The following is a 72,089-nucleotide window of genomic DNA, read 5'->3' as shown; positions in this document are numbered from 1 at the left end:
AGTACACCACATTTGGCATACATATCAACCAAGGCATTGCCAAGCACAACATTTTTCTGCAACAGTTCCTGACTAACAATATCATTGTGAATTTGTGTGCCCATATCAGCATCTTGCATAGAGCCACATGCCTTCAAGATGCAGACGTAGGTGATTGCATCTGGAGAAAGGCCCTCGCTTTGCATCTGCTGAAAACAGCCCAGAGCTTCCCGGCCCTGGCCCTGCTGCGCATATCCAGCAATCAATGCATTCCAAGAGACGACATCCCAGACAGAAAGCTCGTCAAGCACTTTTTGTGCTTTCTGAAGAGCACCACATTTGGCGTACATGTTGACCAAGGCATTGCCAAGCACGACACTCTTTTGCAATAGCCCCTGCCTAGCAATATCGTCGTGAATTTTTATGCCCATATCAGCATCTTGCGTGGAGCCACATGCCTTCAAGATGCACGCATAGGTGCTTGCATCTGGAGAGACGCCCTCGCTTCGCATCTGCTGAAAACAGTCGAGAGCTTCCTTGTCCTGCCCCTGTTGGGCATATCGTGCAATCAGTGCATTCCACGACACGACGTCCTGGACACGAAGCTCCTGAAGCACTCTTTGTGCTTTCTGAAGTAAACCACATTCGGCGTACATGTCAACCAAGGCATTGACAAGCTCAACATCTTTTTTCCACCTCCCTTGACTAACAAGATCAGCGTGAATTTTGATGCCCATATCAGCATTTTGAGTAGAGCCACATGCCTTCAAGATGCACGTGTAGGTGATTGCATCTGGCGAGAGGCCCTCACTTTGCATCCGCTGAAAACAGCCTAGAACTCTCTGGCCCTGCTCCTGTTGCACGTATCCCGCAATCAGTGCATTCCAAGAGATGATGTTCCGGACAGGAAGCTCCTCAAGCACTTTTTGTGCTTTCTGAATTGCACCACATTTGGCATACATATCGACCAAGGCAGTGCCTAGCACGACATTTTTTTGCAACAGCCCCTGACTAACAATATCATCGTGTATTTTTGTGCCCATATCAGCATCTTGCGTACAGCCGCATGCCTTCAAGATGCACGCGTAGGTGATTGCATCTGGAGAGAGGCCCTCGCTTCGCATCTGCTGAAAACAGCCCAGAGCTTCCTGGCCCTGCCCCTGTTGGGCATATCCTGCAATCAGTGCATTCCAAGAGACGACGTCCCGCACAGGAAGCTCGTCAAAGACTTGTTGCGCCCTGACAGGTGCACCGCACTTGAAATACATACTGACCAACATGTTCCCTAAGTATGCGTTTTTTTCAAGTAACCCACTATCGCAAATATCAGCATGTATCCTACTGCCTTGGTGCAAATCCTTTTTCTTAGCACAGTCGTTAAGCGAGCTCACAAAAGAAAGAGTCAATCTCTTCCTCTCCATGTTTGTTTGTATAGCCTTCATCGCTCCTGTCTTGGCGGTGTGTGTGTGTTTGTGTGTGGATACATTACTAAAAAAAAAAAGTGTGTGTGTGGCGAGCGCGCGCGTGTGAGCAAAAAAACACGCCTCATATGTATTTTGTAGGCAACGGTGCGAAGCGTGGGCTGTTTGCCCCTTTCCACTGCAGAGCTCGACGGTGTCCTCTTTTCATGGCAGACGTTATAAGCTCTTGCTTCGTCTGTAGTGTTGTTTATCCGTGGTGTATTTACCTTGATTGTGTAATGTCGTTTTTGAGAAGACCTATGGCACTTGGCAGCACCTCATTGGAGGGAAATAACTATTATCAAAACTAGTCTTGCTTGGTGGGCCTTGCTATATAACATCTATAAAATAATCATTCAACGCACGCCCACCAACAACTGCAAAAGATCTATTGATGCGTTTGACAACGATCTCACTTTCAAGAGCAACAGATTTGTTTTTTGCATTGAGCGTCCGCTTCTGAACGTCCGTGAGTCCCGTGCTTTGAGCAATAATGAGCAAAAAACAACTCTAAAGATCCATCGATTTTTTGCCTCCAATAACCACGTGCAGGGGACACAATAGCCATCCATTAGAAGCTAATATCTCTAGTCAAAGGATGCAACTTGAAGGCTACAAGGTGCGATCCCTCCAAAAGATACAGAAGCCACTGCTTATGACATAGGTACTTGTAGTTCTGTTAATGATGCAATTGAGATGGCGACATGAAGCTTGCGAAAAATCAAGCCCTTTTTTGCATACAACCAGATTCCATATATTTAGTTCAATCGATGTCACCGCCACCACCCAATGCGGTCAACTCTCCTTCTCAAGCCTTGGCGGCCCTACAATCCACAGCACCCCAACCAATCCCTCTGTCCAAACAACCCTCCTCAAATTTTTGTCGATGTAATGGATCTTATATGCTAAGCCAGCGAGAGATGCAAAGAAAGTTGATTCGTCTCTACAAGAAAACCGAGATAAGATGCAGCATCATGAGGAATGTATTTGCACAAGAGGGTGCTTGGCACCCAACATATATGATATATTGAGTGTATAACTAAATAAAATAAATTTTGAATCTTGAGGTTGCAAAATGCATTCAAATGTAAACAAACTCTATCGTCTTGACGTTGAATTGGTTCCATACTCAGACAATATATTAACAGCAGCATGCCCTACGCTATGGAATGTTAAGTCGCTACTGGAAATAATTGCACTCGTCCGTTCGGCATACTATAGCTGCCATGTGGAGTTTCTATCTGATTCAATAAGCTCGTGCAGGGCCAGCGTGCCAAAGGACTCACCGTCGTCATAGAAAAGGTTGCCGAGGAGGTGCTTCAGGATGGGCTTGGACTCGACAGTGGAGGGCATCTCAAAAGCTATGAGGGGCCCGAAGCAAGGGTTGTTGGAGGTGGCGTTCAGGATGGTCGTGTTGGTCACGCCTCAGAAGTGCCTCCAAGGTCATTTTTTCTTCTTTTCGTTCCTTGAGGACTTGGGCTGTCCTCTTCGTTGGAACACATTGCCATATCACCATCTCTGAATCTTTGAATTGTGTAATTGTTGGAGTAGTAACTCTAATGATAGGACGTGAGGATTGGGAAAGACGGTGTTCTGCAATCGCCCTTTTCATGATTGGCCTTGCTGTATGTCTTTTCATGATTGCTTGGGTTATTGATCAAGGCACCTTCGATGCAACATGTGAAATTTATGTGTGTGTGTGTGTGTGTGTGTGTGTGTGTGTGTGTGTGTGTGTGTGTGTGTGTGTGTGTGTGTGTGTGTGTGTGTGTGTGTGTGTGTGTGAGAGAGAGAGAGAGAGAGAGAGAGAGAGAGACCTGTGCGGAGAGAGAGCCTTGCTATCTGGTTGTAGACAGAGCGCTGTCAAGGAGTGCTATCTGGTGGCTATATTGCACTGGTGCTTTTCAAGGCTAGAATGCCAAGCTACAACAAATCGTAAGCAAAGAAGATATATTATATATATAATAATTCGTTCATACTTATGTTCAAAGCTTCTGAATAAAAAAAGAAACGCAATCTTAACCCTTGGATTTATTTCTTAATGGAGGATGGGGATTGAGCCAAGTGGCTCAACCGCCTCATTCGGGAAAAGCTCCTTAGGCTCACCAAGTAAATAGAGATTGCGAAAGATGGTGAAAGGTAGTGAGCTAATTCTGGATAAGGAGTGGAGCACAGCTAGTCGGAGAGAGGGAGAGAGAGAGAGAGAGAGAGAGAGAGAGAGAGAGAGAGAGAGAGAGAGAGAGAGAGAGAGAGAGAGAGAGAGAGAGAATGAATCAAAGAAGGAGGTTGATGAGCAAAGGGAGGCCCGCGACAGAAAATAAAAACATGCTGCCACCAAGGAGGTCGTCTAAGGATCACTAGGGAACTCAACCAGCTCTCAGTTTATGGCTAATATATATTGCGGCTTTTGCATGAAAAGCTGTCGAGAAGAGATCCAGAGTGAGGGGGACAAGGCTCACGCCCGCCATTAATGTGAGAAAGCATTACTCTTAATAGCAGCGATTTGCGGCAGGTCTTTGAATCGATCTAGTTTTTCCAATTGTCCATACGAGTACTCGTGTCCATCAAAATCACCAACAAAAGTGACGAGAGAAGCAACGGCTAGTAGGGAGACAGGGGTTGATGAGCAGAGGGAGTTCCACGATAGAAAAGAAAAACATGCTGCCACCAAGGAGGTCGTCTAAGGATCATTAGGGAACGCAACCAACGCTCAGTTTATGGCTAATATATATTGCACTTCTGCACATGAAAAGTTTTCGAGAAGAGACCCAAAGTGAGGGGAATGGGGCTCATGCCTGCCATTAACGTGAAAAGGCATCACTCTCAATAGCAGTGATTTGGGGAAATTCTCTGAATCGATCTAGTTTTTTGCAATTTTCCATACGAGCACTCGGGTCCAACAAAATTCCACCTAAAACAACAAAAGTGAAGAGAGAAGCATCGGCTAGTAGAGAGAGAGGACGCTGCATCTTCTGCGATGCCAAATGATAATGGACAATCAACGCTAAAAAGCATTGCACTCAATCTCTTCCATCAGCTTTTCCCTTGGATTGAATGGAGGGTTATAGAGAGAGTGAACCAACAAAGCTTCCTGTCCGGAATCTTGTCTCTTGAAGTGAATTTGATTGAGGGATATGCCCAACAGGGGCAGGGCGAGGAAGCTCTGGACTGTTTTCTACTTGCAGCATGGGGGGGTGGGGGGGGGGGAGAGAGAGAGAGAGAGAGGGGGGGGGGGGGGGGGGGGGGGGGGGGGGAATGAAATGAAATGTTATATTAACGTCTTCAAAAGGCCAGAGAGAGAGAGAGAGAGAGAGAGAGAGAGAGAGAGAGAGCGAGAGAATCAACAATGGCTCCTACCCAAAATCTTGTCTCTTGGAGTGCATTGACTGCGAGATATAACCAATAGGGGTAGGGCCATGAAGCTTTGGGCTGTTTTCATTAAATGTGAAGAGGGGGCCTCGAGATCGAGAGGCAATCACCTACACATACAGTGTAAGAACTAGGGATGCTAGACCATAGGATCCTCCTCCCAACCCCCCATTATATAGGTGGGCTCCTAGCTCCTTGCCCTAGACGAATCCCATGTCCACACTGTCTAGCCTGGCCCCTACCCGTAGTCCATGACCGCCCTAGTCCTTAGGTTTGGGCCTTGCCCCTACGGGACCCTTGTTCTGAAAGTACTCCCCCCTTAAGGAAGAGTTTTCGTCCTTGAAAACACAAGTAGTAATATCTTCGTAAGAACACTGATGTTTTCTTTATTGACGTCCCATACGTGGGCCAGTTGTCTGTATGACTGATAATTGGTGCAGTGAGGAGGTTCAATGAAACCAAGAGCAACATCTTGATTTTCAACATTGTTGTCCTTTTGCAACCACTGGTATCGAATTGGTAACTCAATTTGTAATTTGCTTGAGTACTTTAACAGAGTAACCACAACTAAAAGATGTCGAAAGACATAACCAATTTTCAAACCTTTGGAAGAGACTGGAAAGATGCAAGAAAACCTTGGCGCAACTATCCATGAAGTTGTGAGCCAGATTTACAACTCACGTGAGTATCTTGAAAAGTTCATAGCTATTGAGGGACATAATAGGGAGTGTCCTCATGTCAGACTTCTGAACATTTTGGAACACACAGAACTACATGTTCACTCCTAATGAAGGTTACCTGCCAAGGTACTTTGTCAGCACACCTATGAAGTCCTTGACTTATGAAACTATTGAAACAGTATCCAACCCCACCACAACTGGTGTTCAAAGTTGAAAACCTTACCTAAGTAAATTCTAGAATAGGGAGAGAATCGCCCATTTAGAATGCGTTATGCTAACGTATGCTGTTAACAGATCCTTTAGCAAAAAATACTTGGAAGCTGCCCATCCAACACGGGATGAATAGCAGCATTAAGAGTGAGGTGCTTTCCCCCAACCACTTACAGACAGTCTTCCACGACTGATGATAAACTATGACTCAACTATTAAGTATCCAACCATATATTTGATATGGAGTGAAGAAAACCAACTAGGTGGACTGGAGTAAGCTCCTAGAGTTTAGATTATCCAACCACTCATTATAAATCTGCAATAGAGATTGCACGTGCAGTGCAAAAAGGTGCAAAAAGAATAAAGTCCATGAATTGGCATGCCGCTCCAAATAAATTAGTGTTAAACACTAGGGCCCATAACACCTAGTGTGCAACACAAACTTATCCAAACCGCAATTCCATGAGGAGATTTTCCACGGTACGTACGTGAAAGCCTTTCAACAAGAGTTGGACCCTAACAGAATGTGAAAGCTCAGTCACACCTAGGTACCAACCATGAGACATTCTCAGTAACTTAGCATACTTGGCTATATGTAGAAATGACCCTCCGTTAAGGTGGTTTTCATAGCACTTGTAATTGAAACAAGTCTATACTTAGTACGTGACAATTTTTGGCCACTCAAATTGTTCTTGATATGGTGTGCTCCAAATGGTGTAATAAACGGATGCGACCAGCACATAGGGACGTCGTCGCGACACATCATTAGGAATTAGGTGCCAGTGTCAGTTCTAGAGACTCATATTCTCCACATGTGGAATATGTCTCAAATAACGATGGCCCAAAAAGCGACATCCATCAAGTACAAGATGTACTTGTGTGTGGAGGTAACTGCAAAACACTCTGAAACAAGAGTGAGAGGGATCCTCATTATCATTGCTCCACATTGGCTAAACTGAACTCCTTGAATTCCTAGACCATGTTGTATCCCATGTGACAACATGTGCCAAATCGAACCCGACAAGTGGGTTCATAACAGCATAATGTGTGTTGGACACTACGGCCCAAAATACTTTGTTCCGACATGCCCTTGGCATGTCTCAGAAATATTCAAGCAGATTTATACGACTTGAAAACACCAAGCAAAGCATGGTGAAAGCATACTAAGAAATGGAATACACCAAATCAATAGATGCATACCTGGAGATTTGAACTTAATGGTCACTTACCTGCATTCAAATGCAGAGGAGCATGTCGCCCACCTGAGAAAAAACCAAGCAACATTGCACTGGAAACCCTGGGTGTTGCCTTCACAATTCAAACTCGTTGGTTAGAATCTACGTAGTCAAACCCCTTGGTAAGACCCTTTGTAGAAACTACTCAACTAGTAGGTAACGGTAACCAACATAGTCAACCGCATACAGAATGATTGGAATCAACTTAAAAAGTTGAATTTATCCACTACCGCGTTGTAAATTGCGGAATCCTTTTGAAAGCATAACAGAAATGGATCAAATTGTGATCCTCAATGTCGATGGGATGATTTAGTAAACATCGGCTGGGTCTTACCCCAAAACTGTACTTCCATAAACACTCATAGTGCTATAAAGAGAATAGGATATCAACACAAGTGAAATGCCCTACTCTTATGGATAGCCATGCTGTTCGCAACGGTTTGCTGCGGCTAGAGTCCGTGATAGAGATCAGCTGATGTGAGTTTAAGGCTATCAAAAACTCAACTCAAGCATCGCACTAAAAACACGTAGTGCAAAAATGACACTCTAAATATCTGTAATGACAAGACTCTTGCTTGTTTACTAATGTCGATGTGTATTCCAATGGGTAGATTTGTTCCATCGTGAAAACAATCATCCAAGGAATGCCAACAGTTGGGTCTTACCCGAGATCTTACAATGACTCTTAGCCAATGTGTGTGGCTCATAGCCTTCATGGCAAGTAGTGTTCAATTGTCGAACGGATGAAGACTATTCGGATTTCATCTTGCCCAATTTCTAGCGGAGAGTTAGAGCACCTTGTTGGCTCAGGCTGACTCGCCAACAGAACATGTATCAAAAGGTTCTTAGAAAGTTGTCCTTATTCTTTGAGAGAAATAATAGAGAGTAGAAGAGCATGCTGGGCTAAGGAACTTTCCTTAACTTTCTATAGTGTGTACCCAATCTGTCATCTTATGCTTGACTTGCAGCTTATCCTATAAGCAAGCAATAATCTGCCTGTATAATGCTCTCATCAAGAGAGGTAACAAAAAACACAAGCCACAGCTTGACCCACCTACCATGTATGGGGTCGTGACTTTACAAACATGACGTAAATATGGCACTTTGCTTGTGAAATAAGTCCTAGCTTTAGTTTCCTTTTAGTGTTGTGTGTGGACAACAACCTAAAAAAGATCATACAAAACAATCCATCACTTATCTTGTGTCCTTGATAGAGTTGCTAGTGTGATAGCGGAAGCGTAATCCATGAAGCGTTGGAGTTCATGCCACCTGGTGAGGCGGTCTGGGGCGGGCAACAAGAGAGGCGACCTCTAAACACCCCTCAAGGCTCCCGTGCTGCTCAATTGGGGCTGGGGCAACCACAAGCACAACACAACAACAAACCCACAGCCAAACCCAAACACGATAGGGGCACCACCTAGTTATGGTATGCGAACTAGGACGCAAGAGAGATTTTGGCACAACCAAGAAGATGCGCCACACAACACACACAAGCAACCTCACACCAAGACACACACAAAATGGACCAGAGAGAGCTAGAGCAAAGGGAAGAGAGAGAGAAAAGGATCTTGCGTAATACCTTATTTGTGACTTGCAAATGGAGATGGTTCGTTATGATGCTATCGTAGAACTTGTACAAAACTCACTCAATGCTTAGTGATTGCTAAACATTGTCAAAACACACACACACACTGTCTTAGGGTGTGGGAGACCTCTCACCACAATACCCTCTTACAATGGACAAAAAAATGGCAATGAAAAACACACTAAAACACTTTCTAAAATCAAGATCAACCGATCAAAACTCAAAATACACAAGTCACCTTGAATTCACCAAACCGTATTGCACAAATGGAAGGACGAAGATTTGAACGTCGAATCACGCCTTTGATGCACCAAACCTCAATTTATTGATGATGAAGGAGCATATACAATAGTGGTTTTCAGATTTGTGGAACTCACGCTCTCTCACTTGCAATGTGTAGCTTGAAGGCTTCTCTCACACCAAGAGTGAAGCTCACAAGTGGTTGCTACACCTAAGTCTCTTCTCATGCATAGAGTGTTGGGGTGCTATGTGAGATGTTGGAGGTTATTTTACAAGAAGGAGAGGGACCTATTTATAGGTTGGAGACCCCTCATAAAGATTATTGGAAATCCTAATTTACAAGCTAACAAATCAGGATTATGATTTTTTTGAATATCAAAACATTGCGGGCCTTCTTTGTCTGCTTGAGTCATGGGTGTGGGCTCAAAAGAGAGCATTATTGATGGTGAATAAGGTGAAAGTAGAGTTTTAAGAAAAAGGAGAGAGAGAGAGAGAGGGAGAGAGAGAGAGTTACTTTGTACATGTCTTGAGGTGAGGTGTCTTTTATGGTTAGGTCAATGCTATTTTGTGTTAGTATGTTAGTGGTTAGTGTTAGTAATCATTAGAAAGTTAATGTTACATTTACAATGGGTAGAATGAGATGGATGGTTGAAGTAAGATAGTTGAATGAAGTGAGAAAATCCTTGTGATGGTGAAGCTTGAAGAAGTTTTGGACTTACTTGTGTAGGTTCTCAAAATGACTATCGATCTTCTTCTTCGTCTTCCCTTCTTTACGCCACCGCCGCCAAGGTTGATTATCGTGATGAAAATGGTAATTTCGTTGATGAGATCTCTTGATTTGCAGAGGTTAAGCATGGTACACATGCTGAATTTATGTATATATATAAGGGTTAAGATGGAATTGTACTTTGGAGATAATAGAGAGAGGCATAGAGATGGTGTATGTACATGGAGAGCTCATATGAGAGCTATGGGAGTAAGTGGGGAGGTTAATGGTGAAGAAGGTGAGAGAAACCATTGAAGGTGCAGGTTTGAGTGAGGGATTGAGAGGAATGTGTGTGTGTGTGTGTGTGTGTGTGTGTGTAGAAGTCTGGAAAGAGGTGAGAGAAAACTATGGGCTACTTGTGAGAAAAGTGGGCAGACTGGGGTCCACTCAAAAAATCATATCTCACCGCTGGTAGCTCCAAAAATCATAAAACAATTTGAGGTGATTATTCAGAGCGTGGGCTACATTTTCTCTTTTGACCACCGCTCCAAATTTGTAGTGGAGATGGATATTAAAAATCCCACCAAAAGACCTATTTTTTCTTCACAAAAAGTCTTCAGTGGCCCCCTCCTTTGTTGAATTTGTACAATGCATCCAAGAGTGATCCCCTCCTTTGTCATATCATAATACAAAGCATCCAAGTTGCCCTTGACACATGCATGGAGGAGTATTATTGGTGAATAAAAAAATATATACATGATGGGACTAGTGTATGGACTATTCATGGACTTTAGCTCAATGAGCGCATGGTGTTAGAATAATGAGTAAAAACAATAATAAAAATATGGAGGAGTTATGGATATGGAAAGATATTGGAATCATATGATATGGTCCCTCTTTGAATTATTTTGGGTGAAAGAGGAAAAGGTATGCAAGTAAATAATATAATAAACGTGACCAATGAGTAGAAATCAATTTTTTGTTTTCACGAGAGTGAGGGTGAAAATGTGGGAGTGATTTGTATAAAGGAAAAATATAAGGTTAGAGTATGTACATATTGGCAAAAAATATACTTATGGTGTAAGAGGATGAAAGAAGGTGTACATAGGTTTAATAAAACACACACCTAAGTAGAAATATTTAAATAAATATACCAAAATAATTATAAAAAATCCCTATATTTAGGCCATATATACAATGCAATATTTACACACAAATGGGCCATAATCTATTTTATTTTTTTGATTTTATGTATTTTTTTGACTGAACTAGCCCAGTGACTAGCTAGATGAGGATTTTAAGAAGATATGGGAAAAGTCCCCTAACTCACACACGCCTATTTACACTGAAATGGTAGGGATAGCCATAGTGTTTGGGTGATTTTGGTAGGGTGAGGTAGCTTACTATGGCAATTATGGAAAGCCGAAAAACGGCTATCATTAGCCCCCCCCTTAGATAATGGTACATTCATGTACCATTTATTCGATCATACAACATGTAGATTGTGTAACGTCTGTCTTTGTCTGCTCTCATCTTTGAAGAACCTTTGTTGTATGATTAAAAAACCTTGTGTGATATGAAAGGTTCTCGGAGCCAATAGCAGGATGAAATGAAGTGACGGAGTAAACCTCCTCCATCGAGAAAGTTTCCATAAGCGCCTCCCAGGATCAAAGATCTTGAAATATCTTTCCCAAAGCGAGATGTATGGTATGGAATCACTTACTGATTTTGATTGGAGAAACTTGTAGATTTTACTATTGTCCATCATTGCATCTATCACTATGAATGTGATATAAAAGATTGGTTGCTCTTCCTCCTGTATAAAGTTAATGTATCTGCTACGATCTTCAAGAGCTTGTATGAGCGAATTCCTGAACTGTAGCTCATAAAATTCACTCAACCTGGGTAGGCTCATCAACAAGTAAAAAATTCTATGACCTTCATGATTTAGGAAAGCTTGATCCATGCTTCCAGCTGCTATTGGAAGATATTTCAAATAGTTTACCACATAGGTAGATAATAGACGAAGGTTTCTATTGCTTCCAACACATTGGAAGAGAATAGATTTTGGTACTGATTGATGAAATATCCACATGTAGCAATCAACAAGTTTTTCATCTATGATGAAGACCATAAGCATCACAATGTGCGACCTCCATACACCAAAGACCCAAATGAAGAAGGTTTGGAAACATTCGTTCATCACCAAGTATTCATGTCCTCTTCCACTTAAGAAGGTATGGTGTCCCCGATGAAAGATATATGTGAAGAGAGGAGAAGTTGACCTTGAAGAGGTGAAACCCAATATGAAGATGATTGGGGCTTCAAAAGCTTGGATCTCCTTGCTAAGAGATTGTCCCATGAATGAAGATCCACCCACTAAAACACCATTGGAGAGAATGATACCCTTCTGATAGTTTTCTTTTATGATTTTATCTTTTACTACTCTCCCATGTTCTTCATCTCCTTCTAAGCCTCCCCTTTGGCAAGGTTGTAACTCCTCACATCGTACCACTTCAAAGGTTGATGGATTACTGTTTGATTTTGTGAAAACTTTGGCTTCTTGCATGATAGGTTCTTCCATGCTTAACATACATGGGTCATACCAATGCTTTTCAACATCCTCAAACACTTCTTCAAGATTATCCTCACATGGATTCAACTCACACTCTTCTACTTTGTTTTGGAGTTGGCATTCCATGTACACAATCATCTCTTTATGATCAATGTGGTCTATGATCTCTCCACCTATGATTTCATCTTCTTCTTCACTCTCTTCTTTTAGACAAGATACACTCTCAGAACATTCCATAAGATCAAAGTTACCTTCAAGGTCTTCATTCTCCATAGAGTCATGTTGCACAAAAGCTTCGTCTGCTCGGACTAGAAATTGATCCTCTGCCAAAAGGTTGGATGTATCCATTATTGAATCATCAATGCCATTTGAGATATCTTGTGTCGATTTTTGCATGCTTGTGATAAAGGTAGAAGAAAGAGATTCCACATTTGAATCTTGGCCACACACTTTAGCACTTGAATAATTAGTTGGCATGTAAGTAACTTCTTCAACATTTGTCGGAGTAGAAGGAGACAAGTATGGCAAAGGAGATGAATCCTTGATAGAAACACTTTCATGATGGTTGGTTCTTCCAGCATGATGGAAACCATTTTTGATGTAGAAGTACTTGTGAAACTTCCTTCGGGCAATAGTGACCGCTTCTTCAAAGGTAGAGGGTCCACTACAAGTAACCTTAGTCTTTAGGAAAGGAGACAAACCCGAAATAAATTGATCCATTTTTACATAATCTGGGAATGTAGAACTAAACCCACATCCTCCCCATTGACGAGAAAAAAAATCCTCATAAGCATAGTAGTCTTCACCATGTTGTTGAAGTCTCCCTAATGAAGCCCATGCTGTCTCTGTTGTTGGAATTTTAGAGAATCTGGTCTTCAAAGCTTTGGAAATTTGGGTATACCCATTTTCAATCTGAGAAGACATACTCCAAAACCATTGCTCAGTGTTGCCTCTAAGGCATAGCAATAGAAAATCCCCTTTTTCAATGTCATCCCTTTTACCAAGGATACGACAAACCATTCTAAAATCAGCAAGAAAATCATCAACATCTTCTTCTAGATTCCCGAAGAAGATTGGGATATCGTCAAAGGTATAGCGTGTCATAGTCTCTCAATGCTAGAACCACGCAAAGATTAGTTCCAAACAATCATCAACTAACTACACAAAGTTTTGAAAGGTCTTTCAGCATGAATTCTAGATTCTTATGTGAAAATGTTTTTTTCCTTTCTTATGTTATGCATAATCCGAACCATATTCTAGATCAATTTATGTTTCCTTGAAATTAGACTCGGTCATACATGTTTTCATGATTCATATAATCTACTTGATTATGCTGAAATTCAAGCATTCATGCAATACAACAACAATAAGCACACAATCGCTCCTCAGTGGGGGCACCAAAATTGAGGCGGTCCGGGGCGGGTAACAAGAGAGGCGACCTCTAAACACCCCTCAAGGCTCCCGTGCTGCTCAATTGGGGCTGGGGCAACCACAAGCACAACACAACAACAAACCCACAACCAAACCCAAACAAAATAGGGGCACCACCTAGTTATGGTATGCGAACTAGGACGCAAGAGAGATTTTGGCACAACCAAGAAGATGCACCACACAACACACACAAGCAACCTCACATCAAGACACACACAAAATGGACCAGAGAGAGCTAGAGAAAAGGGAAGAGAGAGAGAGAAAAGGCTCTTGCGTAATACCTTATTTGTGACTTGCAAATGGAGATGGTTTGTTATGATGCTATCGTAGAACTTGTACAAAACTCACTCAATGCTTAGTGATTGCTAAACATTGTCAAAACACACACACACACACACACACACTGTCTTAGGGTGTGGGAGACCTCTCACCACAATACCCTCTTACAATGGACAAAAAACTGGCAATGAAAAACACACTAAAACACTTTCTAAAATCAAGATCAACCGATCAAAACTCAAAATACACAAGTCACCTTGAATTCACCAAACCGTATTGCACAAATGGAAGGACGAAGATTTGAACGTCGAATCACGCCTTTGATGCACCAAACCTCAATTTATTGATGATGAAGGAGCATATACAATAGTGGTTTTCAGATTTGTGGAACTCACGCTCTCTCACTTGCAATGTGTAGCTTGAAGGCTTCTCTCACACCAAGAGTGAAGCTCACAAGTGGTTGCTACACCTAAGTCTCTCCTCACGCATAGAGTGTTGGGGTGCTATGTGAGATGTTGGAGGTTATTGTACAAGAAGGAGAGGGGCCTATTTATAGGTTGGAGACCCCTCATAAAGATTATTGGAAATCCTAATTTATAAGCTAACAAATCAGGATTATGATTTTTTTGAATATCAAAACATTGTGGGCCTTCTTTGTCTGCTTGAGTCATGGGTGTGGGCTCAAAAGAGAGCATTATTGATGGTGAATAAGGTGAAAGTAGAGTTTTAAGAAAAAGGAGAGAGAGAGAGAGAGGGAGAGAGAGAGAGAGAGAGTTACTTTGTACATGTCTTGAGGTGAGGTGTTTTTTATGGTTAGGTCAATGCTATTTTGTGTTAGTATGTTAGTGGTTAGTGTTAGTAATCACTAGAAAGTTAATGTTACATTTACAATGGGTAGAATGAGGTGGATGGTTGAAGTAAGATGGTTGAATGAAGTAAGAAAATCCTTGTGATGGTGAAGCTTGAAGAAGTTTTGGACTTACTTGTGTAGGTTCTCAAAATGACTATCGATCTTCTTCTTCGTCTTCCCTTCTTTATGCCACCGCCGCCAAGGTTGATTATCGTGATGAAAATGGTAATTCCGTTGATGAGATCTCTTGATTTGCAGAGGTTAAGCATGGTACACATGCTGAATTTATGTATATATATAAGGGTTAATATGGAATTGTACTTTGGAGATAATAGAGAGAGGCATAGAGATGGTGTATGTACATGGAGAGCTCATATGAGAGCTATGGGAGTAAGTGGGGAGGTTAATGGTGAAGAAGGTGAGAGAAACCATTGAAGGTGCAGGTTTGAGTGAGGGATTGAGAGAAATGTGTGTGTGTGTGTGTGTGTAGAAGTTTGGAAAGAGGTGAGAGAAAACTATGGGCTACTTGTGAGAAAAGTGGGCAGACCGGGGTTTACTCAAAAAATCATATCTCACTGCTGGTAGCTCCAAAAATCATAAAACAATTTGAGGTGATTATTCAGAGCGTGGGCTACATTTTCTCTTTTGACCACCGCTCCAAATTTGGAGTGGAGATGGATATTAAAAATCCCACCAAAAGACCTATTGTTTCTTCACAAAAAGTCTTAAGTGGCCCCCTCCTTTGTTGAATTTGTACAATGCATCTAAGAGTGAGCCCCTCCTTTGTCATATCATAATACAAAGCATCCAAGTTTCCCTTGACACATGCATGGAGGAGGATTATTGGTGAATAAAGAAATATATACATGGTGGGACTAGTGTATGGACTATTCATGGACTTTAGCTCAATGAGCGCATGGTGTTAGAATAATGAGTAAAAATAATAATAAAAATATGGAGGAGTTATGGATATGGAAAGATATTGGAATCATATGATATGGTCCCTCTTTGAATTATTTTGGGTGAAAGAGGAAAAGGTATGCAAGTAAATAATATAATAAACGTGACCAATGAGTAGAAATCAATTTTTTGTTTTCACGAGGGTGAGGGTGAAAATGTGGGAGTGATTTGTATAAAGAAAAAATATAAGGTTAGAGTATGTACATATTGACTGCCTCTCTATAACCTAGTGATTTCACAGCACCCCTATCCACTATTTGACATACACACAGAGTCTTAATCTGTTAACAATTGTTACCGAGACCCATACCCAACCAACTCCGACTACACGCACTCGACCACAAAGCAAGCAAGCTTGGCTTAAGCTTCCACCCCTTTCAAAGAACCTTATACCAAGCAAAACAACCAGACAATTCGAGATTGATGAAAACACAAGTTTGCTCATAAGCTTACAACCTTCTTTCACCCAGACTCTCGACTCCTCGATTTCACACACCTCAAAGCATATTAAACTTATAACATTCACAAATTCATATGCAACAAGGCACCCTCTTGGCCTATAATGTTTCCCCACATATAAACTCATGCACTCGACACACACCGAAACCCCAACCTTGGTTGATGCCTCACGAGACATGAGGATGAGAGAGACAATAATCATTGGTTGGTGACTAGAATGGATCGATATCATGGCGGTAACTTGTTAAATAGTTGGGCAATGATGGAGCTCGTAACACAAGTGTTGTGGACCATAATAGTTTCCCTCCTTTTCAACGATCTTTTACAAAGATGACCAACCTATAATCTTTTATCCTACTAAACTTCCCCTTAACGTCTGCAGATGGTTTCTCTGATTCAAATGAAATCCTTGGTGGCTCTTTCCCCTCTTGACGGTGCAATACAGTCCTCTACTACACCCTTGGCATCCACCTCCTCTTTCTTACCCAGTGCTTCTCTTTGCAGCCCTTAACGCTCTCCAACCACATGCTTATTACTTTGCCTTATATAGCCTGCAGCTACTGCCCATCATGGACGTCCCGACTCCTTTGCAGCACCAAGTCCTCCTTTCTCTACAAGTCACGGCCCTTATGCTACCAAGGTCGACCAACTCTAGTTTTTTTTGGTTGCTCTTTCTTGCGTTGCAACCCCCTTGTTTAAAACTTTACATGCCTCCTATGGTGACCCACCGTAGTGGCTCCTCTCTGGCCTCAGCAAGCAGATACCCTCCTCTGTAGCCCCCTGGTCAACTGACGCTCCCCCTCTTGCATAGCGCTGCTCTTCTGTAACCCATTTCCCCCCGCCTACCTTAACTGGTGCACCCAGCGGCCCTCAGCCCGTCTATTGCAGCTCATCTCCCCGGTGGTGGCAACCCCCCATGCAGCTCCTACTCGTCACCCTTGGCGCTCCTTTGCGATGTGCACCAGCCCGCCACCTCTTGAGTCTCCGTGCCACTGGTTGATTGTACTGCCATGCAACCAGACAAGTGGTCCTTCTTTTCCATCCAGATGGTGCCCTCCTCTTTCATGCCGGGCCTCCCAAAAGCAGCGCCACCTCCTCGCCAACTGAAGCTCGTTTTTAGCATGGTATATTTTAGAAGTTTAATTTTTTTTATAACTTACAATCTACCCAACATTCCCACCGGACATGATCCGCTACCGACACCCTATACTTTACCACGGCTTAAAGCCAATGCTCTTGAACCAACGCCTTCATGACCGCCTTCATGACCGTATGTAGGCACAATTGACCCTTCAAGAATCTAATCTCGGGCACCTTGATATTTACCAATAGTGGTGGCCACACCAAACATTGGCCACCTCGAACCCGATGCAATTGCGACAGATGACCACATTCAAGCTTTAATTTGAAATGAACCTCCAAAAAAGCCCCGAGTGACAAGCCCAATAACCGAGTCATAGAATAAACGGAGACCATACTTCATGTAGCTATAAACATCTCAACCATTAGAGACCAAGAATCACCGCTTGACCTGTTAATTGCCACCTCTGGCATACACATCACTGTTAGACCTACCCCAAAATGCATCTGAGTCCTGCCAAAGTCCGATACCATCATCCTGCTTAATACCGGGCACCTGCTACTGGCTTCTCCCTATGTCAACACAAACTGGGTGCACCACCGTCCCCCCAACCCCGCTCTCTCTCTTTGTTCCCCCCTTGTGGACTTCCCCCATCCCCCTTGCTCTCTCTCTCTCTCTCTCTCTCTCTCTCTCTCTCTCTCTCTCTCTTTGTCCTAGCTTTAGCCCGCTTTGCTTTGCCATGTGGTAACCATGTCCCCCCTAGGGGAGGGCGTTAAGACCTTTAGCCATGCCCCCCTTGCCTTAGTTCAATAGCCTGCCACACGCACACTTTGCCTCATTTCAACAGCCTGTAACACACGCACCTCACCTCAGTTCAACACACACATGCCGAGCAGATCTACAGAGCACTTCCATTGTGTAGCTTGTACAGAGGACGTCGAACACTTTGATTGTGGAGCTTTACAGAGCAGTTCGTCTGCCTCAGTAGAGAGCGTATTTCCTAATTAATAAGCATTAGTAGGGCTTAACACAAGCCCTCGATCTCACCACTCTGTTGGATAGAGTTTGGAGCAGCAAAATTCAACTCAAGCACCACTTTGGTCCAATAGGAGTAGCCTTTGCAAGCTAGATTTGCAGCATCAATGGATTCCTTTAGCACCCCCATCTCGCGCAAGATTTTTCTTGCGGTGTCAGTGGCGTCAAGGAAGGACCCCATTGCCCGCCAAGAAGCAAGGATCATGGCTCTTGAAGCTCAGATCCAAGAACTCATCGGGGAAAATGAGCGGCTCAAACAACGCTTACTCAAGCTTGAAGACGCGCAAGAAGAGAGCCAAGTTTTGCTTGCAAAGGCTCACAAAGTCGAAGCCTCCATCACCAAAAATGTCATGGTGGCTCAGAAGGAATCCCGTGACACAACACACAAGAAGATTGATACCAAGATATATGCGGTTTTACAAGAATGTTGGCTACAAGAATCTCTTGGCCTCAAGGTCATAGTTGGGGGCTTCACCTACCATGGTGCACCGACGAGGACACCCTCGAGGAAACTATAACCAAGCTCAATGACATTCTTCAACCTATCCATATCAAGCCCGAAGCAGTCTCTTGGATCAATGACACACATAGGCGTGTGCCACCTGAGCATTGCATCCTCACTTTCAAGGACAAAGACGAGCGGATGAAGCTACTTCAACAATCTCGAGTTCTCAAGGGAAAAAGCTCAATATCGTTGAGGAACTAACCACAAATCAACTCAAGAATAAAGCAAGCGAGCTCAAGAAGATGCATGAAGCACGTAAACAAGGTAAATGGGCAGTCTATCGAGCTGGTAAAGCGTTCATCTAAGAGTTTGGGACTCCCAGATTGGCTTTCCCATCACCTGACCCCCCTTAGGTTTTTCTATTTTTCTTTTGGTTTTTCCCTATCGATGGTCCCTCAGACCTTACCTGATATGTATTCCATGCTCTCACTTAGAAGAAACTATTGTACTATTTTGTTTTGGTCCCATAGGTCATATTTGACCTCCACGGACGATAAATCAATCTCTCTCTCTCTCTCTCTCTCTCTCTCTCTCTCTCTCTCTCTCTCTCTCTCTCTCATAGGTCATATGTCAATATGTTATATATGACATAGGTTTTGTTTCTCGGCCCATAGGTCATATATGACCTCCGTGGATGAAAATTCAATCTATCAATCTCTCTCTCTCTCTCCCCTCCCTCTCTCTCTCCTATGTGAACCGCCCCTATCTCCCCCTCTCTTTCTTTCTCTCTCTCCCCCCGTGTGGACTGCCTCCATCACCCTCTCTCTCTTTCTCACCCCATCTCTCTCTCTCTCTCTCTCTCTCTCTCTCTCTCTCTCTCCCCCCCTGTGTGTGTGTGTATGTGTGTGTTTGGGGGGGGGGGGGGGGGGGGGACACAAGCCTCGAAGGGGGGCGGGGACGGGGGCGGCAACGAGCGACGAGGTGGCAGGGAGACGTGCAGGAGACAGAACGCGCAGGGGACGGGGCAGCAGGGAGAGGCAAAGGGGCGGCATGAACGAAAAAACGTATGGGGAGGGGGAAGGGGCGGTAGGGCTGACGACAATGGTGCGACAGGGGACGCGGCACACAAGGGAAAAAACGCAAGGGGAGAGGGTAGGCGATGGGGCGATGGCGACGATGCACAAGGACGTGGTGGCAAACAGGCAATAGGGATGGCAAGGGGGGGATTGGCAAGGCAACAAGGGGTCAGGGGGGTCGCTATTGTTGTCCACATGGTAGCCCCTCTCCATTGCGGGCCACTCGCAATCCACGAGGATTGTCACATGGACAGTAGCGGCCCTTGTGCCACTGCGTCCCCCCTCGCGTCCTCACCCGTTCCCTACTCTCCTCGCACCCAACTGTCCCCGCCCCCTCTCGCCCTGCGTCCCCACCTCTGCCCCTTCCATGTCACCCCCTCCCCGAGTCCCCCTCGCGCCCCCTCTCGCCCTGCGTCCAGCCGCCCTTGTCCCCTCATTCATGTTGCCTCTACGTCCCCCCTGTTCCCACCCGTCATGCGCTTGTCCTGCTGCCCCGCACCCTCCTTGCGCCCATCTGCCCACGTCCTCATGCGCGCCTTGTGTCGCCGGTCCCCCTAGTCTCCTCGCGTCCTGGTCCACCGGCCCCCTTGTGAGCACCCCTGTGCCTACCAAAAGGTCCCCCCCTTCCCCTTTTTTTCTTGTAGCCCCCTCCCCCCACCATCTCTTGTGACAAAAAAGTCTCCTTTTTTTTTTTGGGGAACACCCCCCCCCCCCCCCCCCCCCCCCCCCCCCCCCCTTTCCAACTACCTATAAAATCTTACTTTGGACTCTTTATTTTTCCTCATATTTCTGCTCTTCCTTAAGAGTTAGTGATATCTATCTTTTAGATAAGCAAATTATTATTTTTCATTCCTTTATACCTTTCCAAACCTTCTATTGAGACTCTCTTCTATTTCATTTCTCTTAAACCTTCTTCCCACACCTTCAAACCTCTCATATTACTTTCACATTTCATTAGCTCTTTGAAAACCATAAGCACCCTAATTAACAAACAAGATGACAATTTTAACAAGAAAACAATCAAAAGACGTAGACGCGAGAAGAGATGGCGATTCAAATCTTCCAAGAAGAAAATCCTCTGCACACCACTCAAAAGAGCAGTTTTGTGGTTGGAGCATCCGTTTTGACAACGATGCAAGTGCCTCCTTTGACGAGTGCAATCACGTCGATGGCCATCCTTGCGAAAAACAAGGGTAATGATCCTCTTACCGATTTCTTTGGAGCCGTGCTTGGATAGCCACATCTCATCGGGTTGGATTGATGCCCATGTTGTACCATACAATCACTTGTTGCCTCGCATCCCCCTTTGTTGTCTTTTGGCCAACGTAGCCATTAGAACGAATAATGATTGTGTGGCTGAACTAACGACCTCCATAATCAAAAGAGGTTACCAGCCCACGATGGCTCGCTTCATTGTGCCCGAAGCTTTACCCAGACAAGATCCTATACCATTCGATAGGCATGGCACTTACGGGAGAGAGTTAGTGATGTCGGCCACATTTGATGACCAAATTAGAAACAACCTCATCTCTCTCACATGGAGGATAAAATGTTCATTGTTTAGGATGGCAACCACCAGCTCCATGTGTGGAAAGATTGGGCATTGGGGGAGCGGTTGGATGAATTCTCTACACCAAAGGTTGACTGCACGATTGTAAAGTGTGACCTTAGGGAGATGGCATAATTTCGTTTGTTGGTGCTCGGTATGATCAATAACTAAGTTTCTTTACACTTGTATTGATGCACTTGATATTATCAATTGTTAATATAATGTTTCATTTAGAATTAGGGTGACGCGAGTCCATGTGTCTCACACCACTGCCACAACATATTTATGATGCAAAAATTAGTGCTTACGGACCCATAGTCCTTGGACAAGTTCAATGGAGAAGATAGGACACTTCGTGAGACGGCAATGAATTGTCCAAAATGGTTTAGACTGCCTATGTCTTTGCTAGCGCAACCACTATGGAAGGTAATTGTAAATCTATAATACACATGCATTAGGTAAGCACATAGGTTTTTTTTTTTGGAAATGAGTTTGATTTGGCGATTTGTATTGTAGGAAGATTTCGATGCAATGTATCGACTGAAAACACAGAATTTACCATTGAAGGGGAGTTGAGAGTACCACATGCACGAAGATGATTACAAGGCAAGCTATGATTTGGCAGTGAAAGAGACCGAGATTTTTTTTATGAAAGGAACTAAAGATAGCAGTCATAGCCAATCCCAAAAATGGAACAAATTTTTACAAAAATGCATCTCTTTGTGGGTTGGGGAGAGAAGGGTTGCAAAATGACCCCCTTCAGAGTCCCTGAGGTTGCATGGGCATGGATTAGTCCTTCGAAGTAAGTACTATTTGCTTTTGAAAGAACTATTTGTTCTCCTTAATTTATTCAAAATGTTATCCAATGATACATTCCAAAAAATATCGCATGATCAATATATTGGCCAAGGGCGATGTGTCGTTAGTGGAAGCATCTATTTTGATGCAGGAGAAGCCCTTCTCACAATGGTTGAGAATGCACATATATTCATGGTAGCTTGAAAGGTGAGCATACTAACACTAGAGTTTGGGGTCTTATCTAGTATTGCCACATTACTAATACTTAATGTGCAGAAGTGTATTGAGTGTGGCCGAAATGATGGAGGCCAAGAACTCCACGTTAAAGAAGCTACATACACGCATCACAGGTGATTGTGGCATGTCTCTTAGCGATGCACTGCAGGCTTTTTGACAAAAGCACTTTGGCAAGGTTTTTGTGTGATGGAAGCCAACCATACGAGCTACCACAATGCAGAGGAGCAGCCACATGTTACTAGTACTGTGTGATGCATGCTATATAGGTATTGAACTATACAATATTAAAATTGTGTGTTATGAATGGTGGAGTTATTCCTCTTGTTTTTTGTAGATGATGGTTGGGCGCCCTTAAAATAGGCCTTCGCAATCCATACCCCGAGCATGCTAGCGATGCGTGGGTGGAGTCCGAGAGAGAGGAGAGCGGTCTCTATCCTAATGATTGGATAGAGAAGCTCCATGATAAGGAAACGTGGAGAGACTGTCCATATTTTTGGACTCTGCAGCAGATGGCAAATTTCTCGAAGATGAAGCTGAAGCATACAACAATAAGTAATTTTTTTCTTATTCAAGTAATGTGTTTGATTTTCTATAATGTACTTACTTTTTTGTGGACTTGTTGCATTGCACAAGAAGGCTAAGGGTAAGGGAAAAAGCAAAAGTGTCACCATCAATCAGCCTCCCACCTATGACATTTCCCTTGGCACGACCAAGAGATGTCGAAGCCTAAAAACTGCTAAGGATATACCTAAACAAGGCAAGAAGAGAGGACGACCAGTCATCAGTGATTGCTTAGAGTTCTTGAAGGAGTTGCATAGCAAAAGGAACGAGCACAAAGGTGGCGGGTCAGATTATGAGCAAGGTGATTTTGAACGTCACTTGAGCAAAAGGAACGAGCACGAAGGTGGCGGGTCAGATTATGAGCAAGGTGATTTTGAACATCACTTGGAGTCACGGAGATCTAGTCCTTCCCAAGTCTCAAGATCCGGAGGTCCCAAGCGAACCATATCCATTAGTATTGTTCAAAGCGAGGGCAACCACACAGTTTCTATTCAGCCATCTGAACCACTTGACTCCTTTCCACTAGGTAAGAAATGCAACCACAAACAAATGCCTATTTTGACAACAACAAAATTGTGATACCTAACATTTCATTAAATTTTACATTTGACACAGTTTTGGCTCAGTCTGACACACAAATGGCAGAAATCTTAAGTAAACCTAGTACATCTCGTAGTACTTGCTGATGTATGCCATTTACAAAAGGCTATCATGGATCGAAAGATGTCATCTGAGTGAGTTTATGACACTTTGGCTCCCACTTTGATTTTTGCAAGCACTCTCTCAATCTTCTTTTGCATGGTAACTATGTATTGCAGAAGCCTTTGAGTGATCCAACGTTTGATTGGATCTCTCTCACACTCTGGCAATATGGAGCCCGATCAACGGCTTGGAGGGTGCGACTTGTGTGGGTAGACCTTCCCACACATTGCAAACTTGATTCCGGCATTGGTGGCATACTTCGATGGAATGCATTCTCTGTTGATCTCGTTTCTAGTGTGTTCCCCTTGGCTGCAAAGTTTTTACTATCGGATGGCGCAGTAGTCATGGCGTGTCGGGCAGACCACTTGGCACTCATCATCAACGAGGAGGCTCGCTTGCATTATTTTTTCCATCTTCGCACTATCTTTCTTCGTATGGTGTCATGCACATATGTTGTGATAGATAACTTCACGGATCCAGTAAGTTCTCAACCATTTCTCCACAAATTTCATGGTTGGTAGATATTGGTGTGTTGTTTGTTTGAAACGGTACTCATATTGCAGGTCGCAACCTTATTGCTAGTCCTATTTACATGTAATATTGAAGGCCTTCCAGTGATTCCACGGTATGATCGTCAAGTAGCTGAAAATGATGGGTTTGAGTTTGATTGTGACATGATCTGAGAGTCAGTACGGGATTTTCCATGGATGCTAGATACCCTTGGAGCACCATTTTGGCCTAGAGTGGAGAAGAGCAAGTTCTTTGCTCGGTAAGTCAAGGAGGCCATTGAACTACTCCGCTAACATGCCATTGAAATGTCTGGTAATGTTTGTGTTTTTTAAAATAGATGGTTGTTGGGTACCTTTACAAAGGTTTGGGATGTAGTTTTAGATAGTCTAGCAAGTTGTGGTGGCTTGGCAACAATGAAGTGTGAGTGTCTACAACGACATCATATCAGCATTGATCGAGACAAGAAATTGTTCTTCGCATGTATTCAATCGCAACAGTGGCTTCCTACTGGTCTAGGATCGACTCTTCATGTGGGCGAGGTATCTTGCAGAGCACAATCACATACACCCTCGTCTCCTTTATGACATCGCCAAGAGTCGGTTGTGCCATTTGCTCCTCCTTCGAGTAGACCTCCAGCCATAGTTCATGGTTGGCCAAGCTATGGTCAACCGCTCTATCAGCCACTATTTCCCACATTACCCATGGGGCCCCCACCTGCCGCACGCCCAAGTAGCACAATCCCCATAGAATTTGCGGCCACGGGGTACCTAATTCTCGACTTGTATTGATTACTCCATATCAACTTATTTCTATGTAAAGGCACACCTGAACTTATTGGTTGGTTATACTATGTTTTAATTTTTGCTTAATCTGATATGTGTTTGCTCTATGTTGATTTTTATTTCTGTAATATGTTTAATTTTTGAAGGCAAGTCAATTGATGGTGGTTAATCTTTTAGTGTTTTGTTTGTATTCGTATTATTTTAAGTGAAAATATTGCAAAGGACATGGTGTGAATGACCCTTGAAGTAAAGACGCTTGGTGTTTTTTTTATAAATAGCCAGAAGAACACAATGTTTCATTCATTCATTTATGCACAAGTATCTCCATTGAGTATCTATTTTCTAAAGTTATTCCTTGAGTTTTCTCTCATTCACATATTTACCATGCCTAGGGGAAATCGCGAACAATGCAATCAACGTGGTCAACGCCCTCCCCGTGTTGACCCCATCAACAATGTGCATGCCACTTATATTCTCGATAGTGTATATGCTATGAATGCAGTATGCACATCACAGAGTGCACACAACTACACGGACTCTCTCTGTGCAGTCGATGAGGCCACAAGCTCTATGTTCAATGCCATGCAAAACCTTGATTGCAATGCACATCCAATCAAAGGGGATATCGATCAAGTTGCGGCACTAGTCAACAATGCAAGTATGATTTGGGGGGAACATGGTTTTTGCACCCCACAAGAGTGTGCATCCTTCGAATGACACGTGGAGGCTTGGGTAGAAGTGTAGATGGTATACATTGTCAGTCATGGAATAGCCAATGGAGCCAACAACAACAACTAGATCTCACCTTTCGTTTCGCTAATGTTGGAGAAATAAGGTCTTGACACCATATTAGCATATTGTACTATTTTTTTCTCCATATCTATCTTATTATAGTTGTTGTTTTAAGTTGTGTACTCTAAACCATAATAGTCTGTGGTATTTTTATTGCAGTCTTTAAATGTTGTTCAAAATCGATTTTCATTATTATGGATTGTAAACCGTTGAAATTAACTTGTTGCATGTGTACGAGTGCTCACAAGTGTGACAAAATATAAGGACACTTGTCACGTTGGTGTTTTATCTTATTGCCCAACGTATGTCACAACATTTGAGAAGACAAGTCGCATGTTTGAGTGAGAGGACAATGACAGAGAGAGAATTATAAATTATGAATGTTTGATAGAGAGAGAGAGAGAGAGAGAGAGAGAGGAGAGAGGGGGGGGGGGGGGGGGGGGGAGGATGACGATGGAGAAGAAGAAGCTTGGGTGGTATAGTGATAGAACCATTTACCACTTTTTTAAACACACAAACAACCATCATCAAAGCACACATACCTGAGAGTGAGAGAGAGAAAGAGAGAGAGAGAGAGAGAGAGAGAGAGAGAGAGAGAGAGGAAGATTGCCGATGGAAAAGAAGAATCTTGTGTGGTATAGTGATAGAACCATGTACCACTTTTTTTTTTTAACACACAAACAACCATTGTCAAAGCACACACATATCTGTGTGTGTGTGTGTGTGTGTGTGTGTGTGAGAGAGAGAGAGAGAGAGAGAGAGAGAGAGAGAGAGAGAGAGAGAGAGAGAGAGAGAGAGAGAGAGAGAGAGAGAGAGAGAGGAAGATGATAATGGAGAAGAAGAAGCTTGGGTACCACCTGTTTTTTTGACACACATACAACCATCGTCAAAGCACACACATATCTGTGTGTGTGTGTGTGTGTGTGTATGAGAGAGAGAGAGATCCCAAGAGAGAGAAAAAAAGTTGAGAAGTGAGAAAGAATCTTCTTGGAATCTGTTTGCTAGATTTCCAAAAAGCGCTCACCAAAAGATGCTCGCCAAAAAATTACGTCCCATACATATGGTGTGGAGTTGGCACTGTTGGAGAGGGGGAATGGGGGAACACGCCCGGCACAAACACAAGGGCCTCTATAGCTAAGAGTATCCATAGCACCCCTATCCTCTTGGAAAACACCTTCAAAAAACACACCTTACACTAGCAGACCACCGCCTGCTCAATTTACACTGCTCACACACTCCAAAAATTCACCACACCACGCACACCTACTGCCACGATCTGTCTCCACCCTTACACATGCTCACAGCCACTCAATCTCACTCCCTCACCCAAAACACCGTCGCTCCCGAGGGGTACACACTTCCACACTGCCGGCACCGAGGGGATACATAAAAGCAGGAGAAAGAGAAGGGGGAAAGGGGAAACAACAGCAAGAGGGGACAACGGTGGCTTGATTGCACTTCCAAAAGCATGTACACTGGCTTGCATTGCCATCACTATGGCCATTTTCAAAAAAAAGTTACAAAGGGGTTAGCTTATCAGAGAACTCCGCTTTGCAGGCTTCAAACGGCACCAAAAAAGCCCTTAATTTGATTAAAATTTGACATTTATAGGGGGAGCCTTTAATTTTGGAATTTACACTTTAATTGGTCCACTTGGCACCTTGATTTGTCATCTTTGGAAGGGGGAAACCACTTTACTCTTTTCTCTGCTCTCTCTTTCTCTCTTTGCACTTGGGGGGGGGGGGGGTGTAATAGCGACATCGCTATTGCCCCTAGGCTTTTTTATTTTTATTTTTTTCTCATTATTTTTACCCTTTTGGGGCTACCCAAACTTTGCACTGCCCTTTTGGCTCCTCTTTGACCCTTGACCACCTTTTGTCTGGCTCTCTTGACCTACCCTTCACCAGCCTCTTCTCTCTCTATTTCTCTCTCCCCTCCTTCTTCTTAGTCCAGCTTCCACTTTTGCCTTTTTCCCTTGCTCGACTAGCTTTGAAATTGTCTCTTTGGTCTCTCCTTTTGATTCCATCTGGTCCTAGCCTTGCCTTTGCTTTCTGCCTTGGCTTGCTCTTTGCTCGAACGGCCTTTTCTCTTTGGTCTTGGCCTTGGAGTGGCCCGGCCAGCTACATTCCCTCCCTCTTTCTAGTGGGACTCTCCACTATGCCTCGGCCTGCCTCACTTCATTGGTGGGACCCCTCTCCTTGGCTAGCAGTAGCGATGTCGCTATTTGGGGGGGGGGGGGGGGGGGTTCTCTTCAAAAGTCTTAGGAGCCTACCACGTCAGCAGTCAAACCTAGTGGTCGCCACCTCTAGCCCAGCAGTCGCCACCGGCACCACAGGATAAAACTGCCACGATCCGTCCTGCAGGGCCGCTTGCTCCGCTCGCACACAGCGCTGGAGGCGCCGCATTCACACGCCATAGCCATGGGTGAGGGAGCTCCCCTCTCTCCCCCTTTGTGTATCTATTGAAGCTCACGGACGAAGTCAAATACCCCGCGGTGCGTCCCTCGTCTCTTGCATGTGGGTCTGCGGCCACGTGGCAGCCCGCAGGTGCCCCCCCTTTGGGATATCATCCAATGCTCCAAAAAAACTTTACAAAAAACTCCTCACGGTGCTCCTTTTTTTGGCCTTGCCATGCTTGATCTGGTAGTTGGAGCTCCAAGCCATCGAATCGTGTCGGGTCTCCACCGTGTCGGGCCGGGGCCGTGCAAACCTCACCGTCCTTTGACTTCTCTAAGTTTGCCATCCGAGGCCACAAAACCCGAGAAAGTTACTGCATGCACTCCACTGCCAATGCTCCATTTTTTTCCACATCGTAACTCGATGCTCGGGTCTCAGATCGACAAATCGTAACTTCTTGTTGACTCCACACAGCATGACCTATCTGCTTGCACTCTGTCAAGAGGCCTTAAAAATTTGAGATGGCACGTTGAAAGCAAATGGGCTAAGACCCGGACCCCGAAAAATCTTCAACTGATCATAACTTGCTATTCCAAGCTTCGATTCGCAATCCAAGAAGACAGGCATGCTTCATAATTCGATCTCTACACATGCATCCACTGACATCATCCCGGGCCACCTGTCCCCAGATGCCCTGTCCTTCAGGGATCTACTACACACTCTACCTTTAAACTTCAGTATCTTGCACACTGGGGCTCCGTTTGATGAGCCATCTGGATCGGCTTGTAGAGCACACTGAGCACTACATTCCAGAGCACTGGCTTGGCATTTTGGACACCTTCATCTACTATCCCAATTGAGCCAACTTGGAGCTTTTTTAGCCTAAAATACTGCATTGGGCATACACTCCCGCTTCCCTTTGGCTACCCAGGACTTTGGTACGTGCTCTAGCCTTCTGCACTGCACCTGTCTATAACCTTTGCCTAGCATAAACCACTTCCTAGATCAGACCAACTTTGGTTGCACCACCGTTCTCCACATTTATAATAATACCGTAGGGAATGTGCCCTTCCCTTGCCACTTTTATCCCCTCTAGTGTTAAAGGGGGACTTATACTTCTCGTTTAGTGTTGGAAGGACTTTTTTATTTTAAAAATCTTGCAAATGCACGAGGGAGAACTGATTATTGTTGATTATTTTGGCTTGTGATAGTCTAATTGTCACGCCGTGGTGTACTCTCAAAGTGTCCCTTCATTCGACATCACAGAAGTTCTTCAATCCTTATCACGCTCATCTAAAATCTTTTTAATACATCTAATGTGGATCGATTGCCAAATGTCTCTTTCAATGTTCCACCACCAAGTCACTAGTATTTACGTTGATGATATACCATGTGCCTTACTAAATGAAACCTTAATCTTCCAACTTGATATGTCACACATAGAAAATCCTAGACCGCAATTCTTGAGCGAGATGTTCCTCTCCTATTCTTGCATGGGATATTCCCAAGGAAGTTTTAGATCCTTTGGGATGGAATCAAGCATATCTTTTGCTGCTGCTTTTGCAATTCTCTCCTCTCTTTGGTGAAGCTTAGAGCTTTTTAGACCTACTCATGTTGTGCGTATACTGTAAAAGTAGTGCATTCCACATTAGGAGAAATATGGACCTTGCATGGGCCTTGTAAGGAATCCTAAATTTTAGGAATTAAGGCTAATGGTGTGTAGGGTTAAGGGGACAAGGGCTAGTTTTGAGTAGGCTTTTCTAGCCTTTTTTTAAACACATGTAGGATGTGGACCTAGGAGGTCACCTTCTCTCTTTACCTTTTTGAAAGTGAAGGGAGTAAAAAGGTGTGGCCACATCATAAAAAACGTGGATCACTAAGAGCCAAAATTTGACTTTAAAAAAAAAAGTTATTTTTGACTTAAAACTCCCCCCCAACATATATCCATATCAAAAAAGTATTTCTGTACCTTTTTTTAAACTTACAAGCACTAAAAGTCCAATTTTTCAAAAAAAAAACTCCCCCCCAAAAAAAAAACCTTTGTTCTCTTTTCCTCCTCCCTCCTTTCTCCCTCTCCTCTCCCTCCCTGCCCCCTTTTCTCCTCCTCCTTCTCCCCTCTCTCTCCCTCTCCCCCACTATCCCCTTCTCTGCTCCCATGTTCCTCCCTCTCCCTCCCTGCCCCCTTCTCTCCTCCTTCTCCACTCTCTCTCTCTCTCTCTCTCTCTCTCTCTCTCTCTCTCTCTACCCCCTTGTCTCCTCCCATGTTCCTCTCTCTCCCTCCCCCCTCTCTCTTTTCATCCTTTGCTTCCTCACGCAACAACTACCATGGTGCTCAACGACATCACAAATCATATGCATACATATTTCCTTGTTCACAATGTTTGCACCGAAGGCCGCACGTGAGGGTGAGCAGAGGTCATCACAGGAACGTGGTACCATCGGTGAGATGAATGTTGATGGTTCTTTAATATCTTGTCAATACCATCACATATTTGAATAAAACACCCCTTTATGCAAGGTAACAATATACATCTTACTTTTGATTGTGTTATTCTTATTATAGACTTTGAAGTCTAAGGTATTGACTCTACTTGTTTTGTAGTGCTTGGCACAAAGGTTGCTTTTATGCACAAATAGTGAAAGGATGCAGGTTAGAGAGGCCAAGTGTCACCACTTTTCCTCTAAAACAGTCTTCTTTGTTACATCTTGCAGGTAGGTGCTTCAAATCCATGCTTATTAGGGATAGTAATCTCATCCTAATGTATATTTTAGGATTGTTTATTTCCAGTTAGATAGAAATACTTGCAAATTTGTACAACATATACTTAACAAGTGTCTTTATTATACAGCTTGCAAATGTTGAATTTATACATGTTTTTGTTACAAGGTGACCTCTTGCTATGCTAGTTGAGTGGCGTTGTTTGCAAGAATGGCTCAAGGAACTGGCATACTATGAAGCTTTTACGGTGGCACAAAGCTCTCCTCAGCGGCAATGTGGCTCCCACTACACCAAAAACCATTATGCTAACATGGAGAGATCCCTAGTAGAACAATGCAAAAACTTTTCATCAGCAGCAACACACCCTTTCCTAACATGAGGGCACTCCTACCAAAGATATTTTTATGTGATAGGTCACCCCATGAGCATACCATGTCATGGAATGGATGTAAGAACTATGACCACACTACTCCTTGGAAGTTGTTCACAGATGTATGTTTATCAAAGTTAATGAGAAGAAATTTGGACTTTTTTGTTTGTTGATGTGTAAGAGCACTCTAGGTCTACCATATTTTAGATTGTTTGATAAGTTAAATAAGATTTGTAGTCATTTAAAGTGTAAGTTTGTTTTTGTTTGGTAACATTGTACATGAGAAGACATGATAAAGTATAAGAGATCTTGACGGAATAAACATCGATTAGATTCCTACCATGCACTTGTGACACCAGACCTCTCCTTGAACCCTTTGATTTCTATTGTTGTGGGAAGTCCAAGGGTAGTCTATTTTCAAATTTTTAGCAATAACTTTTTTTAAAAGGAAATTTTGGTTATTTTAAAGTTTGTACAGAGTGTAGGAGTTCATTCTGATTGTTTTCCTTGAGTTTCAATTTTTAATCGAGGTCACTCCTTGGAAGCCACTTTTGAAGGTGTTAGAGTGAGATTTTGAGAAAGTTTTGTATGTAGGAAATACAGCCCTTAACACAATTAAAAACATTGGCTCTTTGAGTATTTTCAGATTCCATGGTTTTAATGCTCGTTCAAGCCCGTAGATTAAGAAAAAAGTAAGAAATGTCTGTTTTACATCATTTTTTAAGAAATTGCCAACTTGCACATTGATTTTTGGAGAATCCAAGTAGGATATGATTTTTTGCATCACACGATGGTCGAAGAGCGCGACAAGATGAACAAATTTATGTGAGACAAGCCCAGACAGATTCGGAGCCAATTGAACACTAGAATCTCTTGAAAACAGCCAAAAAGTTCAACACTTAAAAAAAACAACTTTGCGCGCCCTTGTGGCCCCTTTAAAAACAAACATCTTGTACTTGCTATTTTAAGGCCTCAGGGACCCTCAGCAAGAGGGGCTACAAGGGCGTGCAAATTGGCCATCCAAAATTTTTGGATGGCCAGTTTGCGCGCCCTTGTGGCCCCTCTTGTTGAGGGTCCTTGGGGCCCTAAAATGACAAGTATATGCTTTTTTTAACACTAGGTTGGTAACCTAACAGGACATAAAAGTGTCCTTTCAGGGTTTTGAAAAAAACCTCCAAAACCATAGTAGATCCACTCATTTTGTAAAATCCTTTCATGAGGTTATAGTTCAAGGCCTACTAAACATGGAAAAAATAAGAAACTTGTAAAATTTCTCATATTTTGGTCACACCAAGCCTCCAAAGTTGATGGACCAGTGAATTTTCATCAAAACAGTCATTTCTTGTGTTTTGTTGCATAAAAATAAGATTAGGGATTTTTGTAGGACTTGAGATAAATTCCCTAGTTAACTTCAATGGGTTGGTGATGAGAACATATGATTGCTTCTCACTCACTATTTTTTGTTTTTCCAAAATAAATAGGTACAAAAAAGTTGAATTTTTACCATTCTGCAAACCTATCATCAAAGTTTCTATAGCCACGTTCAATACAAATAATATATGCATGTTTTCTTAGTTTCCTATTGTTCTTTATGTTCATAAGGAGCCATGGAGCATGTCAAAAGAATAATACATCTCTTACCAAGGGGAATCTCGGGGACAAAGATGAAGTGTTAAATACAACAAACATGAAAAAACTGGGTTGAATATTATGAGTTGTAGAATCCCATAGAAACTATTCAATATCTAGCCAAATTTGATCCTTATGACTAGATATGGTTACTACCTACAAAATGCATGTAGTTGTCACAAGAAACTAACAATATTGAAAAAGCTCTACTTGATATACTAGAATGTTTTGTTTTCTTCCATAATTGAAAAAATTAACCATCGTTGTGTACTATGCAAAATAGGGTATTAGGTGCCCCAAAACTCAAGGAATGTTAGCTTTATGTTACAATAGGCGACATAGAAAATAAAAAATGAATTTGGATATCATGAAATCCACCAAAAAAATCATAGAAGAGCTAAAATTGGCTAAAAAACAGGATTTGACAATTTTTGTAATTTGGTCATAACTTACAACTTTAATATTTATTTCTCCCTAGAAGCATCAGGACATGTTGAGGACTACTAAAGATAGTTCTCTAGCATTATAGACCTCACAAACATGAATTCTAGAGTGGTATAGTTGCAAAAAGTTGAAAAAAGCCAAAAACAGGACCCGTTTTTTCACACAGTTTAGGTTGTGAAATGTTGTGCAAGGACAATGTTAAAGATGGAATTGATATTCCAAAAAAATGTCGAGTTTTTTTCAGCTCATGAGACAAATTTCTAGATAGATAGCACCTCAAAATCCGTTTTGAAACTCTTGACATAATTCAAGAAAAATGGTCACTTCACAGGACATAAAAGTGTCCCAGGACATAAAAGTGTCCCATTACCAACCTAGTGTTAATGCATGGCCATGAGATAGAACTGGGCAATTTAATGTGTTCATAGCAAGCCCCCCCCCAAATGGCAGATACCTAAATCTTGTATCATGCTTATCAACCATTTTTTACTTCCTTGTGTCCATCCCCTGTTCTTGGAAATATCTTGGCGCTTATTTGTCCTTGGATGGCCATTCTGCTCGCCGTTGTGGTCCCTCTTGTTGAGGATCCCTGGGGCTTCAAAATGACAAATAGGGGCTTTGTTTTAATGTATGGCCATGAGATAGAGGTGTAGTGTTTGATGTCCGGAGTATTCACTATGTAAAATTTTCCTATATCATGTGTGTTCACCACAATGGATTGAAAGTAGCCCTTATAGGCCTTACCTACACATGTTTCTGTAACTTTACAAGAATATAAATTCCCTTCTGTTGAACACATGTGTTATGTTACATATACTTTAGTGAACTCCCAAGGTCAAAGGCCTCACAAATTTTGTGCACTCGGAACATTTAGCACTAGAAATCAACCAAACAAGGAGCCAATGTTTACTTCCTTGTGTTCACCTCGTGTTCTTGGGAATGTTTTGTTTAAGCCATTTCTTTGGTATTTGAAACCACATGTGACCCCTATTGTTATAGTATCCAACCAAAGGTTTCTTGATTAGCAGTTATATAGGTTCGAGTGATACATATCTTCTATGTTAACAATCCATGTATCTATAATTTATGTTTACACTTTCTCTATCCAAATGAGCTACATAGTAAAAATCAAATCGGCAATTCAACAATTAAGTTCACAAGGTGATAGCTATTAGTATGATCTTTAGTAATACCAAATAAATAGCTACCAATAGCGAATGAATAGGGATATTTAAGAAGGTTTGATACCAAAAACTTGTCAACACTACTCAAAAAGGTGGAAACTCAAAGGCTTTATAATATATATGATGAAACAAGAATCAATAATAAGTCACCCCTATATATCTACACCTCCATCTCAAGTTGTCATTTCTCTAAGTCAAGCTTGGCATAGGCATAGTATGGAAACAATAACATTTTGGAAAGCAAGAATTTAGCTTTCTCAACTTTTGAAATGTTGCTATTGATATATATTCAACATCCCCAAATGAGGACATCTTGACAAAGGTTATGATCCACTTTAATAAGAATAACCATTAGTGATTAAACTTTCAAATCAAAATATTGCATGAATTTCTTCATGGTGGAATGATTAAGACTTGAGGCTTCAAACATCTTACATGCAAATCAGAACATCCATAAGAATCAACAAAATTTCTCAAATCTGTATGAAACTCCAGTAATCTAAATTAAATACTCTCACTCAGTGCGACACCATTTAACAAAAAGAAATATTTATATTGCATTTATAGAAGAATCCAACCTCATAAAAATAATTACAAACGGAGACAATGTTGTTGCTGTTAGGCTTCTCTTACAAGTATTTGTCTTTCTCATCTAGAGATTCATATACATGAGTATTTGTGTGTCTATGACACTAGGGAAGATATTAGTACTATAGGGATGGCTTTTCTAAGAGCTCCTAGAGAGTACCTATTGGTTCAAGATTCTACAAAAATCCTACTATTCTGATCAAAATCTTTTAACATGGTAGTGAAAGGTTCAAAAATAGGGTGATTTCCATCTCTGCACATGATTGGTTGCTCATGTCCTCTCAAAAAAAGTTGACTCTGTAAGTAAACAACAGATTATGTGAGCACAAAGTTATAAAGTACAAAATGATATCATTCTGATAATCTAATGACCACTATACAAAGAATAAATTATAAGAAAAATCTTTGATGACTCTCCATAGATAACACAACTTACTTACATTGTGAGACTCAATCACATGCTACAAAACTATAGATGGTGCATCAAAGCCATCAACAAAATAGCACCACCCAATGTTATGAGGTGTGAAGCCTAAACATTGAAATCCATAAAGAGGTTAATTCCCTCCAGCATGATAAACTTAAAGATGGAGATGATCTTAAGCTCTAAATGGAAGCTACAAGGGTAGTTTTCTCACCATTCTATCTTTATGTTAGAGATGAATCCTTGCAATGCCCATGCACTATTCACACCTCCTGTTCTTGTGGTATGCAAGTCATGTGAGTTGATGTTTTTTCCACCTTCGGGAGTAGAGGTTTCCATGTAGTGCAAGTGAATGAAAGTAGGAGTAGAATCTTGTTTCATGCTGTAATGGAGGTCAGAGAAGGCAGAGGAGCTAGCTTGGTGTGGAACTATGTGGTGGGAAGTTGACATGGGGGAGAAGCTTGCTTGGTGCTACAATGGAGATGGGAGAAATCTTGTAGAGAGATATTGCTGGACAAGGGGAAGTTGACATGGGGGAGAAGCTTGCTTGGTGCTACAATGGAGATGGGAGAAATCTTGTAGAGAGATATTGCTGGACTATAGGGGATGCATGTGGTTGTTGCAGCCATGGAGAGCTTGGAAAAGGGTTTGTAGAGAGAGAAAATCACTTTTTAGCTATAGAACAGGTTTGGAAAGACTTCGGAGGGTGAAAAATGATGTTTTGAATTTTTTTGGAAAAAATTAAAATTTTTGGAATTTTTTAGTGCAGGTTTTTTACTTTTAGAGGTCAAAAATACTTTTTTGACCATGAAATAGGTTAGGGGACCTTTTAAGGAGGGAAAACTTGAAATTTGAAATTTTTTGAAAATTTGAAATTTTTAGTGTATTTTTAAATCCGGGCCAAAAAGTGGGGGAAAAGAGGTCAAAGTGGTCCCCCCCCCCCCCCCTCCCTCCCCCTTTCCCCTAGCCACCTCCCTTACCTTCTCACTAGGTAAGAGGCCATTAAGAGGTGTAAGGCTACCTTGTCCCCCTACTTTTTTGAGGGTATAGAGTGTGTCCACCACCCTCTTCCTATTGGCTAGCCTCTAATTAACCTTAATCCCAAAGGGCCCCTAGAGGGTTCATATTTTTCCTAATGAAGAGACGATGTTTCGAACAAAAATCTCCTCAAACACTATTTGTGCTTTCTCAAGTGTACCACATTTGGCATACACATCGACCAGGGCAATGCCGAGCACGACATCTCTTTTCAATAGCTTCTGAGTAACAATATCATTGTGAATTTTTGTGTCCATATTAGCATCTTGCCTAGAGCCACATGCCTTTAAGATATAGGCATATGTAATTGCGTCTAGAAATAGCCCTCGCTACATGTATGTTGAAAACAACCCAAAGCTTCCTAGCCATGTCCTTGTTGGGCATATCCTACAACCAGTGAATTTCACAAGATGACATCCTGCACAGTAAGCTCATCAAAGACTTGTTGCACAATGACAGGTGTACCGCACTAAACATACATACTGTCAGGACAAGGATCCTAAGGAGAAAGGCTCGACCTAGGAGGCTCCGGGACCTAAGTCGGGGGCTTGTATTAGACCAATGTGGACTAGGGATGTGTATTATGGCTAGGGTTAGAAGCCGGCCTATATATAGGGTGATAGGGTGATAGGGCGATGGAACCCCTACCCCATAGGGGTTGTACCCATGGCCAAAGATGATCATCAAACTCCAACAAGATGGTGCCCACCTCCGGTAAACATGCTTTGTGATAGGCTTGAGATACAACATTGGTGGGACACAGGCTGCAGGAAATTGGAGAAGTTAATGGACTTATCCCATGGTGGACAAGCCACGCAAGCATACAGTCTGTGGATGGCAGAAAAAATGATTGCAGAGATCACAGTAGTATGGCATGCACATCTCTGCAAGGTGGGGCCGTTGTCATCATATGTTGAGGCCAAGGCAACACAAAATCCATGACGGGGAATCGAGCCTGGGCATTAGCAAATTGCATTTGTATTGCAACATTGACATGGATGATCGGCACACAAGTAGTGCCAAGCTTTTATGAGTTTGCAAATCATAGTGATCAGGTCGAGCAAGTTGAGCAAGGCTTAAGATTTAGCGGGCAAATCAGCACGGCTACAAGCAACAAGATTGGGAGATTTTGACGGCCTGTGTCTTATCAGTGCCATGAGATGCAAAATAAGAGAAGCATGATAATTTTGTTGATGGGTGAGTATATCCATAGCGATAGTCCTCAAGCATCAAAATAAAGCGAGGTAAACAAAAGGGTATTCTCAGGTATGGTGTAGCTACCAGCAGCCATAGACAATTCACTAGCAAGCACGACATACTCATGCAAGCTTTTAACCACCTTAGTGGGCCGACAAGTTCGCTGGCATGCAGATTATTTAAAGCTAACTTTTTTTTTTAGTTTATTTTGCAAAAAGTTTGCATTAGTAAAAGCAAGCTTCGAAACCATGACTTATGGTGGAGGGGGAGCTTGTTCCAAGGGATGTTAGTCAAGGACAAATGTCACAGTGTTTAGGCAAGGCCTGTTGCATACACGATGCATGGTAAAGGTCAAGGCATGGTAGTGCTTGAGAATCTCATGGAGATTGGCATGGTCTATTACTACCCTTGATGAAGAAGGATCAGGGACCTAGGAAGGCCGACCATTACCTACAAACAAGGTCAATTCTCTGTGAATGCTCGACAAGGTCGACCCTTTTTGCTATGAAATTGTAAATTGGCAAGAGTATATGTTTACTATGAGTAGCACAACTCCATGAGTACTTAGGAGAAGCAAGGCCTACTTTTCGACATTTAGCATAGTGGTTTCCACAATTTGGAATATGCTATTAGCATACGAACTTGGGGGAAACTTGTCAAGATGTCTGCAGATTTTTTAATCACACGAGGGTGTATATGATACATATTCTACCTCACTCGAGTGACAAATATGGCTATGGCGAGATTTAAGCGCGTATTTATTTCAAAAACTCAAGACAACTTGCCACAGCATGGCAACCAGGTTATACAATTTCAAGATTTCTTGTTTTTCTACATTTTAACTTTTAAGTTGGCAAAGATATCCTATTATACAAAGCAAAGTGCTTTGATAGCATTTATGAGAAGCAAGGCTTCTAACCCGTGCCAAGATCTTGTCATTGACTTCAAATCAACGACATTGGCACACATTTTTGGGCATTTGGCAACGTGCAGATATAAGCTCACCATTTATGTAAGACAACAGAAAATTGTGATGTATCCATGTCCAATTGTGCAAGGCACTTCTAGTATCGGCTCTATTTGTAGGGCTGTCAATGTCACCAAGGGATGGTATGCGACTAAGGTTGACATAATTCCATCTCATTACTATTTACGCTTTTGCTATTGCACTAGCTACTCTTCCAAGGATGAGTTCATTATGGATGTTTTAAAACATTCTTTTTAATGTTTATTCACAGGAAAAGTGCCATACGTACATCACTCTGATACATTCATGACCACATATACGCTATGTAGGTCCATATGTGAATTATGGTACCTCTCTCTACAAAATAATTGTACACACACACACTATTGTACGCTTCTAGGATAAGCTATGACACAGACATGGTCTTCACTGGAGCATATGCAAGGGGCGTAAAACACATTAGAATAAGGGGTTTCCTCTATCCAACATTCTCTCTTTATCTCTATCTTTTCCACTTCTCTGCAGGAAAGGTGAAACTAGGCATGATTTTATTGAAATCTTTCTATGTCAATACGGTAATGAGAAGGGCTAAGAGCCAACAGGAAGGGCTAAGATCCATCTGTTTGTAATCAATCAATGATTGCTTTCAAGATCAAACAATGTATCTTGTTGAGTACCCATCAATTTTAATGGAAAAGCAAGAGTCTTGCCATTACTATTTTTTTGCCATTACATCTTAAACTCGTAAGGGCTTATCTGTATATAGATAAAGCCAGCATTTTCGACAGCACGACTGCTCACAAAAACCCAAGATTATGGATTTTTGGGTCCGGAAAAGATCTAGTTGTGAATACGATTCCAACTTCAATGGATCTCCTATTTTATCTATAGCACTAAGAGTGTCTATATGAGTATAGTTTTGGGGTACTACCCAACTCATGACTATTAAGTCACCAGGATCCCAAGTACTCGTGCTAGTGGAAAACACTCCCAAGCCCATAGCCTCCAGTGTCCAGTCTCAAGAGCTGTTGGGTCAGGGTCTATTACGCAAGTCCTCCCATAGATGCCCACAACTCAGATCCTCTAAAAACAGCACTCTACTACCTGCAGGGCCTCTACTGCAACTCGCTGTCATCGTCCCCCACCCTGAAGCTCGAAGAACAGGGCTGGGACAGTCTCTGAGCAGGCCCTGACTCAAATGACAACCTCCAGTCGTGTGAAGGCTCCCATCCACCGGAGGGCTACTAGCTCGAGAGGCGTGAGCCTCAGCTGGAACTGACTCTAAGATGTCCTGATACAAGCTCTGCACCCCTCTCATGCCTTGCACAGCTGGAAACCCTACACCTCCTCTGACAAACCTGTGAACTCTAGCCAGTCACCTAGAGAGCGCGCTGGACCTGCTACCATGGGACCCTAGGAAACATGAGGCCGACTACCAACCAACTGGCCTCTCTGAGTGCTAACCATGGGGTTCTAGACGAGGGGCTGTCATAGGCGCTCCTCCGTGCACATCGACTCTCGCTGCTCCAGGCCACGCCGTAAGAGCTCCTGAGAGGCGGAAGTGAAAAATAGACCCGGTGGCCTCTACACCAAGACTATGCACACTGGCCTCATCATGGGGGATACACAATAGGGGCACCACCTAGCAAGATATGCGGCTAGGATGCATACATATACACAATGAAGCATGCCATGGAAAAAAATTTCAAGATCCACGTCCAAATGTGGAATGGGGTGGTCGGAGAATAAGGTGAGAGGAGTGGTGAATGAGTGAGAATGGGCTTGCTACTCGTGCATGTTAGTAAGGAAAATAATGAGGTAGGGGAAACTTGAGAGTATGCTCACTTATCATACAAGAGGTGGCGAATCCGCACACCTCAAGATGGAAGTAGAAAGATGATAGGAATATGAGAGAGAGAGAGAGAGAGAGAGAGAGAGAGAGAGAGAGAGAGAGAGAGAGAGTGTATGGTGGCAAATCCGCACACCTTTAGATAAGCAGAAAAAAAAAGGCAAGGAACAAGCATATACCATACTCACAATGAAATGTATCCAAAGCGACACAAAGTATTGCACCAAGATGGAGTGTGTTGATTGGTTGCAAAAGATGAATACAATAGGTAGCGTATGGCAGGAAAATGAGAAGGGGACAAGATCGTAGGAGGCATAATGGAGAGATGGGAGTTGATGGCGAGGAATATCATGAGTGTGTCCACCCTTCTTCTTCTTGAAATTGTGCCTTCAACCCTTAATTACAAGTGGTGTGGAGGTGTGGTGCTCATCTTTTGTGCATGGTGATGGTGATGATGATGGTGTTGTGATTATGTGATTAGGGTTCATGATACAAGCATGTAGCACAAGAGTATGTATGGATAGGTGTGTGTGTGTGTGTGTGTGTGTGTGTGTGTTTGAGTGAGCTCTCATGGCCTCCTTATATAGGGAAGGAGGGGAGTATTTAGCAATATTTCTATTTGAGGTGAGTGTCCCACTTTGGTGACTAGGAAAATGGGGTGCATGTGACTGTGGCTCCCATCTTGTCTCCTCATTATTTAAAATACCAGAGTCAATAGAGAGAGAAGATGAGAGAATGTGGGTAGGATGTAGAGGATAGGAGATATTTACAATAGTCTAGCTTTGGCTAGACATAAGCTTATTAGGGAGAGAAGAGAGAGGTAAGAAATTTACAAGAGAGATTGTCAAAGGTGGATAGTTGTTGATGAGGATGGATCCTCCAAAAATGGTGATAGAATCACTCTAGACTTGCCAAGACCTCATTAAAAGAGCCTTGTCTCTTGTAATCATGCTTGAAGACTTGTAGAACCATAGCCATTCTAGAGGGAAGAAAATTGGGGATGGCCTGTGTCACCATTACACGAGACAACTGGGGTCCGCTACAAAAATCATATCTCAGTGTTCATAACTCCAAAAATTCTGAAAAAAACTGAGCTAAAAGTTGAGATCATGAGCTACATCTTTCATGTTGAGTGCTCCTTCAGATTCGGGGTTCTTCTCTACTTAAAAAATTCAGCCAAATAATGTATTATTTGTGGCTGCAAAGGTCTTTTGGTGGTCCCCTATGAGTGGACTTCTCTCTTGCCTTCAAGTGTAAGCTCCTTCATGTGTATGAAAACATGACCTAGAGTTTTGAAAATATTGGCAATCATCTAGATGGAGGTATTATTGAAATTTGAAAGTGGGGTTGAGGTTTGAAAGTGAATAAAATATTTGGTAGGGTGGAATAATATATATACATGAAAAATATATTAGAAAATACTAAACTATATAATGTAATTTAGAATATATATATTTAATATTTAAAGTCAAAAGAGATATCAACAAAGAAAGCTTACTTATTTATGCTACATCGTGATTGATTAGCATAAGTCTTATTTATTTAATAAAGGCTAAAACTTTTGTGAAAAAGGGAAGAAAAATCAAAAGTAACTTATATAATAGGAAATATTTTGGTAAAAGGGCAAAGATATATGGGGGGGTTCCTATGCATGGAAAAGCTTGCCTCATTAGCCCTCCCCCGAAGGCTAGAGGTATTCATGCCTCTAGCGTTGTACTTGATTCTTCTTCAATTGAGGTGGAGGAGTCTCCCTCCTCGGGGATTTCCATCATAGGTGTTTGATCAAATCTCAAAAAGTATTGCTTCAACCTCCATCCATTGACACGTGTTTTGTGGAGCCTACCATCTGCATCCATCAATCGGTAACTGCCATTGGCGTAGCGCTTTCTAATGACAAATGGCCCCTCCCATCTAGGTGAAAACTTTTTATCCTTCCTAGTGTCAAATCTGTTATCATACCGTAGGACCAACATACCTTTCTTGAGACCTTTTTCCCTAAGTCCCTTGTTGAAGGTAAGTCGACGTTGCTCTGACTGTGCTGCATAATAGTTGATAGTATCTTCTCTGTCTAGTTGAAGCCTCTCTAGATCAAGAATGTGGTTGTGGAGATGAGCATTAGGACGTTCCACCTGCCCAGCTAGCACCCTGAGACTAGCCAATTGTACTTCAATGGGTAAAATGGATTCCTTACCAAACACCAAGTGATATGGTGTGAACCCAAGGGATGTGCAAAATGAAGTGCGATAAGCCCAAAGTGCAGCCATAAGATGCTTGTCCCAATCACTTTTGTGATTGTTTACATGTTTAGTGATGATCTTGCAGATCATACCATTTACCTTTTCCACCAAACCATTGCATTGTGGGTAGTAGGGAGTTGAGTGTCGTCGTGAGATACCTGACTTCTCCATTAGCTCTCCTACAAGGTCTCCTCTAAAACCTGGTCCCCTGTCAGAAATTATTTCAAGAGGAGTGCCAAAACGGCAACAAATGTTTTCAAATACGAACTTAGCCACTTCCTTAGCTGTAATCCGGGCGGTGGCAACTACTTCAGCCCACCGAGTCATGTAGTCCACACGCATGATGATATAAAATTTACCTGATTGGCTCCTTGGCAAAGGCCCAATAGCATCAATTCCCCATTTCTTAAATGGTCCATATGAGATTATAGGAGTCTGTGGCTCATATGTGAGCCTCCTATCCCCTGCCTTTTGACATTCCTTGCATGTTTTACACCAATGATGCACATCCCTATGTAGACTAGGCCATACAAACCCGGCTTGTAGAATCTTTCTACTAGTGATGTAAAGTGCAAAGTGTCCTCCGCAAACACCATCATGGCAACTTGAAATGATTTCAGTGATCTCTCTAGAGAGAGGTACACGCCTAAGAATTTGATCCTTACCCTTGCAGTAGAGGTCGTCATTGATAAGGCAGTATTTTGTTGCCTTGCGCACAAGCCACTGCTTTTGGCCCTTAGTAAGATCCTTAGGACACTCTCCTGTGTCCAAGAAACTCATGATGTCAGTCATAGCATCGCTACCTTGGAAGAGAGGCAGCTTCAATTTGATAGCACCCACCACTGAAACATCTTGCAACTTCTCTCTAGCTAGAGCATCTGCTTCTTGATTTTCTGCTCGAGGGACATGATGTAATTGTACAACTTGAAATTTTCCTAAAAGTTCCTTGACTTTGCGCAAATGGCCTAGAAAGCTATGATTTTTACAAGCCCAAGTTCCTTGTATTTGTTTTATTAAAAGCATGGCATCACCAAATACATTTAACCGTTGAATGCCCTGTGTCACACACCACTCTAACCCAAGACTTAAGGCTATATATTCTGCCTCATTGTTAGAGTGAGAATCTAAGAGATTCCCAATGGATAAAACCTTATCGCCTTGCTCGTTGAAGATGACAATGCCTGCTGCAGCTTTGTCCACTTTCCTCTTGTAGGCTCCATCAAAGAAAAGAGAGTGAGCCTCCTCTACCTTAGGGACTTCCAGCACAGGTGTAATATCTTGATCATTTGGCTTTATCTTTAGCTTCTTTTCATAGTGGCGATGAGTGAGAATACCTCCTAGACTGACCCTTGTGGAGTTCTCCACTTGCATTGTGTAGTCAAACTCTTGTAGCCTTGTGAGCCATTTGGAAATTCTAGAAGAAACATCCATGTGCTGCATTACATAAGGAAATACTTCTTCCATTGTTAAGATTATGAATGGTCTAGACAATAAATAAGAGCGAAATTTGGTGGTAGCAAACATTAATGCAAGCACCATGTGCTCCACTGCCGTGTATCCCTTTTCTGATGGAGTCATCATTCGACTAGAGAAGTAGATAGGACGCATGAACGAAGTTTGAGGATCCTTTTGCATCAATACAGCCCCAAGTGTGTCATTTCCCACACTAGGGTTTACATAAAATGGCTCGTCCCACTTTGGAGGTGCTATGGTGGGAAGTGAAGCTAGAATTTGTTTTACCTCATTGAATTGTTGTTCATTTTCTTCACTCCAAGTGAAGATCTCTTGATGGGTAACTTGTTGTAAAGGGAGAACCACTTGGGAGAGCAAGTGAATGAACCTACTCAAATACCTCACCTTTTGAAGAAAAGAGACCAACTGCTTTGTTGTGGTGGGAGAGGCTAAAGCCAGGAAGGCTTGAACCTTGCTTGGGTCAGCTTCAATGCCATTGGACGAGATCACATGGCCAAGAAGAGTAACCTTGCTTTCACCAATGTGGCATTTCTCCACATTGAGTTGGCCCCCCAAAGCTTGTAGCCTAGCTAGACCTTAAAAAAATTTCTCCAAATAAAGAGAGCGAGAGCTATATATACAAAAGTCATCAATAAAAACACGGATTGATTTTCCAAAGAATGGCTGAAAAACAAATGTTACATATCGCTGAAAAGTGGCTGGAGCATTAGTGAGACCAAAAGGCATAACTCTGTAAGAAAAACATCCCCATGGTGTGATGAAGGTTGTCTTCTTTTGATCTTCTTCAGCAATGCTAATTTGGAAGTATCCTGAGTAGTCATCACATACTGTGTAGCGCTCATGTCCTGCTACCTCATTGAGAATTTCGTCTTGAAAAGGAAGAGGAAAATGGTCCCTCTTTGTGGCTGCATTAAGAGGCTTGTAATCAACACAAACCCTCCACTTACCATTCTTCTTTGGTGTGACTACCACTGGAGAAACCCACTCTGAGTCTTCAACAGGATAGATAAAACCGGCTTCTAGCAATTTCCTCACCTCTTTGAGCAGGGCGTCTTGTTGAATTACTCCTAGCCACCTGAGCTTCTGCACTACAGGTTTACTTCCCTCCTTGAGCTTAATGTGATGTTGAACTACTGTGATGCTAGTGATTTTATCATATTCATCAATGAGCAATGTGGTAAAATTACTTAGCATCAAAATATAATCTTCACGCTCCTTCCCACACAACTCACTAGAGAGAATTTGATGTAGCTTATGTGCTTCTACCAGAGGTTGTATACCTGGTGTCTCCCCTTGGTTTGATGATGAGAAATCAGGTTGCTCCATCTTCTTAGGGTCCTTGAGAATGATCCCCATCACCTCAATGCTACTGTCACTTTCTTCACTCACTGTTGACTCCTCCTCTGAAGTGGTTGAAGAGTCATCGCTAGAAAACTCATCCATAGAGGTTTCTAGATCCATGTCGCATTGCCGACCTTTCTTCATGTCGTAAAGTATTGGCCTCCCTTTTGCATCCTTCATCTGGATTATGCCGGTGTCCCAGTCCTGCTTAGCTCTCATAGCCATAAGCCAAGGCCTCCCTAGAATGATAGGATAGCCCTCCCCTTTGTGTGGCATGACAAAGATGTCCACATCTACCTCGGTGTTGAATGCCTTTATCCTAACTGCATTTATGACACCAACACATTGAAATTTTAAATTATTTGCCATTTTGGCTCAGCATGGTGCCGGCCGACTCACCTCTAAACCCAAGAGGTGCATCATTTTTTCACTCATGACGCATATTTGTGCGCCACCATTGATGTAGATATTGGAGATGTGTTGCCCTTTGATGTAAGCATCCATCACTGGTAGTATGTCATCTAGATTCCTCCCAGAGATAGCCCCAGCTATCTTTGGCTTTGGTCGTCTCGTGCTAACCATCTTTGTCCATTGTCTCCTCACCCTAGGTGCTAGGTGGAGTAATTGGGGCCAGGTGATTTTTGGGCCCTGCACAGAAACATCTTGAACCAAATCATATGGTTTAGAACATTCACCCAAAGAGAAATCTATAATGTCAATTTTACGTCGTGACTTGGACGGCTTTTTGCTAGATTCCCCTTTAGTCTTCATCTTTTCTTCCTTTTGGGAAGATTCACCATGCCTAGCGCGTTTGACCCCTATGGCATCTACTCCTTTAAACTTGGTCTTACCTTTTGCTACTCCCTTGATATCCTCCTCCACTTTCTCCTTTCCTTTACCTTCAAGACTCATGAAGCTTACTGTTTGATTGCCAACTAGTGGTGGGGGTAAGGGTGGAATGAGAGGTTGTGGTGGTGGTGGTGGTGGTTGTGGTTGAATGGGTGGTTGTAGGATTTGCATGGGTGGTGCTTGTTGTGGTGCCCTTGGTGGTGGTGGTCTTGCTCTCGGTGGTGAAACTTGGTTTTGCCTAGCTCTTCTGTTGAAATTCTACCTCCTTGGGTGTGGATAGTAGTACATGCCATGACCATCCTCCCCACAATTGTAGCAGTGGTATTCTTGGTTTTGCCTTCGCTGTCCTCTTCCTTGCTCTTGGTTGCGATTGTGTGCATGCCCTTGTTGTATCAAATGGATTGAGAGATTCTCAAGTTGATTGGTGATTCAATTGAGCAGGTCTTGTTGATCTTCAATTGGTTCTTGTGGTTGAATCCTCTGGGCGGCTGTTGTAGGTGGTGCTAGAGGTGGTCGGGTCCTAACGGCTTCCTCTTCATCGATATTCCTGGCTTGTAGGCGCAACTTCTTGTCTTTAAGGCGGGCCACTTCAACTGCTAGCTCATACGTAGCAGGAAACCTTCCCTTCACCTTCTCTTTAAGAGTTGGCCATAACCCAACCACAAACCGATCCTTCTTTAGGAAATCAGGTGCCCCCTCATCCTCTCTTAGCGATGCAACCCATCGCCCCCATAAAGCTACAAACTTTGACTCACATGATGCATATTCCAGCATACTGCTCTACTTCAACTCTGTCAACAATTGCCATAGCTTCTCTGATGTTGTGCCCTCTCCAAAACGCTTGACAAAGGTTGCTCTTAATAAGTCCCACCGTTCCTTGGTTGCTTGTGCCAAGGCATTGTACCATGATCTTGCCTCCACCTTCATTAGAAGTGGGAAGATGCGCAAGCGCGAAGCATCATCATCTCTCGCAGAGATGACACATGCTATTTCCAAGTTGTCTAGAAAGTCTGCAGCATCCTCACCCACCTTACCAGTAAAGGTTGGAAATGCTACACTTGACATTGTGAGAGTGAGAAAATTAACTCGAGTTAGAAATCTTTTTTTTTATAAAAATAGAGATTCAATACATGGGTGCTCGGTAGATGGAAAACATACTATACAAGGATGAAAATAACTACATCAAAAGACACTTCATGATTAATCATAGGGAGGATAAAGGGTAGAGAAGAGGTGTTTATCTCTTGTAGTCGTTCTCTACCAAACATGGTTGTAATGATCTGCTGATAAAACATCTTGCGGTCCAAGATTACTTTGATTGCTTGAATTCGTTGTGGTGCATAAGTTTGGTTCCTTGCAAAAGGCTGATGCGTTGGGTCCATCACATGATAATTCGGAAAGGCTCTCTCCTTCGTGGTGGAAGGTTATAGTCGGAGGTGTAGAGCTCTTGGTACTCGAGGTCAAATTTATAGTACCACAGGACAAGGTTGTCTTTGTCTTCTAGCTCTAGGACTGCCCCTCTAGCAAGCTCTTGGAAAATCTTGAACTCTCTCTCTTTGAGCAACTTCACTTTCCTGCAAGATAGAGTGCCATCTAGTGTATACACAGGTGTGATGAGGTAGGTGGTGAGTCTTACCACTTGTATCAATCCAAGTTGGATGGATACATAGCAAGCTGTAAAGTCATCATCATAGCCTTGATTCACAAGCAACACCCCTTGAAGGTGGAGGGTCTTGTCTTTCCGCCAAGCAAAACCTGTGTCAAAGACCTTGTCGATGACAAGCTCCGCCACTTCACTCGGTAGACGACGTAGAATCCATGCTGCTGTTTCTAGTTCCTGGCTCATGAGATGAGAGTGAGGTATAGAAAGACTTTGGAGGATTTACCCTTTTGTTTTGGAGACGGGGTGATTGTCGGCGCTGGAAAACCCTTGAATCTTTTGGTGCAAGGGAGAGGGAGGGACCACGCGTTCGTAGTAGCTTCCTCAAGTTGTGAAGGCTTGTTGTGGATGTAGGTGGAATAGGTGGCAAAGATGGGGACGTAGATGTAGAGAAGCCTGGTGCTACTTGAAAGCCTACCGTTGTGAGAAGGCCTTTGCGGATGTCGAGGGAGAAAATGATGGCCTTTTCTTCACTTTGGGTTGCACTCATGTCGAAGGTGCGGTTTTTGGCTACAATGTGAGCATGATGCAGCTTGTGCCTTGCTTCTACGCTTGCGGGGATGATGAGAAATGTAAACAATTTGAGTAGGGAAAGAGGGTCTTACCACTTCTTCTATGCTAACAATACAACACCCTGGCAAGAGTGTCTTGATGACTTGTGTCAAACCTGCTCAAAGCTCCTCCTCTTCAGTGGTCCAATTATAGAATTCAAGAAGCCACTCGTCCATGAAGATAAGTAAACATGTCAGCCTTGTAAACTGAACGTCTGGAGTTCGATCCTCCGTGGTGGCACCAAATGAGAGGCGGAAGTGAAAAATAGACCCGGTGGCCTCTACACCAAGACTATGCACAATGGTCTCATCATGGGGGATACACAATAGGGGCACCACCTAGCAAGATATGCGGCTAGGACGCATACATATACACAATGAAGCATGCCATGGAAAAAAATTTCAAGATCCACGCCCAAATGTGGAATGGGGTGGTCGGAGAATAAGGTGAGAGGAGTGGTGAATGAGTGAGAATGGGCTTGCTACTCGTGCATGTTAGTAAGGAAGATAATGAGGTAGGGGAAACTTGCGAGTATGCTCATTTATCATACAAGAGGTGGCGAATCCGCACACCTCAAGATGGAAGTAGCAAGATGATAGGAATATGAGAGAGAGAGAGAGAGAGTGTGTGTGTGTGTGTATGGTGGCGAATCCGCACACTTTTACATAAGCAGGAAAAAAAAGGCAAGGAACAAGTATATACCATACTCACAATGAAATGTATCCAAAGCGACACAAAGTATGGCACCAAGATGGAGTGTGTTGATTGCTTGCAAAAGATGAATACAATAGGTAGCGTATGGCAGAAAAATGAGAAGGGGACAAGATCGTAGGAGGCATAATGGAGAGATGGGAGTTGATGGCGAGGAATATCATGAGTGTGTCCACCCTTCTTCTTCTTGAAATTGTGCCTTCAACCCTTAATTACAAGTGGTGTGGAGGTGTGGTGCTCATCTTTTGTGCATGGTGATGGTGATGATGATGGTGTTGTGATTATGTGATTAGGGTTCATGATACAAGCATGTAGCACAAGAGTATGTATGGATAGGTGTGTGTGTGTGTGTGTGTGTGTGTTTGAGTGAGCTCTCATGGCCTCCTTATATAGGGAAGGAGGGGAGTATTTAGCAATATTTCTATTTGAGGTGAGTGTCCCACTTTGGTGACTAGGAAAATGGGGTGCATGTGACTGTGGCTCCTATCTTGTCTCCTCATTATTTAAAATACCAGAGTCAATAGAGAGAGAAGATGAGAGAATGTGGGTAGGATGTAGAGGATAGGAGATATTTACAATAGTCTAGCTTTGGCTAGACATAAGCTTATTAGGGAGAGAAGAGAGAGGTAAGAAATTTACAAGAGAGATTGTCAAAGGTGGATAGTTGTTGATGAGGATGGATCCTCCAAAAATGGTGATAGAATCACTCTAGACTTGCCAAGACCTCATTAAAAGAGCCTTGTCTCTTGTAATCATGCTTGAAGACTTGTAGAACCATAGCCATTCTAGAGGGAAGAAAATTGGGGATGGCCTGTGTCACCATTACACGAGAAAACAGGGGTCCACTACAAAAATCATATCTCCGTGTTCATAACTCCAAAAATTCTGAAAAAAATTGAGCTAAAAGTTGAGATCACGAGATACATCTTGCATGTTGAGCGCTCCTTCAGATTCGGGGTTTTTCTCTATTTAACAAATTCAGCCAAATAATGTATTATTTGTGGCTGCAAAGGTCTTTTGGTGGTCTCCTTTGAGTGGAGTTCTCTCTTGCCTTCAAGTGTAAGCTCCTTCATGTGTATGAAAACATGACCTAGAGTTTTGAAAAGATTGGCAATCATCTAGATGGAGGATTATTGAAATTTGAAAGTGGGGTTGAGGTTTGAAAATGAAAACTAGTGAATAAAATATTTGGTAGGGTGGAATAATATATATACATAAAAAATATATCAGAAAATACTAAACTGTATAATCTAATTTAGAATATACATATTTAATATTTAAGGTCAAAAGAGATATCAACAAAGAAAGCTTACTTATTTATGCTACATCGTGATTGATTAGCGTAAGTCTTATTTATTTAATAAAGGCTAAAACTTTTGTGAAAAGGGGAAGAAAAATAAAAAATAACTTATATAATAGGAAATATTTTGGTAAAAGGGCAAAGATATATGGGGGGGTTCCCATGCATGGAAAAGCTTGCCTCACTCCCAAGAACGAAGCAAACTCACAGCGAAGCGGTCCTCTAGTCTCTTGCTCAAACCAACTCGGCGCATCTCTGCAAAGATCCATCTGGTCGAAGGTTGCTAAGGGCCTCCTGACTGAGGCACCCTGGCACGAAGCCTCTGCAACAAGGACTCTTTCCAGGGCTCCTCACCTAGAAGAAGTCCTCTGACTATGAACTTCCCTAGAAGGGCTCTGCTCTGCTGTGCTGGATCAATGATCCCAAGCCCTCCCTGCGAACAAGGAAGCGTGATGACCGACCAAGCCACCTTGGCTCGGGCCATCTGAGTGTCACGTCCTGACCAAAGGAAGTTCTTGATCAGCCTCTCTACCTACCTGATACAAGAACTCGAGAAGATCCAGCAAAAAGTGATGTACCACATAGTCGCCAGCAGCACCTGGTTGGCAACTACTACTTTGCCATCCAGCGAAAGTGGTGCTGAGCTCCAATGTAACAGCTTTCTCCTGATGGTGGACAGGAGAAGAGGAGCAATCTACTGCTCGGGAGACAAGTCCAAACCAACTTGACAACCCAAGTACCGAACTGCAGTCCCTGGGAGAATCCACCTGAAACCCTCTCCTGGCATCCAATCTGGCATAGGAGCACTACCAACCGAGAAAGCCACTGTCTTTATCCAGTTGATCAGTGCACCCGATGCACAGCAGAAGGTCTCCAGATCCTGCTCACATCTGTGAAGATTGGCCTCCTGAAGGCCAATTAAATTTGAAAGCAAGAAGCTTGATTCTCCAAATCAAAATTATCATGCTAACAAAAGAGAAATATATGCAATAGTGTATGCTTTGAAGGTGTGCCAACATTATTTGTATAGAGCTCAATTTAAGATTGTGTTTGACAATGAAAGTATAAAATGATTTGCACAACAAAAAAATCTGAAGGGTCAAAAGGCCTAGTGGGTTGAGATTCTTAAGGAGTATGATGCAAAGCTCTAGTATCATAAATAACGATACAATGTGGTGGTTGATGCTCTTAGTCATGTATCTGAGTTCAACTCTCTTCTTTTGATTGAACTTTAAAGTGAGTTTTTGGAATCTCTCAAAGGAAAATATGAGCATGATGATGCATACTCCAAAGTGTGGAGCCATGTGAAAATAGGGATCCTTTCACCCCAATGGTGGTAGTGTGTCTTTAACCTCCGCACCTAGTTCTCCTCTTTTGAGTTATGAGCTCCAGAGATGGAAGAATCTTTCCATAGATGATGGGTACCTTCTCCACAAGGGGAGAGTTTGTGTACCAAAAGTTGCAAACATTCGGTGCAAAATTCTTTATGACTGTCACAACAGTCTAAGTTCAGGGCACCTGGGCATAAAGAAAACTTATGCACTTGTACAACAATAGTGCTACTAGCCAGGTTTAGATGGATATGTTCAAGACTATGTCTTACATTGCCAAAAATGTCAAGTAAATAAAGCATAGCACCTGAAAGCAGGAGCTCTCTTGCATCCATTAAAGTAATCCAAATAAAAAATGGGAAAGTATCTCTATGGATCTCATTGTGGGTTTATCAACCATTATACAAGTTCATGATTTGGTATGGCTGGTCGTAAATCAATTGACTAAATTTTGCAAGTTTATTCCAACATAATCCACAATTAAGACTCTAGAGTTTGCTAAGTTATTTGTTGACAATTAGTATAGGTTGTATTGGTCGCTAGGTAATATTGTGAGTGACCGTCATCCCAAGTTTAACAGTCTAAGTTCAGGGCACCTGGGCATAAAGAAAACTTATGCACTTGTACAACAATAGTGCTACTAGCCAGGTTTAGATGGATATGTTCAAGACTATGTCTTACATTGCCAAAAATGTCAAGTAAATAAAGCATAGCACCTGAAAGCAGGAGCTCTCTTGCATCCATTAAAGTAATCCAAATAAAAAATGGGAAAGTATCTCTATGGATCTCATTGTGGGTTTATCAACCATTATACAAGTTCATGATTTGGTATGGCTGGTCGTAAATCAATTGACTAAATTTTGCAAGTTTATTCCAACATAATCCACAATTAAGACTCTAGAGTTTGCTAAGTTATTTGTTGACAATTAGTATAGGTTGTATTGGTCGCTAGGTAATATTGTGAGTGACCGTCATCCTAAGTTTAACATTCCTTTGTGGAGGGCTGTGTTTAAACTATTGGGTACACAACTCAACGTTAGTATTGCAGATCAACGTGAAATGGTTATGAGCATATGTTAGCAAAAAGCAGTTGGATTGGGAAAATTATCTCCCTATTCTTGAGTTTGCTTACAATAGTGCTAAGCATGCGGCGACAAGTCTTAATCGTTTCATGCTTATGTTTGGTTTTCAACCTAGGTCACTAGTTATGGTGGGGTTGGCGACTCAAAAGCTTCAAGAAGTGAAGGATTTCCTCCAACACCATATGGAAATGTTGAGAATAGCTCGTCAAAATTTTTGACAAGCACAGGATCTATATCAAAAGTAGGCTGACAAGAAACATCGTCAAGTTGCCTTCACAAAAAGGGAAAAAGTATTCTTGTGTGTTCTAGACCATTCAAGAAGTCTAAAGACTCGGCCAACACCTAAACTATCTTTGACGAATTGTGGACCTTTTAAGATACTCAAGCGCATTGGTGATATGGCCTATAAACTCTCATTACTTGTGCACATTCATCTAGTGTTTCATGTGAATTTTTATGTAAACACTTACACTATAAGGATGGCAATGCTATTGACCAACATATTTTGATTGATTTCATTGAACCTAAAACCCCATTAGGAAAAATATGAACCCTCTAGGGACCCTTTGGGATTAAGGTTAATTAAAGGTCAGCCAATAGGAAGAGGGTGGTGGACACACTCTATACCCTCAAAAAAGTAGGGGGACAAGGTAGCCTTACACCTCTTAATTGTCTCTTACCTAGTGAGAAGGTAAGGGAGGTGGCTAGGGGAAAGAGGGGGGGGGGGGGACCACTTTGACCTCTTTTCCCCCACTTTTTGGCGCGGATTTAAAAATACACTAAAAATTTTAAATTTTCAAAAAATTTCAAATTTCAAGTTTTCCCTCCTTAAAAGGTCCCCAAACCTATTTCATGGTCAAAAAAGTATTTTTGACCTTCAAAAGTTAAAAACGTGCACTAAAAAATCCAAAAAATTGATTTTAAAAAAAAACAAATCAAAACATCATTTTCACCCTCCAAAGTCTTTCCAAACCTATTCTATAGCTAAAAAGTGTTTTTCTCTCTCTACAAACCCTTTTCCAAGCTCTCCATTGCTGCAACAACCACATGCACCCCCTGTAGTCCATCATTATCTCTCTGCTAGCTTTCTCCCACCTCCATTGTAGCACCAAGCAAGCTCCTCCTCCATCTCTTCCCCTTGCCCACCACATAGTTTCACACCAAGCTAGCTCCTCTCCCTTCTCTCATCTCCATTACAATATGAAACAAGATTCTACTCCATCTACTTTCATTCACTCACACTACATGGAAACCTCTACTCTCGAAGGTGGCAAAAGTATGAGCTCACATGAGTTGCATACCACAACAATAGGAGGTGTGAATATCACGTGGGCATTGCAAGGGTTCATCTCCAACATAAAGATAGAATGGTAAGAAAACTACCCTTGTAGCTTACATTCAGAGCTTAACATCATCTCCATATTTAAGTTTATCATGCTGGAGAGAATTAACCTCTTTATGGATTTCAGTGTTTAGGCTTCACATCTCATAACACTGGGTGGTGCTATTTTGTTGATGACTTTGGTGCGCCATCTATAGTTGTGTAGCATGTGATTTGAGTCTCACGATGTAAGTAAGTTGTGTTATCTATGGAGAGTCGTCAAAGATTTTTCTTGTAATTTATTCTTCGTATAATATTCATTAGATAATTGGAATGATATCATTTTGTACTTTATAACTTTGTGCTCACATAATCTTTTGTTTACTTACAGATTCAACTTGTTTTAAGAGGACATGAGCAAGCAACCATGTGCAGAGATGGAAATCACTCTATTTTTGTTCCTTGAGGAACCTTTCACTACCATGTTAAAAGATTTTGATAAGAATAGTAGGTGTTTTTTAGAATCTTGAACCAATAGGGACTCTCTAGGAGCTCTCATAGAAGACATCCATATAGTACTACTATCTTTCCTAGTGTCATAGACACACAAATACTCAAGTGTATATGAATCTCTAGATGAGGAAGACAAATACTTGTAAGATAAGCCTAACGGCAACAACAATTGTCTCCATTTGTAATTATTTTTCATGAGGCTGGATTCCTCTATAAATGCAATATAAATATGTTTTTTTGTTAGATGGTGTCGCATTGAGTGAGAGTATTTAATTTAGATTACTGAAGTTTCATACAGATCTGAGAAATATTGTTTACTTTTATGGATATTTTGATTTGCGTGTACGATGATTCAAGTCGCAAGTCTTAATCACTCCACCTTGAAGAAATTCAAGCAATATTTTGATTTCAGTTTAATCATTAATGGTTATTCTTATTAAAGTGGATCGTAAACTTTGTCAAGATGTCCTCATTTGGGGATGTTGAATATATATCATTAGCAATGTTTCACAAGAACACTAGGTGGACACAAGGAAGTAAAAATTGGCTCCTTGTTTGGTCGATTTCTAGTGTTTAATTTTTAGTGCATAGGATTTGTGAGGCCGTTGACATGGGGAGTTCACTAAAGTATATGTAACATAGCACATGTGTTCAACAGAAGGGATTTTATATTCTTGTAAAGTTGCAGAAACATGTGTAGATAAGGCCTATAAGGGGTACTTTTAATCCATTCTAGTGAACAAGAGTGAAAACAATTACATCTGAGTGAAAACAAGTGGAATTTGTACTGTCATGTTGCATAAAGATTTGCTTTCACTTGATCTAAAAAAAAATTGGTATCTTGGGGTGCAAACAAGGCCATATAATGCAAAAAAAGGGGTGGCCACAAGGGCGCGTAGTGAGCCATCCAAAACTGCTGGATGGGCCATATGTGGGCCCTTGTGGCCACCCTTTTTTTGCATAACTAGGCTATTGCTGTACTCCAGAACCCTGGAAAAGATGAGATGAATCTAAAATTGAACTTTTCAAGCACATTATGCCTTCCTTCAACTCAACTTACTAGTTCCCTGCACCAAAAGGGCAAATCACATTGGATAGTATAAAAATCTAGTCTCATGCTGCATAAACATTTGGTTTCATCAAATATTAACATTCTTGCTATTATAAGGGGCAGACAAGGCCATATAATGCAAAAAAAAGGGTGGCCACAAGGGCGCGCAGGTGAGCCATCCAAAACTGTTGGATGGGCCATCTGCGCGCCCTTGTGACCACCCTTTTTTTTGCATAATTAGGCTATTGTTGCACTCCAGGACCTTGGAAAAGGTGAGATGAATGTAAAATTTAACTTTTCAAGCACATTATGCCTTCCTTCAACTCAACTTACTAGTTCCCTGCACCAAAAGGCCAAATCACATTGGACGATATAAAAATCTAGTCTCATGTCTCTTGGGCATATCTCACGATCAGAGCATTCCAAGAGAGACTTCCAGATAGAAAGCTCGCTGCGCACTTTTTGCTCTTTTTATGAAGTACGTCGCATTTGGCATACATGTCGAGCAAGGAAGTGCCAACCACGACATTTTTTGTCAACATCCCTTGACTAACAAGATCATCATGAACTCTTTTGCCCATACAAACATCTTGCATGATTCCAGATGCCTTCAAGCTGCATGTCAGGACAAGGGTTCCGTAGGGGCAAGGCCCAAACCTAAGGACTAGGGCAGTCATGGACTATGGCCAGGGGCCGGGCTAGACAGTGTGGACAGGGGATCAGTCTAGGGCAAGGGGCTACGAGCCCGCCTATATAATGGGGGGTTGGGAGGAGGATCCTATGGTCTAGCATCCCTAGTTCTTACATTGGTATCACAGCTCGGGGAAGGAAAGCAGCGATGGAGGAGGGATTGCAAGCATGGTCTCCTCTCTCCCTCTCTTGATCTCTCTCGTGAAGGATGGACTCCCTTTCATGGTGAGCGTGGATGGGCACGTAGCCAAGGCGGATGGAATTGAATGCAAGCATGCATGCATGGCTAAAGAAGCTCGTGGAATTTGCATGCCGCTCCTCCCAAGGCAGGCTCGACAGAGGCTAAGGAATGGCAGGAACAGACCCTTGCATGGAAGGCATGCCATGCTATCTACCTGCAAAAAATGGTGAGTTATGAGGCTCGATTGATGTGTGCAGGCCTGCACAATGTTTTTCGCTTCTTCAGCTAAGCCTAAAACGCAGCTACGCGCCCACGGTGGCTTAACCTATTCCTACGCAGATCGGTTTGCTCTGCCCTCCATCGTTGAGGTAGTTTTTTTTTCTTTATTTTTTTTAAATAATTTGGCCAAGGCCGCTTGGCGCCCATGGGCACCCCCTAGAGGGCCGTCCCACGGCTACCCCTCCCATCGAAGGCTTGCATGGCTTGCATGTCGATAATCATGGGCAAGCATGGAGGGGCCATGGAGATTGCATGGAGCAGAAATTACAAATACAGAATGTCCGAGCCTCAGCCGCATTTGCAGACATTCCGAAATGCGCAAGCATGACAAGTGCGAAAGTTTGTCGATCATCAACATGATCAGGCATGCATGGCATGTCCTGGAAGTTAGGTAGGTTGTGTTCGGTTAATGAGGATTTGCACTACATTTTTTTTGCAACTGCAAACAATTTCAGGTACGCTTTGTCGGTACCTCCAGATGCTCTTGCTTCATTGTTATCTCCATAACTTGATCTATCAGTATTGCCGTATCTCGACAAAAGTCATGTTTGAGACTCGCATGATGCACTTTACTTACAAGCACGGCTTGTGTCAGTTTGATCCATTGATATTTTGTTGCATACATTGTCCGTAAAAGCCCAAAGATTGCCTTACAATCTCGAATCAAGCACGGCTTGACTCCCAACCGTATTGAGCCGGAGCACGGCTCCTCAGTGGTTCCATTTTGATGCAACAACATAGCAACTTGGCAATGTTTTAGTATCTCAAGGAGGTCAGTACCGCCTATTGAATGGCTTGATGCAGGGTGCTACGTGCTTGGCATGGCCAACTACTTATCACCGCTTCTAAAAGTCGACGGAGATACTTAATATACAACCCTAGTAGCCCATATCAACCGAAAGTGTTTGACAAGGTCGATCTCCGTATGTCGATAGTCGCATCTATTAGCTACAAGCACAAAAGTATTTATGTGAAGCAAGGCTTCAATTTGGGCATCTGGCATTGCAAATGCTCACGTTTGGCATATGCTAAGAGCATACAAACTAGGGAAGGATTTGGCAATATAATTGAACATTATTTTAGAATGTACAAGGCATGTGTATATGATATACACGACACTTCTCTCTCGCAAAGAAAATATGGCTATGAGCCGGTTTGGAGCGAGTTTTCTTCTACGGAATCTCGGGAGAATTGGTTACAGCAGGACGACCAGATTAGACAATTTCTAGTTTTACTTTCTTTTACATGTTTTCATGTTTACTTTGGAAACTATTATCTGTTGTGCAAAGCAAAGTGCTTTGACAGTTTCAAGAGAATCAAGGCTTCTATCGTGTGCCACGATATAGCCCATTGACTCCCAATCAAGGGCATTGGCACACAAGTTTGGGAAATTGATACAATCAGAAATTTGTTCCCATTTTAGGTGTGGTAACGTCAAGTTCAAATGTATCGCTAACAGTACATGCTACTATGCAAGGCACTTCTAGTTTTGGTTCTCACGTTTGAGGCCATCATTCTCGGCAAGGGCTTACAATTCTGCATGCAAGGCATGCTAACCAGTGATAGCCGTTTTTCGGCTTTCCATAATTGCCATAGTAAGCTACCTCACCCTACCAAAATCACCCAAACACTATGGCTATCCCTACCATTTCAGTGTAAATAGGCGTGTGTGAGTTAGGGGACTTTTCCCATATCTTCTTAAAATCCTCATCTAGCTAGTCACTGGGCTAGTTAAGTCAAAAAAATAAATAAAATCAAAATAATAAAATAGATTATGGCCCATTTGTGTGTAAATATTGCATTGTATATATGGCCTAAATATAGGGATTTTTTATAATTATTTTGGTATATTTATTTAAATATTTCTACTTATGTGTGTGTTTTATTAAACCTATGTTCCCCTTTCCATCTTGTGGTGCCCCCACTGAGGAGCTACTGATTGCTTCTCGGTGAAGTCGAAGATGGTGTCGCTGTTTGAATAGTAGGATCTAACAAGAATGGCATGGTTGGGTTTTTCGACTTTTACAGGTGCTGAAGATGCTGAGGTTTGGCTGCAAGACTACTGCCTTTTTTTGCTGGACAACGGCTTGTCAAGAGAAGAGGGAGTGGCCCAAGCTTTCCCGCTCCTGATTCATGGAAAAGCAAAGGTATGGTACGAGGGCTTGCAGGCTGAAGAAAAATAGGACTGGAGTTCATTGGAAGCGGCATTCTGAAGCCGATATGTGGCCAACATGCAGTGGAGTGAAGTGAAGCAGATGATGGACAACCTAAAGCAAAGCCTTGCCGGTGATTTTCGAGCATTCGTGTGGGAGTTCGAGGCCATATGGAGCAAGTTGATTAAGGTATCTGCTGTAGAGAATGCATATTTTTTGAAGATGACCAAGTTTGTGGACTGTTTGCATGTAAAAGTGCGGGATAAAGCCGAGATAGATGGACTGTGCACGTACGAGGAGGCAGTAGCCTATGCGTAGAACAGGATGAAGAAGGTTTTAAAGAAGCAACAGGCAAAGTAGGTTCTGGCGAGTCCATTGGTGCCAAGGCCAATTGCTAGGGAGGAGCTTCAGGTAATCTGACCCTTTGTTGATGCACATGTGGTAGCAGTGGATAGGCGTGATGATAAGAGTAGAGACGATACCGTGTGGGCCTATGAGGCCTCAGCAGCTGCAGAGAAGAGTGTATCGAGTACTACTTGATGTGCTTGACCAAGTGACTTCCGAAAAGCAAGCAGTGGAGAAGATAGCTGAAGTGCCAAAGCCGGTGAGTTTTGTGGAGAAAGACGAGGTGTAATCGAGTTATAGCAGTGCCTTGGAAACGGACAACACATGGGAAACGGAGTCTGCTTTCTCAAGGTATGATACATATGATGTTATGCATGTCAATAAGGTGGTCAAAGAGCAACAATTTGCAGGTGAAGAGACATTTTGTGTGGACCAGGGGGTTGGGCAACCCTCTCTCTTGCCTTGTGATGGGAAGGAGTGCTTCGATTAAACAAACTGGGGGTTCGATGATCTAGTGGTCGATGTAGATGACGAGTCACAGGTTTTGGTTGCTAAAGCTATGGCAAGAATACAAACTATGCAAGAATTTTTGCCTTTTCCAGTGCTGTTTGAAGGGACTACCGGCGAAGGTATGCTGGCGTTTGCTTTGGAGGATCAGCTACCACACATGGATGCCATGCTGTTGACGGATATGTTGTTGAAGGTTGCTATGCAAGCGCCTCTATGCCGATTGCTACATGTTATCTTGTTTGAAGGCAATCATGCTATGGCGAGCTCTCTAGCCGATGGCGAGTTGGTTTCATATGATGCCACTGCTACAGACATTGGTATAATACATTCTTATATATCCAGTGTACCAAGCAAGTTTCTGGATACCAGTTGAAGCAAGACCAGGCTATGCCAAGCAAGAGTGGTCGGCTTACAGGTTTTCTAGTACAAAGCAAGGATGGTTTGTATGTGTTTTACAGACGGATCGATGGTGATGATCAATGCTATATTTTTGATCCAGGTGGAGTTTACACTATGCTTGGGAGAGCCTATGGCTTTCCATTTGATCCGGGGGAATTCTATGGCTGATAAAATCTCTCTCTATCTATCTACTGTTTATGTACATACTAAATATCAATTTTCTAATATGCAATCATCTCTTATCTAAATAATGCTGTCGTTGAGCATCAATGCTCAACGAGGGGGTGGGCAATGATGGTGCACCCAGTTTGTGTCGACACAGGGAGAAGCCAGTAGCAGCAGGTGCCTGGTATTAGGTAGGATGATGGAATCGGACTTTGGCAGGACTCAGATGCATTTTGGGGCAGGTATCACAGTGATGTGTATGCCAGATGTGGCAAATAAAAGGTCAAGCGGTGATTCTTGGTCTCTAATGGTCGAGATGTTTACAGCTACATGAAGTATGGTCTTTGTTTATTCTATGACTCGGTTATTGGGCTTGTCACTTGGGGCTTTTTTGGAGATTCATTTCAAATTGAAGCTTGAATGTGCTCATCTATCGCAATTGCATCGGGTTCGAGGTGGCCAATGTTTGGTGCGGCCGCCATTATTGGTAAATATCAAGGTACCTAGGATCAGATTCTTGAAGGGCCAATTGTGCCTACATATGGTCATGAATGCATTGGTTCAAGAGCATCGGCTTCAAGCTGTGGTAAAGTATAGGGTGTCGGCAGTGGATCACGTCCGGTGGGAACGTTGGGTAGATTGTAAGTTAATAAAAAAATTAAACTTCTAAAATATACCATGCTAAAAACGAGCTGCAGTTGGCGAGGAGGTGGCGCTACTTTTGGGAGGCCCGGCATGAAAGAGGAGGGCGCCATCTGCATGGAAAAGAAGGACCACTTGTCTGGTTGCATGGCAGTACAATCAACCAGTGGAACGGAGACTCAAGAGTGTAGAGAGGTGGCGGGCTGGTGCACGTCACAGAGAAGCGCCAAGGGTGGCTAGTAGGAGCTGCATGGGGGGTTGCCACCACCGGGGTGATGAGCTGCAGTAGACGGGCTGAGGGCCGCTGGGTGCGCCGGTTAAGGTAGGCGGGGGGAAATGGGTTGCAGGAGAGCAGCGCTATCAAAGGAGGGGCCGATACCAGCTGTGCAGGGCTGCAGGGTAGGAGTACCTGGAGGGCAGACAGAGGAGGGTGGCTCTATATGCAAGAGGGGAAGCGTCAGTTGACCAGGGGGCTGCAGAGGAGGGTATCCGCCTACTGAAGGCCAGAGAGGAGCCACTACGGTGGGTCACCATAGGAGGCATGTAAAGTTTTAAACAAGGGGGTTGCTACGCAAGAAAGAGCAACCAAAAAAAAATAGAGTTGGTCGACCTTGGTAACATAGGGGCTGTGACTTGTAGAGAAAGGAGGACTTGGTGCTGCAAAGGAATTGGGACGTCCATGATGGGTAGTGGCTGCAGGCTATATAAGGCAAGGTAATAAGCAGGTGATTGGAGAGCGTTAAGGGCTGCAAAGAGAAGCACTGGGTAAGAAAGAGGAGGTGGCTGCCAAGGGTGTAGTAGGGGACTATACCGCACCGTCAAGAGGGCCAAGAGCCACCAAGGATTTCATTTGAATCAGAGCAACCACCTGCAGACGTTAAGGGGAAGTTAGTAGGATAAAAGATTATAGGTTGGTCGTCTTTGTAAAAGATCATCGAAAAGGAGGGAAACTATTATGGTCCCCAACACTTGTGTTACTAGCTCCATCATTGCCCAACTATTTAACAAGTTACTGCCATGATATCGATCTATTCCAGTCACCAACCAATGATTATTGTCTCTCTCATCCTCATGTGTCCTTAGGCATCAACCATGTATGGGTTTTCGGTGTGTGTCGAGTGCATGAGTTTATATGTGGGGAAACGTTATAGGCCAAGTGGGTGCCTTGTTGCATATGGATTTGTGAATGTTATAAGTTTAATATGCTTTGAGGTGTGTGAAATCGGGGAGTCAAGAGTCTGGGTGAAAGAAGGATGTAAGCTTATAAGCAAACTTGTGTTTTCATCAATCTCGAATTGTCTAAGAGTGTCAAGGTTGTTTTGCTTGGTATAAGGTTCTTTGAAAGGGGTGGAAGCTTAAGCCAAGCTTGCTTGCTTTGTGGTTGAGTGAGTAGTCGGAGTTGGTTGGGTATGGGTCTGGGTAACAATTGTTAATAGATTAAGCCTCTATGTGTATGTCAAATAGTGGATAGGGGTGTTGTGAAATCACTAGGCTATAGAGAGGCAGTCATACTGTGTGCTGGTTGTTTTCCCATTTCCCCCTTGTTTCCCCCTTTCCAACAATTCACACGGAGAGAGAGAGAGAGAGAGAGAGAGAGAGAGAGAGAGAGAGAGAGAGAGAGAAGGGGAGGGCAATGCAATTTTAACAAAAATAATTCTAATATGGATTCCAAAAATTCATAAATACTATTAATAACTACTAAGATCAATATAAAATGCTCTTAAATCCTCTAAACGCAACTAACCACTTTCACTCTCATCTTTTCAATGTCTTGCAAGAGATTTCTACTCGACTATGATGTAATGCACTATAGTATTCCCCCGGGGGATTCACCATGAAAAAATTAGCGCACCACGTAAGTGCAAGGGAGGGGGGTTTTTAAAGAAGTTACATAAGTGTATAAGTTAGGGACAGGCCCCCAATAATTTATATCCCAAGCTCAAAAATAAGGGAGGGGGGTATCATATTTATGGGGAAGGGAGGGGGGGGGGGGGGAGATTGCGCGGTGTTTATTACTTGTAACGATTGGTCACCGGTGTGCACTAGAACTCGGATGAATTTTGGGGAAGGCACGTTGCCAGTCACACTTTGATTAGCTTTACTCAGTTAGATCATGTGAGACCGAAATTTTATATGTAAGATATGAGTATGAGAATTTTCTTCATTGATTGTCGTATAAGCGTAGAAAGAGGGGTTCATATTCCCTGATATGAGTCGTATGTAGGGGTTTTATCAAAGTTGTCCGCTCGTCCTGTTTTGTATATAGAGTGAATCCCCCGGGAGTATTCCCTTCTTTTGAAAGGGATTTTCCCTTTACCAATGGGAAGATTATCTTTGGGGTTAAATATCTATAGGAGCATGTTTCGCCACAAACGTTTTCTACTTTGTATGCAATTGTATTGGTTGGGAGTGAAGAGTTGACAATGCCGATGGAGAGAACAAGCAATTACTTGGGAGAGGAGTTGTATGCTGTGGATGAATCTCTTTCTACAAAGTTTGTGGTGCTAGTCAAAGATGACATGGTCTCAAATTCTAGTGGCATGGCTACTCCATTGATGGATGTTCCCTACATTGACCTTACTAGTGCAAGAAAGGAACAACTCTTTGGAGAGAAAGCATTGCAAAACTCTATCAAGGTAAGGAGTACAAATAGTATTTTTTAATGCAATGAAGAAGCCCAACACTTTGACAAAGCTTTGTCATTTCTTTCAAAGATAGTGGAAATCAAACAAGTGTCGGAAATACCAAAGGTGTACAATGGTAACATTTTGTATGAGTTTCCACTGACCTTAGGAAAGGTTCTTTCAATGGATTCTATGGAACATAAGTTTGATCCACACCATTGGACCAAGTCGCAAACCTTAAATATTGCATTTCCTGTAGTGTGTCGCAAAAGTCAGTGTGTAGGTGCTCTAAACTGTCTCAATGAAAGTTGTCCCAAATTGGTTAATTCTGGGAAGTCAAACACAACGCATTTCAATGGTAGCATGCTAAAATTACCTTGTGTGGGCGAGTTTTGCGACAGACTTGGTGGCAAGCTTACTTGCCATTATTGCGATCAACCGTCCATTTATTTGTGTATATGTGATTGCTTTGTATATTATGTCATGCCAAGGGATGAGAGCATGAACAGATTAATGGCACATCAAGGAACTCACCAACATGACATGCAGGATGGATCGTCAAAAGGGATCACCGATAAAACCAAAGAAATGGTTGCACGAGTTCTCAGTGTGGATAGACATGCAGACACAAGAAAGGTACAAATGTGTGTGGCAAAGGAAATTGTGAACGACAACTTTGATGCAAGAGGAGGGGCTCTAGACATGTACTTGGTGAGCAAGGATTTCTAAATGTTGTTGAGGCAATGGGTCCCTTGGTGGAGGACAGTTGGTGAGGATGCTTTCATGTTTCTCTTGTTTGGACATAATATTTCAAAGTAAATTAACTATGAAGTACAAGTTTGAAAGGTTCGTGGCTGCAACTAGGAATGGGCCAACAAAGGAGAGCTTTGGTGTAGACTCCTTGTTGTGGCTAAAAAGAGTGTAAAGGTGCACTAAAATTTCTTAATGAAAGTTGTCCCAAAGTGGTTAATTCTAGGAAGTCAAACAAAGTGCTTCAATGGCAGCATGCTAAAATTACCTTACATGGGCGAGTTTTGCGGTAGACTTGGTGGCAATATTACTTGCCATTATTGCGGTTAACCGTCCATTTGTTTGTGTACATGTGATTGCTTCATATATTATGTCATGCCAAGGGATGAGAGCATGAGCAGATTAATGGTACATCAAGGAACTCACCAACATGACATGCAGGATGGGTCGTCAAAAGGGCCCACCGATAAAACCAAAGAAATGGTTGCACGAGTTCTCAGTGTGGATAGACATGCATGTGCAAGAAAGGTACAAATGTGTGTGGCAAAGGAAATTGTGAACACAACTTTGATGTAAGAGGGGGTCTCTAGCCATGTACTTGGTGAGTAAGAATTTCTAAGTGTTGCTGAGGCAATGAGTCCCTTGGTGGAGGACAGTTGGTGAGGATGCTTTCATGTTTCTCTTGTACGAACATAATATTTCAAAGTAGTTTAACTATGAAGTACAAGTTTGAAAGGTTTGTGGCTGCAACTATGAATGGGCCAACAAAGGAGAGCTTTGGTGTGGACTCCTTGCTATGGCTGAAAAGAGATTGCACATATGATTTTTTCCACAAAAGCAGGTTTCCCGGGCAAGGAGCAAAAGGGGAGTGTTGTTTTGTGTTCAAGATGTCTACAGTTGGTCCTGCATCTGGATTGGATTTGGTTAATCGAATGCGACAAAGTGGACCTGGAGATCTTTGGCACACTTGGGTGCAGTTTGATCACACTCATCGAGTGGCGGATTGGGTGACCATGGCATGCTACGTTTATGATCCATGCTTTGTTGTCTTAGGAACATATTTCAAAAGTTTGACATATCTTAAGAAACAACCGGCAACGCGTTGACTAATGTGCTTGTCATATGATGCAACATGCATGATCTCCTCACTGTTGCAACATATGAGATGAAAGAGGGAGACATGGAATCACAAATTTCTTTTTGGCAGTGCATAAATGAAGTTATGGAGGGTCATGGACGTGAGAGAGCGGATTTCCATGGATTCATGGAAAGCGGACGAAGCTCAAGCCAACTGGCATGCAGTTGCACAGTGTTCAATAGTGGCAAAGACAATGTTCTACAACATCGAGAGCGATATTTCCTTTTTCATTGGAAACAAATCATGGTGGCACACACCACAAAGTACATTGTCTCTTCATCTCAACAACTCACAGAGACATGTGCAAAAAGTGATGTCCAGCCCCCTCTAGAGAGACAGCTTTTGTGGAGTCTCGTCTAGTACTTTGACAATGGTGGAAAAATGGAAATTGCATGGATAAAAACATCCTTGTAATGGAATCTTGATTGAGTTGGTGGGAGGTGCATATTGCACATTGGGGGAGCAGCATGTTAGCAATAGAGAGAAGTGTTCATGGGGCAAACACTCCAAGAACCAACTTGGCAGAGAGCAAGCATGGTAGCTGGCTGGAGGGCAAAGGGTTCAAAAGAATGATGCATGTACTTCAGATATGGAAAATAAAATACTACAAAGCAGGAAATCAATTTCTTACTCTCAAGTTAAACATATTGGAAAGGGTTCTTCACTAGAGAGGCTCAAGGAAAGAGTTTCCTCTAGTCCAGCATAAGTGATAAGAATAGTTAATGAGGATATATCTGGAACACCCATGTATAAGCCTCGTACCCCCTTGAAGAAGACAAAGAAACCGTTTGGCAAAAGCGAGGGCAATCAATTGTGATTTATGTTGAGGATGAATCGCCACATAGGCCACAATACAATGCAAAAACATGAGACCACACAACACACGGAAGGCCAAGGAAGATCATTTTCACAGAAGATTCAGGGATAGTAGATGTGAGTGACAATTCCAAAGAGAAGATGAAGTTTTGTGTTTTGGAACGAAAGGTCAATGAAGCTATGTGTGCAATCAGAAGAACTCCGATTGGTAGTCGTGTGACATGCAATGGAACCCCCAACGATGGAAAAAGATGTGGACAAAATATTATGGCATGTAGTAAAGGGACTCCTGCAGTATCCTTTGAGGGGTATAGAAAACATCCAAATGGGCTACTTAGACAATGGTTTTTGTTTTGTCCTAGACATGTTATTCATTGCTATGTGGTGGATCATAATATAGAACCAAGGCTAGCTCCTCCTTCAATAACTTGGGCAGTTGATCTAGGAATAAATCTCACAAAGGAAGAAGTTGAGGTACTACTTGAAGGAGGATGTCAAGTGGAGACGGTTGGAAGAGATCAAGAGAGTGCAACAACAATGCAAACTCCTCCTAGGGGTGGAGGTGATTCGTCTTCCGCTTCAACAAAAGCAAGAAGTAGTGGTTCAATACTAAGAGATGGCATAAGAGTCAAATTTTAAACTTCTATCTCACAGGAGGTAGCTAAGAAAATTGGTCTCCCTCTTTGTTTAAAGGATAAGATGATTGAAGAGAAATGCATTGTAGACAAAGCACATGAAGTCTTCAAGGTGTATACTTCTCCGAGAGAGAGAGAGAGAGAGAGAGAGAGAGAGAGAGAGAGAGAGAGAGAGTGAGTTTGACGGAGGATCAAGAGAGAATAAAGTTGAGAAGAGAGGAAAGAATCATTTTGGAATCTGGTCGCCAAATTCCAAAAAAGCGCTCGCCAAAAAATGCTCGCCAGAAAATATCCCCATATGTATGTATGGATTTGTTTGATTTAATGGGCATCAGTAAAGTTTATTATTTGCAAGTTTTCTCCTCCACATATCCGTTAAATGTCAAATTTCATTTGTCTTGCAAGGTCGTGCAAATTTTGGCAATAGCTTTGAGGATAGACACTATGAAGCCTCCAAAATAAGAGACGATATGAGGTGAAAGGTACAACATTTCTCCTCTCCTTTAATTCACACCATATCAAAGTGAAGCAATCAAATATATGGGCTATTTTAAGAGAGTGTGTCTTTCCAAATTCAGTCACCTATTCTTTCGTCTTGAAGGGGATGCTTACATCTTGAAGCATGTGGCATCCGTTGGTGTTCGTGATCTGATTCTCAACCAAGCTTTTGTTTCTTTTGGTTCTAAGTAGGACACAATATGTGGTGAGCACGCACCAAGGAATAAAATTATCCTTTCCATGAGGTATGTAGACCAAACGACAAGGCAAGATTATCTACTGACGAAAAGATCTTTGATGAGGAGGATGAATGTGGATCTCTCTATAGAAGCCCACAAAGTTGGGCAATTTTGACAAGGTAAAGACCTCTCTCTCTCTCTCTCTCTCTCTCTCACACACACACACACACACACACACACACACACACACACACACACACACACACACACACACACACACACACACACACACACACACACACACACACACACACACACACACACACACACACACACACACACACACATTGACACTTAGGAGGAAAGAAAATAACATGGGAGGAGGATTTACTGTACCTTTTTGGATTTTTGCAAAGCATTTGATACAGTTCTCAAAGGTCGACTAATGCAAAGACTACAAGAGATGGGAGTACCCACAGAGCTGAATCTGGGGAGTCATGGATTTACACAAGATAGTCATGGGGCAGATTCGTACTCATGAGGGCTTATCTATGCAGATTCACTCCATTGTTGTAGTGAAACACGTATGCCCACTCTTCCCTGCATTGTTTGGTTTGTATGTAGATGAGGTTTCATAGTACATTGAGAGGGGACGTGACATAGGAGAATAGCTAGCAGGGACATGGATTTCATTACTACTTTTTGCAGATGATATTATGTTGATCTCAGATTCACACGAGAGGATGAAACGCCACTTGGATGCATTGCACACATTTGCTAGTAATAGTGGCTTGTCCGTGAACTTTGGCAAGACCAAAGTTATGGTGTTCAACACCACTTCACAGTGGGTCAGACGATCTAGACTGACCTTCATATATGGTCAACAAATGGTTGAATATATAGATGCATACACTTACCTGGGAGTCGTCTTTAGTGGTCCACTGTTCTCCTTGAGGAGAGCAATATATACCAGACTTGCGAGAGAAAATGCAGGATGGAGAGGATGTTTTTGCAGATTCACATACATGAAATTGATCTAGATGGATGTGAAGACAACATTTCTTCACGGGAATCTTGATGAAGATGTCTACATGAAAGATACAGAGTGTTTTGAAGTTGAACCTGAAAGGCCTACAAGAGTAGAACTGGTGTGTAGAGTGCATAAGGCATTGTACGGCCTAAAACAAGTCTCAAGGCAGTGTGGTACATGAAGTATGACAATTACATGTTGTCCCAAGGGTATGAAAGGAGTCAAGAAGATGATTGCTTGTTTACTCGGAATAAGAACGATGGTTCACTTATCATCTTGAAACTTTATGTCAATGACATGCTCAATTTCAAGACGTCCAAAGACAAGATTTCCATCTTAAAGAAGTCACTTAGCATGCAGTTTTCTATGAAGTATTTTGGAGATGCAAGTCATTTTCTTGGTATGCATATCAAGAGGGTCCATATAAAACATGGGATACTAGAGTTGAATCATTAAATGTATATTCACAAGGTCTTGCAATGTTTTAATATGGAGGGGGTAAAGCTACATTGAGTACCTCAATGCCCACATATGTAAAACTTAGCAAGAATGATGCTCCAAATTTGATGCTAAAAAAGAGAAAATGGCCAAGGTGCCATATTCTTCAGTAGTAGTTGACAATATTATGTAGGCAATGGTATCCACAAAATCGAACATTGATTTTGCAATGGGAATGATTAGCTCATTTATGGTGGCGAATACTGTCAAAAAGCACCGGGAAGCAGTGAAGCACATCTTGAGATATTTGAAAGGTGCAATAAGCAAGTGCTTATGCTTTTGGAATAGTGATGCCTCCATTGTGGTCACATGATACGGATTATGTGGTGTTGGAGTGCACGGTTTTCTAGGGTCAATCGAGAATGCACCAAGATTTTGGTTGTGAGAGAGTTGAGAGAGAGACAAAGGAAGAAATATGAAAACAGTGAGAAAAGTGCAACACAAATCTACCCGGACACTGAATTTGTGAAACTTTCCAATTTATGTACAAATTGCGATCAAAATTGACCCTTTGTAATCACCAAAAACTATAAAAAAAACCATGGGTAACGGTAACACATAAAATTTGGCACCCAAACACACTGATTATTCCACTGCGTGACACTCCAATTGATCATAAATTTGGTTTTTTCCCTCTGTGACTAGAGGACTTTTGAACCCCTACTCTCCACCCAACCTCTACCCTTTATAGGCATCCCCATTCTACATTTAGATAGGCCCCTAACCTCTGGCACTTGGCCTGACATTAAACCCCCCTTGGAGAAGCATTTTCATTCTCAAAGAAAAAGTAGAAAATTTCTTCTTAAGAATATTAATCCAAGTGGAACCTTTCTTAGATTTGTCTTTCCACTTGACTAATTCTTGTCGACGTACATGATTGATGTGTACGTAGATCACGATAGTCGAGAATATGCTTAGGTTCATGTGGCTGGGTTTGAGGTTCAATGAAATCAATCAAAATCTGTTGGTCAATAGCATTGCCATCCTTATAATGTAAGTGTTTACATAAAAATTGACATGAAACACTAGATGAATGTGCACAAGTAATGAGAGTTTATAGGCCATATCACCAATGCGCTTGAGTATCTTAAAAGGTCCACAATTCGTCAAAGATAGTATAGGTGTTGGCCTAGTCTTTAGACTTCTTGAATGGTCTAGAACACACAAGAATACTTTTTCCCTTTTTGTGAAGGTAACTTGACGATGTTTCTTGTCAGCCTACTTTTGATATAGATCCTGTGCTTGCCAAAAAATTTGACGAGCTATTCTCAACATTTCCATATGGTGTTGGAAGAAATCCTTCACTTCTTGAACCTTTTGAGTCGCCAACCCCACCTAGGTTGAAAACCAAACATAAGCATGAAAGGATTAAGACTTGTCGCCGCATGCTTAGCACTATTGTCAGCAAACTCAAGAATAGGGAGATAATTTTCCCAATCCAACTGCTTTTTGCTAACATATGCTCATAACCATTTCAGGTTGATCTGCAATACTAATGTTGAGTTGTGTATCCAATAGTTTAAACACAGCCCTCCACAAAGGAATGTTAAACTTGGGATCACGGTCACTCACAATATTACCTAGCGACCAATACAACCTATACTAATTGTCAACAAATAACTTAGCAAACTCTAGAGTCTTAATTGTGGATTATGTTGGAATAAACTTGAAAAATTTAGTCAATTGATTTACGACCAGCCATACCAAATCATGAACTTGTACAATGGTTGATAAACCCACAATGAGATCCATAGAGATACTTTCCCATTTTTTATTTGGATTACTTTAATGGATGCAAGAGAGCTCCTGCTTTCAGGTGCTATGCTTTATTTACTTGACATTTTTGGCAATGTAAGACATAGTCTTGAACATATCCATCTAAACCTGGCTAGTAGCACTATTGTTGTACAAGTGCATAAGTTTTCTTTATGCCCAGGTGCCCTGAACTTAGACTGTTGTGACAGTCATAAAGAATTTTGCACCGAATGTTTGCAACTTTTGGTACACAAACTCTCCCCTTGTGGAGAAGGTACCCATCATCTATGGAAAGATTCTTCCATCTCTGGAGCTCATAACTCAAAAGAGGAGAACTAGGTGCGGAGGTTAAAGACACACTACCACCATTGGGGTGAAAGGATCCCTATTTTCACATGGCTCCACACTTTGGAGTATGCATCATCATGCTCATATTTTCCTTTGAGAGATTCCAAAAACTCACTTTAAAGTTCAATCAAAAGAAGAGAGTTGAACTCAGATACATGACTAAGAGCATCAACCACCACATTGTATCGTTATTTATGATACTAGAGCTTTGCATCATACTCCTTAAGAATCTCAACCCACTAGGCCTTTTGACCCTTCAGATTTTTTTGTTGTGCAAATCATTTTATACTTTCATTGTCAAACACAATCTTAAATTGAGCTCTATACAAATAATGTTGGCACACCTTCAAAGCATACACTATTGCATATATTTCTCTTTTGTTAGCATGATAATTTTGATTTGGAGAATCAAGCTTCTTGCTTTCAAATTTAATTGGCCTTCAGGAGGCCAATATTCACAGATGTGAGCAGGCTCTGGAGACCTTCTGCTGTGCATCGGGTGCACTGATCAACTGGAGAAAGACAGTGGCTTTCTCGGTTGGTAGTGCTCCTGTGCCAGATTGGATGCCAGGAGAGGGTTTCAGGTGGATTCCCCCAGGGATTGCAGTTCGGTACTTGGGTTGTCAAGTTGGTTTGGACTTGTCT

At 42.4% G+C, this 72,089-nt stretch overlaps 1 protein-coding gene across 1 annotated transcript in view; it reads right to left on the bottom strand.

The window, feature by feature from the left end:
• LOC147461060 (pentatricopeptide repeat-containing protein At3g09040, mitochondrial-like) overlaps positions 1–1,643 on the bottom strand; it is a 4,597-nt gene extending 2,954 nt beyond the window's left edge. The window contains exon 1 of the mRNA XM_086508688.1: positions 1–1,643. This exon is cut by the window's left edge and continues 2,954 nt beyond it. Coding sequence (XP_086364814.1) covers positions 1–1,421 — 1,421 coding nt within the window. The 5' untranslated portion in view covers positions 1,422–1,643.
• Between the last annotated feature and the right edge of the window lie 70,446 nt (positions 1,644–72,089).

This window comes from Adiantum capillus-veneris, chromosome 3, assembly GCF_014529385.1.
Source record: "Adiantum capillus-veneris isolate H3 chromosome 3, ASM1452938v2, whole genome shotgun sequence".
Lineage (NCBI taxonomy): Eukaryota > Viridiplantae > Streptophyta > Polypodiopsida > Polypodiales > Pteridaceae > Adiantum > Adiantum capillus-veneris.
The sequence above is the reverse complement of the archived record's forward strand: the minus strand, read 5'-3'. Positions and strand labels throughout refer to the sequence as shown.